Below are 72089 nucleotides of genomic sequence, written 5' to 3' on the forward strand. Positions count from 1 at the left end.
AAATGCGCCCCCATTTGCAGCAGTGAGGACAACTCTACCAACTCCTTTAACATGATATGAGGAACCATTTGCACATGTGACGGTTCTTGCACTTAGGATAGATTCCAGAGATAAGAACAAACCTTTTTGTGAAGTAACATGCTTACTAGCACCACTGTCAAAGTACCAAGCATCTGATTCTGCCCACTGACATGCATACATCATGGAGCAGAAGGGTCATAACTACAATGTACAATCCATGCCCAATCATCTTGAGCAAAACTTGCAGTTTCCTTCTTCTCTGCACTTAGTGCAGATGCATCAGCCACCAGAGCCATGCTCGATTCTTTCTTTTTCTCTTTCTCTAGCCTTTTCTTGCACTCATGTATGTAGTGTCCTAGTTTACTGCAATAGTGACACTTGTGCTTCTTTTTAGGCTTATCACCTTCTTTCTTTGCATCCTTACCTGAGGATTCTGATTTTGGCTTATAGCCACCATGCGAAGAAGCTTTACCTTTGCCTTTCTGATTGGCAATAAAAGTTTGGTCACCAACTCACATATTAGATCTGTTTTACCTAGACTGCTCTTCTTGCAAGAGTATTGAAACCAGCTCATCAAATGTAAGGGCATTTGGATTTCCCTTCATCAATGAGTCTAAGGGTAGAGGCAAAACTCTGATAAGAATCCGGCAATGCATTGAGAACTATGGGCACCAATGTACTATCAAGATATATCTCATCCACACTAGCAAGTTGCTCCTTAAAATCTTTGATCTTGGTCAAGAAGCTATCCATTGAGTCTCCCTAATTCATGTGCTCAGACTCCACTGTTTGCACAGATATGTAACACGTGTTTCATTGCGCACCTGGTATAAATGCAACAAGTGCATCCTATGCCTGTTTTGAAGTCTTACATGACCGAATATGAGGAATAATGCTTCGCTTCACAGAAAGTGCAAGCAATGCATGTGCCTATGCATCTCTTCCATCCTATCTCGTTTGAGAAGCAGTGGGAGGTACTAGTAGTGTATGCAGAGGAGCCACATCTATATCAGATTCTACTTTAGATGTACCTGCAGCACCTAGTTGCACTGGTAGTTGTGAAACAGGATGAGTTTCACTACCACACTAACTACATTCCAAAGCCCTTTAGCAACCAATGCATGCCTCATCATATAGGACCACAATGGGTAGTTAGTCCCATCAAGTTTGTCTCCTAAGCAGCACAGCAGACAACATGTTGAATATATCATTACTGCTAGCCATGACTTTCTACTAAATGCAAAATCTTTCAAGACACTGTAAGTACTTAGTATTCACTGAATGCAACCTTGGATGGCTGCCAACTGACTGAATCACCTGTAAAGTGTATGAAAATTAACACAGAGTAGAGAATAAAGTGTTATTGGGGCGAAAGTATGATGGTCGATGTTGTTGAAGACACTGTAGATGCTGCTGCACACCAAATCTTTGCCACTACATACCCCAAACACCCAAAATTAAGCAGAACCAATCCAAAATGACGCCTCTCCAGAACGTATGTAGAAACCTTGCGGTGCCCAAAATGCACCCGAATCGCACCGCGGCCCTCGAAAACTCTGTATACTTCGTATATAGCACACTACAGTATACACCTTCTTCTCCTAAGAGGATATCTCAATCGGAGATAGAAAACTAGGGTAGTGAGAGGAGGGAGGTCAAGTGTCAAGGACGCTAGCTCTGATACCAATTGTTGGAATTAGGGTTAGGGTTGTAACAATGCACACACACAAGATAGAGGATCTTGAGAGCACACAAACTCACTCGATTAGAATGAAAAAATGTGTGCCAAATACAAAAGATAAGTACACACCCCAAAATGAGTAGATAAGAGGGTGGTGTACATATGCACGGGGGGGAAAAACCTCCTAGTGAAGGAAAAAGTGCCCTAACGGTCCTAAGTGTGTTCACACACATCACTACCATATAATGCTATAGTACATGGCATAATGAGTGATGTATAGGTATGTAGTAGCATACTCGTAGCATAATTGGTTGTTTTTCTCATTTTATTTTTAGTCTATGATAACAAAAGAACATTCGAATGTTAGGTGGTGGAGAAATGGTGTATATCGTCAAGTATATATTCTTGAGCACCCTCCCCATCACTCTGTTGCCACCATCGGACGCATGGGTACAATCCGAGAGAGATGAGATGGGCTTCTATCCTAAAGATTGGATTGATGAGTTACGAGGAAAGGAGACATGTATATCTTGCCCATGGTGGCTAGACTTCCCTAAGGGAGAGTTTTCTCAAAGCGAAGTTGAGGAGTTTTCAAGTAATTAACATTGTATGTGGTAGCATTTCTGTATGATTTTTGAAGTTTGTATTGGGAGTCTGTTTAGTTGTTATATGGGCTGGATGCAAGAGGAAAGAAGGGGAAGAAGCCGGCCACCACCGTGCACAATAACCCAAGGTGAAGGGAAAGGATGATCTCCCGCAAATGGATGCATCTCCATCATCTACAGCCTGACAGTGGCAAAAGAGACAATGAAGGGCAAGATGATAAAAAGGCCTAAAAAAAGAGGATATAGCCAGAGTGGGAGGGGGAAGATGATGATGAGGAGACCCTGATGATGCTGCTAAGGAGCATGATGTGATAACGTCCATGATGAGAGTGTTGATCAACAGGAGTCCCATATGTAGGGGGTGATGAAGAGATGATTGAAGAGGGTGAGTGAAGAACAGGGGGCTGAGAGTCCAAAGGAAGATGAAATAGACATATTGGGAACTCAAAATCTTTTTGTTTTCAACTCAACATCTTTTTGTTTTAGCACAAGTTCATTGTTTACACATTGGGAATAACATTTTATGCTTCTCCTTGTCATATGCAAACTTCAATTTAGAAGTTTGCATATGACAAGGAGAAACATTTTATGCTTCTCCTTGTCATATGCAAACTTCAATTTAGAAGTGGTGGACACTCTCCACTTCGGACTAGACTCCAACATTGATCACCTTCATCTCGTGCTATTGGGAAAGATAAAACACAGGTATGATCTCTCCCTCGTACCAGTTATAACACCAATTTATCGAGGTTATATAGTGCATAAATCTTATATATTGTGTTGTACCAAGAATGTCACACTATTGCAAATGATTCATGGGATTGTTTATGATGAGGATGGGAACCATAGATCCTTGGAGGCATGTGCTTAGTGTTGGCAAATTTTCCTACAAATCTTATTCTCTCCAAGTCGGAGCATATAGTTCCCTGATGGAATGTGTTTAGGGAGGTGCTTGTGAAGTCTGCCTTGCAATGGAGTTTCTACTTGCCTCGGCGGCACTATGGTGTGCACTTTATGTATAGACCACTTGGGGATTGTAGTGTGAGAGGCAGAAAGTTACAATTTAACCTTGTGTAGGACTTTGTGCATGTCTTCCCCAATATATGTATCTCATGTTAGAAGATGGACAAGAAGAGGTGAGAGTGTAAGATTTTATTGTAGTCATTTTAGATTTGAAGTGAATAACCATGAATTCCCTAATGTAGTTACATGTGTGTACATGCATGTGTCTGTTTAGTTATCATCGCCATCTTTACACACCCCCATTACACCACATCGAGTCGCCTGAAGTATGATAGGTGGGGTAGTGAGTTAGCTGCTAATCACCCAGGTTTCAAGGTTGATGATGATGGCTTCATAGAACCTAAACCTAGGGAGGGAACCCACCCATACATGTTAGATGTGCTGTTAATAAACCTCCAAAGCCATAGCTTAAAGCTTTACAAAAAATAAACAAGAAGGAGATAAATATAGCAAACTATGCATGACAAAGAGAGTGGGTTCAAGCTCCCCCCATGCACGAGTAAGCACGCTTCCTCATGCATGTATTTATTTTATTGACAAAAAGTAAGTGATCAAAAATAGCTTGACACATTCCACTTTGGGCCCTTAATATCAAAAATTAACTTGGTCCCCAAGCTTGGCTATTCACATTCAAATTGTAGAAAATTAAATAAATAAAACTATGGGCAGGCGACCATCAGCGTACACCAAAATTTGACGGCCGCACACCGGCCAAAATCCATCGCACCCACACTACTCCGTGCACTGATCTGCTCACCAAAAAACACAAGACACATTAAATCTCACTTATCCTCCTAACACGATGCGACCACTGCTCCACGCTCTCGCCGTGTAGCCAGTCATGACTGTGTGGCAAATGAGCATACCATAAATATCACATAAAATATCAAATACTTCCACAATTCCTATTTCCACAACATACCGCAGGGTTAAAAAGCAACTATCCTCAATTGTGTGAAATAAACAAAAGCAAGGGTGGCCAACCTTATGCTAACGTGCTGTCTCAGTCGGCAAATCCGCACTAAATGAATGTGCTGCCTCAGTTGGCGAATTGGCACTAAAACATGTGGAAGAACTATGACACTGCCTCAGTCTCGCCGGTGAATCGGTGTCCATAAAAGAATCAATGTTAATGTGAGTGGTATTCCAGAATCAAGTGTCGGTAGTGCAGGGTAAGCGATGTTTCAGAAATCCATTGTGATTCCTCAATAGAATGATTCTTATACTTCACCAAATAATGATGATACACAGTGCCGGTATGGGTAGTTGTTTGGTCATGGTCAATAATACTTTCAGGTACTAGAACTTCAGAGTCATTCTCGAGGAGAGGAGGGTCATCAATAACAGGGTTAATAGGAGTGGGTCCTTTAAAGGGTCTCAATAAACTAATGTGGCATGAGTTATGTATCTTCCAATGAGTGGGAATGCCCAATTTACGAAATGCATTTTCATTAATTTGTTGGATAATTATGAACAGTCCATAAAATCTAGGGGCCGACTTGATCTTAGGATGCTTGGCAATATACTTTAAGCGTCTTTTCTCTATACGTAGCCAAACTAGATCATTTTTATTTAATTTCATTGGTTGTCCTTTCTTGTTGGCTTGAGCCTTGTATTTTAATTGTACTCGCTTAATAGATTTAGTGACTTCAACTAGAATAGTAGCATGGTCATGAGCTAAAGTGTCCGCAGCTTCTAGAACATCACTAGTTATGGTAGAGACAAGAATGGGAAGATTCTTGCCATAGAAAATTTCAAAGGGAGCTCGACCAATAGCCGAATGGGGGGTATTATTGCATGTAAATTGAAGTAGAGGCAAATGTTGATCACAATTAGAGGGTCGGTCATAGTGTAGAATCTAAGAGGATCCATAATAGTGTTGTTGGTAGCTTCAGTCTGGCCATTTCCTTCTGGATGGAAAGTGGATGTAAAGTTCATTTTAGAACCTCAGTTCTTAAATAAAGCAACCCAAAAATGATTGCAAAAGCGACCATCTCAATCAGAAAGAATGACTTTGGGAAAGCCATAGTGAGGAAAGATAGTCTTAATGAATAGCTTAGCAGCTTGAGGGGCAGGCATGGTCTTCTTGTTGCAAGAAGGTACAAAGTATGCTTGCTTGCTAAATCTACCAACTATGGTCCATATCATGTCATTATGAGAGGAGGTAGCTGGCAAGCTAGTAATAAAATCCATTGAAATCTCTTCCCATGGACCTTTGGGAATAGGTAGGGCCATTAGAAGAGCAAATGATTTACCGTGGTGGCGTTTGATTTGTTGACAAACAATACATTCAGACACAAATTTTGCAATGTCATGTTTCATATCAGGCCAAAAGAAATATTCTTTACATGCAGCTAATGTGGATTGAATTCTTATATGTCGCATATATAGAGAAGCATGCATCTCAATTATGTCTGGGTCTCTAAATGGTGCAGTGATGTAAAGTCTCTTTTGAAAGAACAAAAATCCATTTGCATAAGAAAAATCATTTAGTTGCAAAGAATTGTTAGCATGTATGGCTTTCTATGCAAGTGAAAAATCAAAATAATCATTTATTTGCATATGAGTCAATCATGGCATCGAAAGATTGCACTTGAATAGAAGACACATTATTCAAAGCATGTTTAAGCTCATTAAATGAATTAGAATTGCAAACAAAGCTTTGGTTATCATCAAGAGGTCTGCAACTAATAGCATCTGCCACCACTACATTAACGCGGCCTCGTTGATATTGGGATCATAGGATGAAAATTTTGGATAAAAGAATCCCATTGGATGTGGAGATTCGATATTAAAGATTGGGTCAACAAGTGCTTGATAGCATGTTGATCCATCTTTATTAGTACCTCAGATCCCATGAGATAATGCTTCCAACAGCCAAAAGTTCCTTGTCATAGGTACTATACTTGGCTTCATTGGATTTGAGCTTGCGTCTCTCATAAGCTATGGGATGGTCATTTTGCATGAGGACTGCGCCTATGCCAGATCCACTAGCATCTGTGATGACAACTAAAAAGAAAAGATGGTCAAAGTTGGGTAGTTAAAGGACAGGTGCATGGCTCAAAAAATACTTTAAATTTTTGAAGGACTTACGTTGATTATCACCCCATCCAAAAACCATCTTGTGAAGCAAGATAGTTAATGGGAGAGCATTTTTATCTGAAAAATTGGGTGCATGAGTGTTGTTAAAAGTGTCAGTGCGTGGAGTAACAAAAGGTTTACGAAAGTTATGATTGTTTGTTGCCCAAGACGATTGCCGATTTTGAGTTACTGCTTGTGGTTGGCAAATTTGAGTAGCCTTTTGAGAAGAGGGAACCATGGGAATATATTGAAACTCTTTCTTCACGTCGTGGGTAAAAGAAATTGCTTCGTAGAGTGAAGAGGGCTTCAAATTGTTGATTTTTTCTTGTATACCACGTTGAAGACCATCTTCGTATTTGCGTTGAAGTGAATCTTCAGGCACATCTTCGAGCATGCAAAGGAGTAAGAGACGTTGCCAAAAACGCTCAGTATATTGACTCACGTTTTCACCTTCAATCCATGAGAAATTTGACCATGCAAGATGCACGTGAATATTAAACTAAGGTGGTAAGATTGGTTCTTTGACCTTCTCTAGGAAAGAGGCCCAAGTAGTCGGGCAATCAATGCTACTGTGGAGCACTTTCCACCACAAAGTAGCTTTATCATTGAGGTGGTTGGCACACTTGATTTTGTCACGCTTGGAAAAAATTTATTTGGCAAAGTAGTCATCAAATTGACTCAACCATGATAAAACAAAATTTTTTTGAGACCATCAAAGCGATAAAAAGTAAAGGAGCGACGACTTATCTTTTGTTCTTTGTTGCGGGTTTGTTGAGCGTCGAGCGCGGCTCGCAAATTTTAGCAATTCGATCATCCTCAGTGTCCGAGTCCCGTAGTCACTTGTCGCGGTCTCGTAATTGGTGTTCAACATCTTGAAGTTGTTGTTGCAACAAATAAGTTTGTTGTTCTAGAGTAGCATCAAGAAAAGGGGTGTCCATGTCGGAGTTGTGTTGCAAAATGAATTATCGCTTTGATGACGGCATGTTGGTGCAGACGTTGGACGAGGTGCTCCTTGTTTGCCAATTTTTCTTTCAAATAAAGAAGAGAGAGACACAAAGAGAGAGAGAGAGAGAGAGAGAGAGAGAGAGAGAGAGAGAGAGAGAGAAGATACTTCTCCCCTCCACCATGGTTGTATAGGGAAGAGAGATATATACTTCTCTGGGCAAGTTTCTTTCAAATAAAGAAGAGAGAGACACAAAGAGAGAGAGAGAGAGAGAGAGAGAGAGAGAGAGAGAAGATACTTCTCCCCTCCACCATGGTTGTATAGGGAAGAGAGATATATACTTCTCTGGGCATTTTTTTTCTCCTAAAAAATTCTTGGATGTTGTTTCTGGGTGTGGGGCTTGCTGTACTTGCCCACCGTTTGTTGTGTTACGTTGGCGCCAATGATGTTATAGAAAAAGGCGTTGGCGAATTTGGTTGTGAAGGGTCTTTAAAGAAGAAGGCATGGCTTCATGTGTGCATGTGCGGCTTTGTTGTGACTGTGTGCACAATTGGGCACACGCGCTGTCGATTTGGCTGTTGCGTTGCTGCCCAGCGTGCCACGTCGGTGGGCTCCTACACAACTCGAGGCAATCCCGCGGGCAGGCAATGAGTTGTCGTCGTTTGCGCGTGAAGTCGCCTCAAGTGCGTCGTGATGTTGTTTCGCAGTTGTAGTGGTGGCAGTTGACACGTGTGTTGCCTTAGCCTTATTGCAATTGTGAGATCCCTGTCCCCACTCCACAATGAATTCAAGGGTGCTAGCAGCGGAAGTAGCACTTCTTACGTGGGGCAGGGTCCCTCACTCGGGGCCTCGCCCACGAATATCCGGACAAGAAACTAATCCTCAGTTCTTCCAAAACCGAACCCGGAAAAACTTTCCTTGACCGGAAAGCACGGGCGATTCCTCCAAGATAACTTTTCTCCAACATAGTCACAAAAGCCTTAACTAACTGAACTGATCTGACTGAACTCGTAAGTCCCATAGTCAGATCAGGGAAAAGATTGCACTTGGATCATAGAGATCAACGCTTTTTTTCTCATTGAGAGACATAGCCATTGATTCTTTCCATAGAACAATTTTTGTTCGGGATTTACTTCATCTATCGTACCATAACAGAATTGAGTCTCAATTTAGGGATCCATCGGTCCAGCCTAACCCCATTTAGTACCATGGGTTAGCCAACCGCCCAACCACTTTAGTGATGGGATCCAATTAAGAATTTGGTTAGGTTTTATCCCGGGTACCAGGGAAAAAGGTTCCTAGGCCCCCTAGCTGGGTATTCATGCAAACTTAAAATTAGTCACACCACTTACACACCTAATATGAAATTGCCTTTTTCACAGAATCAGTTGTCTTTAAAACAATCATTTAATGAAATCATAGAGTCACTGATCATAATCCTCAAAAATCTCCGGTTAAATCCTTAATTTCAATCATTTAATGAAATCATAGAGTCACTGATCATAATCCTCAAAATCTCCGGTTAAATCCTTAATTCCAATCATTCCTTCATCAGGGTACCTATGGCATCATTGGCAACCAGAACGCTCACCACCTGTCCACTCAAGGGGCCTTTTTGATAGTTCCTAGCTCATAGTAACCGGCAATATATTCACATATCAAAATGGAATCTTCGGCAAGGTCAACCAACGGATCCATATAAAAGAGACATGGACTCATCCGTTGAGGACCAGCAAGGTCAATCAACCAGATCTATGCCCGAATTCAGAAAGCAACTCTTACTCCTTGTTCCAATATCTTCCTCGATGCACGCGTGGGTATCGTCAGCGACCCAAAGGTCGAGCACCGTATGGTCAGCACCCTTCTAGGATCCTTCGCAGGTGACCTAGCGCTTCACTCATAGGCCGCTTCCTTGGTCCCTCATCCACCGTATCGGAAGCTCACCATTTTAATCGAATCGAGGCTGGTCAAGACCTCTGCCGACCTTGCTACGTGAGACGTCCTCCATTGACTCTCCGTCAGCTGTTGTTGCAGCTTTATCAGACTAGGTCTCTACAACCTCATTCACAAGATGGTCAAAATGCTTCCCTAGCATTCTTGACAAAAATAGCCATTTAAAATAGGTCATAAATATAGTTTCTTTAATAAACTCTCGTCTTTCCACATTGTTCCACATCAATTCTCATTTATTTCATGTGTATTTCCATTCTCATCACATCATTTTCCATTTCATCACATCTTTTCTCATTTATCCGCATCAGATCTCATCCACTCACATCTACCCATATCCACATCTCATCACATCACATTCATTCACATCTCATCCATTCAGACCTCATCACATTCACTCACATCACATCTCATTCATTTTACCTCACATCTCATTCATTCACATCTATCCCGATTCACATCCCATCACATCACATTCATTCATATCCATCACATTTACATCCACATATATTTATGACACATCACATCTCTTTCCATCACATCACATTCTTTCACATACACATCTATATCCATTCTTTCACATGCTCATTCACATCAATTCTTTTACATATACATTCACATCCATTCTTCACTTATACATTTACATCCATTCTTCACTTATACATTTACATCCATTCTCATCACATATCATCCATTCATATCCCATATCGTAAGTAGCCCAAAAGTTGTGTGAGGTCCTGCCTATTCTCGTTCAGAGAACCACACCTTAATGGGTGTGATGCTATGCAGGATGAGTATAACTCTATACTCAAGAATGAAACCTGGTATTTGACAGATCTACCTCATGGGGCAAGAAGGCCATTGGCACTAAGTGGGTTTACAAGTTAAAATGCAAAGCAGATGGTAGAATTGATCGCTACAAGGCCAGACTTGTTGCAAAGGGGTATGCCCAGCAAAAGGACATTGATTTATGATGAGACCTTTGCACCCACATCTTGTATGACTATGATTAGTGTCTCATTGCTTTGGTAGCACATCATGGGTGGAATGTACATCAGTTGGACATTAAGACTACATTCTTGAATGGTGATTTACATGAGGAGGTGTATGTATTGCAGCCTCCTAGTTTTTGATGTGAAAGGAGAAGAGTCTAAAGTATGGAGGTTGAAAAAGGCTCTTTATGGCCTTAAGCAGGCTCATAAAGCATGGTATGAGAAGATTCATGCATACTTGGGTGCAAATGATTTTTGCAACAGTCCAACAGAGAGTACCCTCTATGTGAAGAGGAGTAAGGACACATTTTTGGTCATCATTCTATACATTGATGACATGCTGCTCACGGGACCCGATATAGATCAGATTTTAGCCTTTAAGGCTGATTTGCAGTCATCATTTGAGACGTCAGATTTGGGGCCCTTGCATTATTATTTGGGGATTCAGTTTATGCAATGCAATGATGGCATTGTTATGTTGTAGTCTAAAAATATACAGAAGTTATTGAAGAGGTTTAATCTTGAAGACTATAAATCTATGGCTACACCTATGGAGACAAGTACTCGACTTAGTCTTCAAGATGCAGGAGACTCTTTTTATGCTAGTTTGTATCTGCAGGCTATTGGATCCCTTCTTTATGTATGCAACACGAGGCCAGATATACAGTATGCGGTCTCACAGTTGAGCAGATTTATGCATAGCCCAATGAATTACGAAGCATTGGCAGGCTGTCAAGTGGGTTTTTCGCTATTTGTAGGGCACTCAGTATTTTGGATTGTTTTATTCAAATGGGGGTGAGTCACAACTGCATGCTTTTAGTGATTCAGATTGGGCTGGATGTTATGACACACGAGTGTCCACTAGTGGGTTTTTGCTTTCGCCTTGGTGATTCATGTATATCATGGCTCAGCAAGAAGCAGCCTACAATGGCGACTTCCAGCTGTGAAGCTGAGTACAAGGCAGCTTTAACAACTACAGTTGAGTGTGTGTGGCTAAGATGTCTTATGGCTGATTTGGGTGTTGGACAGTCGTCTAGCACTACGGTTTTCACTAACAACTAGAGCGCATTAGCAGTTGTTGTGAGGAACCCAATGTTTCATGCTCGCACTAAGCACATTGAGGTGCATTACCACTTTGTTAGGGAAAGACTCTCTGCAGCAAAGATCAGCTTGGTCTATGTGCCTACACATGACAACATGGCCAGATTTATTCACGAAGGCTCTTCCTCGTCGTGAAAAGTTCGAAGCTTTTCGTAAAGCTTTGGGATTACTGCCTTTTCAGGATTGATCGACCATACCCTCTACATGGTCACATTATCACTCCAGGGGAGATTTGTAACATTATAGGGTAGTGATGTGTGTGAACACACTTAGGACCGTCGGGGCACTTTATCCCTCACTAAGAGGTTTTTTCCCCTGTGCGTATATACACCCTCTTATCTACTCATTTTGGGGTGTGTACTTATCTTTTGTATCTGGCACACATTTGTTCATTCTAATCTAGTGAGTTTGTGTGCTCTCAAGCTTCTCTATCTTGTGTGTGTGCATTGTTGCAACCCTGACCCTAATTCTAACATGTACGACAAGTGTAGTTAGTGTTCAGGATCAAGCGTGGCTTGCATTCGATCTTTCCACCCAAGGAACGCCCTCAAAATGTGTCTTTCTAAAAGCCTTCAAAGTGTCCACAATACCCACCTCGGAGTCACATGTTACTCTCTCATGCATATACCTACTATGTGGCAAGTGAGTTCTCCTCCAACTTGGCATATAGTTGTAGCGTGTGTACTCCATCAATTAGAGCCAATACACAAGGCAATGTATCCATGTGAAGAATGTTCTATCCAAAGAAGGAATCAGGGCATCTCTCATTAGGAACTCTCCATCTGCTAACATATCCAGAGGCCTACATTTCTTGCATTGTGAACCAACTTTACATGTCTTGCTATGCATAAATAAAGTTTAATGTAGGGAGAGAAAATGTATGTTGGTCTTACGCTTCCTTTGGAACATGCGTATGAGTGATCTCGCCAACTGAGGACTACCCAAGCGAATCATCAATGTCCGCACTAGTTGAGCTCGATATCTCAACATAGTAGAGAGAAGTAATGATGGTCCAAATACCCCAAGGACAAACCTAGCAAAGAGCAAGCATGGGGGTTGGCTTGTAGGGGAAGGATACAGATGCAAGATTTCTCTTTATGATGCATGCACTACAGATATGGTAAAATATAATTTTGCTAAGCCCTAAGGCTGTCTCTTACTCTCAACGCAAGCACATAGGGAGAGGACCAAGCTTAGAGAAACTAAAGGAATGGTGTCTGCAAGCCTAGCCCAAGTGGTCCAAACAGTCAATTAGGAAACAAAAGGAACACCCATGTATAAGGTGCCTACCCCTTTGACTGGTGATAAAGAAACTGCATTTCATTGATATTGATAATGAGGCAATGCATTATTTGGAGTAGAATACACAAGTGGTCCAAACAGTCAATTAGGAAACAAAAGGAACACCCATGTATAAGATGCCTACCCCTTTGATTGGTGATAAAGAAACTGCATTTCATTGATATTGATGATGAGGCAATGCATTATTTGGAGTAGAATACACATGTACGAGACCACAAATATGCAGGGAGGCCATGGAAGATCAATTTTAAGGAGGATGATGTAACCACTACCCTTTAAAGAACAACAGAAGCCAAAGAGGTATGTGTGATTGAGCACAAGATGAATGAAGCAATGTGGGCAATCTGAACATGCATCGAGAGGAAGGTCACATGTAGCTGAACTCCTCGTGGTGATATAAGGTGTGGGCAACACATAGCCGAATAATTTGCAAAGGATGTGCCTGCACCATCATTCGAAGGTTATCACAAGCACCCTAATGACCTCATTAGACAATGTATGTGGTTTTGTCTAGATCACGTTCTTCATTGCTATATTGTGGAGAATAACATAGACCCAAAGCCCGATCTACCACCCAAGATATGGCCTGTTGTTGCTGTGGGAACTAATCTCATAGACAAGGAATTGTATTCATTATGGGAAGGTGGATACTAGGTGGGGAGCAAGAATGCAGAAGGCGTCATCCTCCTACTAGCGGTGGTGCTACAAGCTCCTCTGCAAATGGGAAGTAAGAACCACCATCTGGGTCTGTTATGAGCATGAGAGGCATGTGGCTCAGCCATACGAAATGGCCTCGTATTTATAGATTGAGAAATCATCAGAGTTTAATGATATTAGAGATTGGAAACTTGTTAACTTTGATAGCACCACCGCTTGCTTTGAAACAAGTACTAGAGCAGCCAGTTCATTTCACTAGAAACCCCCGAGCAGAGAGCCATGGTGGTAGCGAAATCCTTGGGGGGGTTGGGCCTTCCCATCCCTCTACTACTATAATCACACTAATCCCTACCCCCTCGCATACACCGACGTGCACCCCATCTACTTGTCACTCGTCTATGCGTAGATGTGGTGGTACTGGGGCAAAATCAATTGAGTAGATTTAGCTTGAAAAAAGATATGCTTGGAGCAATCTTCTAGGTTAAAGGAAAACATTAGATGCACATGAGATGAAGATAATTGAATTTCTCCCCAAATTTTGTGGCTTAGTGATATAATTCTAGCCCATCCATTCGCATTCTCATAAAAGATCTATGGCAAGCTTATCATGGGGCTCGCTTGCATGTATCCTGGGGAGCTTTGAGTATCAAGGGCCAATTTTGTGTCCCCAAACAGTGTTGCCAAGGTGGTAAGGAACTACCAATATGCACTTCTAATTTGCAATTAGTCAAATTAATGAAGAAACGACAAGCTCAAAAACAAAAAAAAAGAGTTGCAAACTCATTTAACTACCTTGGGGCCAATTTCCACGCTCTAAAATCTGGTGTGTAGAGTTCAGAACCACAAAAGTTTTTGTCATTCTGTCTACTATAACTCTAAACCAGTTGTAGCATGGAAACAGGCCCCTCATGTCACATATTTGAAAGGCTATGATAGGTCCACGTGCAACTTGGTGCCAACGAAAATGATGGATATGGTATTCATTTCATCGCTGCAAAGAAGTCGAGCTAGCACAAGGTGGTGAAAGATGATCTTTCCTTCGCTGCAGCAGCAACACTGGTTCAGAGTCAGTTTCAAACCTCCGTGTCCGCCCAGGCGGGCATTACCCGCCCGCTCCTTGTCGCCCATTTGCTCAGCTGACCATTCCAACGCAAAGGTCTTGATATTGGGCGCCACTGGGCGGGTCGGCGGGTCTACCGCACGCTCCCTCTCCAGACTCTGCCCCAACCTCAAGCTCGTCTTGGCTGGCCGCAACAGGTAGGTTTACCCTAGTTTATCTGCAATTATGCTCGTCTCTATACATGCAATCACGTTTACTAACCGGTACATAGCATGATTTGTGCAAATGGATATTATGTGGCTGTCAGAAAAACCTCAATATGGGACTCTTTCTTACTTTTCTTAAACTATACCTAATTATCAACTAGGGTTTTGGGTCTGTAATTTATCCTAGTACAATTGTTTGGCACCTACATAAATTAGATTTGTGGTGGTAAGGAGAAGTTTCTTACTGGGTTCTCCTCCTCCTTAGTCTGTGTTTGCCAGATGAAATCCCCACACTTCCTTACTAATCTTTCCAAGGGCTTGCTTGCTAATGAAGCAGTTATCCAAAGGCAATGTTTGCAAAAGCAAATATAGGAACCCTTAAAAGGAGCTTAAGGAATGAACCATTCCCTGATGTGTCTATACTATATGTATAATATAACATAATATAATATATGTGTGCATATATTTGCGCGCGCGGGTGTGCGTGTGTGTGTGTTCCCAAGGAAAGCTCATTCTATTTTTTGAAAAAAGGTGCTCACTCAAAGCAGACTACAACCCTCTTATGAATTAATGATGAAGCAAAAGAGGGTGGGAGCTCCCTCCATGGCTGGCTGCTTTGAGAGGGAGGCTTTGGATGCAGGGCGGGGGGTGGTGGTGTGTGTGGGGGTCACACTGTGTGTGTGTGTGTGTGTGTGTTCCCAAGGAAAGCTCATTCTATTTTTTGAAAACAGGCGCTCGCTCAAAGCAGACTACAACCCTCTTGTGAATTAATGATGAGGCAAAAGAGGGTGGGAGCTCCCTCCATGGCTGGCTGCTTTGAGAGGGAGGCTTTGGATGCAGGGCGGGTGGTGGTGGTGGTGTGTGTGTGGCCACACTGTCCCCTATGTGACAAAGGGGACCCGCCTCCAAGTTTAGAGGAAAGCATCTTGAAGTTTCGTATCTGGTGTGAGTCACTTGTAAGACGTTCCTAGTGGCTGGCTGCTTTGAGAGGGAGGCTTTGGATGCAGGGCGGGTGGTGGTGGTGTGTGGGGGCCACACTGTCCCCTATGTGACAAAGGGGACCTGCCTCCAAGTTTAGAGGAAAGCATCTCGAAGTTTCGTATCTGGTGTGAGTCACTTGTAAGACGTTCCTAGTGCCCAGAGAGAGTGTATGCGGTTCGTGCAGACGGAGCGGATGTTCTCCAGATGGTGCGGAAGCTGTTACATAACTGTTGCTAGAAGTCTGTGAGGAAAGGAGTGGAGATGCCGTGGGTCTTCCAATGGAAGGCTGAAGCAACATCGATCTGCTGTATCAGAATGTGGCGGCTCAACTAGGCCATATATTGAAAGAAGAGAAAACTAGGGTGCTTTGGCCGTGCTGTGGGGTCCGTCCTCCACTGCCACTCTCCCTGGTCCTAATGCAGCCGAGCCAGGGGGCAGTTCTCTTTAAGCTGTAAATGCCATGAGGGGTTGTTTGTGAGTTTTTGCGATCTGCGGTTGTGAAAGCCTACAGTCCACACTTGCTGATGGGGGGGCACATGCTTGTCTTTGAAAGAGACCACAGTGGGCTCCAGCTGGCCCTGGCAGCCAACCACAAACGCTGAAGGGGCGCTGCCCTCTTGGATGTCAAAGCTGGCCCTGGCTGCCTACCACAAACACTAAGGGGGGCTGCCCTCTCAGATATTGAAGCCCGCTGTGGCTACCTACCAAAACGCTAAAGGGGGCAGCCTTCTCGGATGTCAAAGCCGGGCCTGGCTGCCCACCACTAACGTCAAGGGGGGGCTGCCCTCTTGGATGCTAGAGTAACGTAGAGCGGGAAGAAAACAGCAACCAAAGTCCTTGGGGGGGGGGGTGGTGTGGATGAGGCTAAAGAAGTTTGGCTGTAGCTCATCAATTTTAATGCAGTTTTATGATGTTTCTTTGCATTGTAATCTAGCTGTAATTGACTGCTGATTAGATACCTTGATCAAATCTTTTGCAAGACAATTAAAGAAGCACGTTACTTATTTTTTTCCCATTCTGGCTTGGTAAGAGCAAAAGGAGAACAGCTTTTATCGGAGATCAAAGGAAACATTGAATTTATACAGGTTGATATTGACGATGCAACAGCTTTGAGAGCAGCCTTGGATGGTACTACATTTTTCTTCTCTGGCTCAAGCTATGTGATTTGATTTGATTTGCTTCACAATGGCCAGAATGTTATCATTAAAAATAAGAGTCTAACACCAACTATTTCTTCTAAACTTGTGACAGGCGTAGACCTGGTGGTCCATGCAGCTGGACCATTCCAGCGCAAAGAGCATTGCAATGTTTTGGAATCCGCTATCTCGAGAAAGGTTAGGGCAGATCATGTGTCCTGTTTGGCTTGGAAAGGCTGTGTAGTTGGTCAATGTCTGGTCACACATGAAGCCCCTTCCCCTGCTATGGGGATTTGGAGGGCAATCTGTGTCATGGGTGGCCGTGACCCCCCCCTCCCCACCCCCTTCTTCCTCCCTTGGCATGCCCTTTATGTGTAAGCAGCCCTAAAGAGCAATTTTTACTCATGCACATTTGTACAATGGCACAGACTTGCTTTTAAACACGTACACCAACATTCACATATACATGTGTTTTTGTGCAGTTATTGCATGTGAGTGCAGACACACGTGCACTCATGTGCCTGCACAAAGAGACACACACATGTGATGTATTTATCGTGTTTTTATGAAGTTAATTCCAGATTTTTAAGCATGCATTCTGAGAGAACTACATATCATATAAATATTGACAGGTTGCGTACATAGATGTGTGCGATGACCAAGACTACTCGCGTCGCACAAAAAGCTTACATGAGAAAGCAAAAGCTGCAAATGTGCCTGCTTTAACGACTGCTGGAATCTACCCAGGAGTTAGCAATGGTATCAGATACTTCTAATAATTTCATTTTTTGCACCTTCTTTTCACATCACCACAGCATTCAAGAAAATGGAAGCTCAGGAGAAACCTGATTAAATGTTGGAAACTGCAGTTATGGCTGCTGAGCTTGTGCGGCTGGCAACAGCCTCCAATCCGAACTCCGACTCGAAAGAAGAGCCGGACTTTTTAAGGTAAAACTGCATGGCTATATTTCTTGTGCCACTTGGAACTTGACACATTGCATAGGAAACGTGGGGTATGGTTACTTTAACCAATTGGGTTTTGGCAAACTACAAAGAACATCGACTTTCAGCATGGAATTGCAAAGTACACATTTAGAAAGTCCATCACATGCAAAAGGTAAACAGAGATACCTTGGCTCGCCTTATCTTCCTCCATATAATCAATTGTCGGGTGATACAGATTGTTGGTATGTATGGACCAAATGTTGGATGATGATCTCATGGGCTTCCTTTGGATGCATTACCATCTCTTGGAACAAAGGACTAGAGGCAGCCAGATCAACCAAATACAAGCAAAATAGAGCTATCGGAGATGACCTTTGGCAGCTCTACATCGCAACCTGATTGACAAGCTTCCACCCAAAATGGGTCTATAAGGATGGAAAGGAAGAAAGAATTCATTAACGTCTATGAAAAGCCCAAAGGGACTATGAGACCAAATTAAAGGACGTGTTCAATGAGTAGATTAAATGTCAAAATCTAAAAACGAATCTAGAGAGACGGCCTTTTAGAATGACCAAGGAGGGGTTTATTGAGATGCTAGATGTAACAAAATATGACTTATGTATTCACACAAACTCCAAAATCTTCGACAAGACGAAGAACTTAATGCAAGAGAGATGGAGAACAATACTCAATTACTGTTTCAGTCTGAATTACAAACTGATGGTGTTTGCCCACCTGTGCGCTCCGACAAGGAGCTTTGATGCCGATCTATGTAGAGTCTGGGATAGAGGAACCTGAAAATATGATACTGTCGGCTGCTTCTGATCCATGTACTACTGCTGCTAATTCCTTGTCATAAGTGCTATAATTTTGCTCTGCAGGCTTAAGCTTTCTACTTTGATAAGCAATAGGATGGTTGTCTTGCATAAGAACAACTCCAAATCCTTTGCCACTAGCATCAGTCACTACTATAAAGAATGGTCTTTGAAAATCAGGTAGTGTTAGAACTGGTGCTTGTGTTAAAGCATTCTTGAGTGTTTCAAAAGATTTATCTTGCTTATCAGTCCAATTGAAATTTGTAGCTTTCTTAAGGAGTTCAGTCAAAGGATGAGCAATACAAGCAAAATTCTTGACGAACTTCCTATAATAACTACATAAGCCAAGAAAAGATCTAAGATCATGTATGTTTCTAGGCGTAGGCCAAGAAGCAATACACTCAATTTTCTTAGGATCTACACGAATCCCTTCAGCCGACACTATATAACCTAAGTATTCAATCTCCTCTTGAAAGAAAGAACTCTTTTCAGGATTGACATACAATTCATTTTCTCTCAAAAGATTGAACACTTGTTCCAAGTGTTGTTCATGCTCTTGTCGATCCTTGCTGAAAACAAGAATGTCATCAAAGAACACTATAACAAAACTTTGAAACTTAAGGAATATACGATTCATCATACGGCTAAAAGTAGCTGGAGCATTGGTCAAACCAAATGGCATAACCAAAAACTCATAATGACCAGTTTGGGTTCTAAAAGCTGTCTTTTAAATGTCAGATTGAGAGGTCGAATAAGGCCTCTCTCTAGCAAGTCTTCTATTTGGCTTTGGATTTCTCTTTGCTCTAAATTGTTGACTCTATAGGGAGCTTTACAAGGCGGGGAATTTCCAGGCAATAAGTCAATGCTATGATCCTCAGGCCTAGACTTAGGTAATCCTGGAGGCAGATCTTCCATGAAACAGTCACTAAATTTGGAGATAAAAAGATCAAATTTTGGACTTTTGGATGTGTCCAACTCAGCATCAAGCTGGTTAACCCATACCATATAAGTCGTGTCTCTTTTTCTTAGAGCTCTCTTTGCTTGAGTGTGACTCAACAAAGGACTCATTTCTCCTTTGACTTGACACTGGAGGATAATATTTTCATTGTCCTTCCTTAGAGAAATGCTATGAGTGTCATAGTCTATAATAGGATTGTATTTGTGTCTCCAAGGCATACCCAAAATTATATCTACCCCTTGTAAAGGTGCAACTAAGAAATCCCTCTTTTCTGTTAAAGGTTTGATGCATAAATCCAAATCTTTCACTACTTGCATGCAATTATACTTTGTTCCAGTAAATGCTGCTTTGACTTTATAGTGCATAGGTAAAGAATGAAGATTTAGTGCTCTAAGTACCTTTTCAGAAATGAAATCATGTGTACTACCATCATCATGCAAAATAAGAACTTCATGTCCATTTATCGTTCCTTTTATTTTAAGCAAAGAATGAACATGAGGTTTACCTTCTTGTTCTGAGTAATCTGGATCGAAATTACCCTCTTGCTCGAATAATTCTTCTTCATTGTCGTCTTCTTCAATCATGTTGACTCGAGCTGCTGCTGCTGGTGTTGAATTCTTGGTACGCTCCGGACAATTCGGTGCTATGTGACCTTCTTTGTGGCATTTGAAACATTTGATAGGAGATGTCTTCGGTTTGCCACCATTGACTTTCTTATTGGTACTCATGTTGTCTTTGGCTTCGTCCTTGCCTTTGTCATAACCTGGTTTATACATCTTCTTTGAAGCATAAAAAGATTTAGTAAATGGTTTAGAAGAAGTATCCTCATGTGCTTTAATCTCTTTAGGAAAACCATTTTTACGTTCTGAATTAGTTGCCAAAGATATTGCAGAAGATAGTGAATGAGGTCGAAACATATTCACATCGGCCCTAATGGTAGATCTAAGGCCCGATATGAACTTCCTTTTTTGGTCCTTCTCACTAACTCTATCCACAACCTGCACTTGTAATAAAGTATTCCAGAACTTTTCTACATACTATGACATAGTTTCCTTTTCCAATTGATGCAAAGTATCCCATTGGTGCCTAACTTTGGACTTGAATTGTGAGGGTAAAAAGTGCTTTTTTAACCAGCCGTTGAAATCTTTTCCAAGAATCTGGCTTGTCACGACCTTGCTTTATTACACTCCACCATAAAGCTGCACTGTCTACCAAATGATTGACTGCACATTTAATCTTATCATTCTCTGAAAATTTTTCTCCAGAAAAATAGTCATCTAGTTGACTAAGCCAAGCTAAAATGACGCTAGCATCCTTCTTTCCATCATAATTTTGAAATGTGAAAGCTTTCCGACTAATCTTGGATTCTTTTTGTGACCTTTGTGCTTGCAATGTAGCATTTACAGCCCTTTGAATAGTGTCATCTTCGTCATCAAAAGATAGCGAAGAGTCACGCTTGCGCCTACGATTCGAGAGCTGTCTCTCCAATTCAATACGCTTCTCTCTTTCTTCTACAATTTAATGTTGTAAAGAAAGGAGTTGCTCTTGAATTGATGGCGAGATAGGCAAATCTGCCATAGTGCTTGTGTAAATGATGTAGATAAATAAAATTTTACTTTATTTGATGTAAATAAATAAAGCAAAAATGAGTACTTATCTTGTTTTTCTCCCGCAATTCGATCTTGGTTGAAGCTGAACAAGACGTTGTTCAATGGCTGAATTGAATTCTCGTCGCCTCAAACAAACCCCGAACGATTCCGCGTGATTCAAGAGTCTTGGGCTAGTCAAATTGTTGATGAAATAATTTTTCTGCACTTTGAAACCTGCTGAAACAGTCCTGTAAACCTTGCCCAAACTCTGTAATATTTTTCTGAAATTTTCAAAATTTTTTAGAAGCGATTTCGGAAATTTCTGGCCTTTTCTAGGCAATTTTGAAGCTTTTTAAAACCTGTAAATCACTTTTCTGCACCCAGAAATTTTCAGGATTGAAAACCTTTGAATTTCTCTTCAAATTTGGAAATAGGAAAAAGTAGAGGTTCAAAAAGTGATGTGACTTGCATAGGGATTGGGAAAAGTAAGCTTGATTAGGATTAGAGAGAGATTAGCTTATGGAGGTTAGAGCTTATGGGATTAAGCTTCTTCTTTTTTTTTCTACTCCACTAGACGTTTTGCGCCGGCAGGTTGCCGCTTTGCGCCTCTTCCTTGGAAATTCTTTTGAAGAATTTTGTATGGCTTTTACACAGATTTATCTCCCCCGTCCATTATAGATTTGTTCATCCTTGAAGCTTTCTGATTTCTGAGAGATACCCGTGAGGTTTTTGGCTATGAGGATTTCATCCATACGGTCAGATTTTGATTTCACTGAGTATTTGGGAAAACCGCTTTTTGATAGAGGGATGGTTTTGCAGGGTGGTGAGTGGGTTTGAGAGTAGATCTAGTTTTGAATCTTTGACCTTTGGGTAAAAACCTGCAAAACACCCTTCTGTCCACTGGATAAATTCTTGCACTTTCTTGATTTTTGAGAAGTTGAAGCCCTTTCCTACCTTCTCCACAAATCTCCTAGCCCAAGCTCTGATACCACTGCAACCGGAATCTTATTCTAGGAATTGATTGTGGAAAAGTAAAGAATTAATTCAATCATAAAAACCATTGCTTGTAAGCTTCAACTAAATCAAATCAATTGAAAAATTAAACACTTAAACAAAAATACTTAGCTCCAAAAAGACCATATTGGGTGCAATCTTCCCCCCTCTTGTGCGTGGCCTCTCCCCACACAAAAGTATTTCTTTATTAGCTTTCCTTTTCACCAAAATTAGGCCATAGCCCCCAAAATACAAGATGTGCTTTTTAGAGAGCACGGCACTCTTCTTTAACAAAAATAGAGTGTCAAATTGGGACTAGGGTAAAGCCATAGGCTTTAATAAATTCCACAAAAATAAATGTATCTTTCCTAAAGTTCAAAATGGAAAAATCATTTGATAAGGTTACAAGCTACTATGCTTGCCTAAAATGAAATGTGATGATCCAAGACATTTCTTCCAAAGTAAACTCTTCAATTCCCATAGTCTTCATCACCTGAAAATATAAGCCCAATTAATTATTAAATTAATCCCACAAATATTAAACAGGCACAAATCATCACCAACTCATGACTACCAGGCGTAAGTACCCCAGGAATCACCCTGCCATACAAACCTAACTGAAATAATCATAGGTGGCCTCAAACATACGTCATATACCGCACGTATTAATATTTATAGTGGTGTCACCCACGATATTAACCTAGCCGGCATGACGCAAGAGTAATCTAGGCGTCCCCAAATTACTCAAGAGGGGATAAATAATATTTTTCTAGAGGACTTAAAATATATTCTCATGACATCCCTCTTACTTGAGTTTGCAATTGTCCTCAATTGCGGATTTGCTGGGTTTGAAAAGAATGAAGAATTTCAGGGTAATGAAGTCCATAGACACTTGTTCCCATGGTCTATCGGGAATAGGTAGAGGCATAAGTAATCCTAAAGCTTTGCCTTTGTAGCTTTTGATTGTTTGGCAAATGTTACATTCAGCTACAAACTTAGCTACATCATTCTTCAAATGGGGCCAATAGAATTCGCGAGAAACTACTTGAAGTGTTGCGGAAACTCCTCTATGTCCCACAAATGGTGGTTGGTGCATCTCTTCCAAGACAAGCTGTCTGTAAGGTTGAGTAACACACAATCTCTTCTCAAAGAAAAGATAGCCATCATTATGAGAATAACTTCCTTGAGGTGTCCAATTGTTTTCACGCAATTTGATCCATATTTGAGAAAAATCTGGATCAACTTCGTAAGTTTCTTTCATGAGGACAAATGGTTCACTTTCAATTATAGAAATGTTGTTGATATTTGGTCTTCGACTCAAAGCATCGGCAACAACATTTTCTTTTCCAGGTTGATATTGAATCATAGGTTGGAAACTTTGAATGAAAGCTGCCCATTTGATATGCCTATCTGAAATAAGAGGTTGCGTAAGCAAATGCCTAATGCTTTGTTGGTCTGTCTTGATAAGAAATTCAGAGCCCATTAGGTAATGCTTCCAGATTTTCAAAGCATGTACTACTGCTGCTAATTCCTTGTCATAAGTGCTATAATTTTGCTCTGCAGGCTTAAGCTTTCTACTTTAATAAGCAATAGGATGGTTGTCTTGCATAAGAACAACTCCAAATCCTTTGCCACTAGCATCAGTCACTACTATAAAGAATGGTCTTTGAAAATCAGGTAGTGTTAGAACTGGTGCTTGTGTTAAAGCATTCTTGAGTGTTTCAAAAGATTTATCTTGCTTATCAGTCCAATTGAAATTTGTAGCTTTCTTAAGGAGTTCAGTCAAAGGATGAGCAATACAAGTAAAATTCTTGACGAACTTCCTATAATAACTACATAAGCCAAGAAAAGATCTAAGATCATGTATGTTTCTAGGCGTAGGCCAAGAAGCAATACACTCAATTTTCTTAGGATCTACACGAATCCCTTCAGCCGACACTATATAACCTAAGTATTCAATCTCCTCTTGAAAGAAAGAACTCTTTTCAGGATTGACATACAATTCATTTTCTCTCAAAAGATTGAACACTTGTTCCAAGTGTTGTTCATGCTCTTGTCGATCCTTGCTGAAAACAAGAATGTCATCAAAGAACACTATAACAAAACTTTGAAACTTAAGGAATATACGATTCATCATACGGCTGAAAGTAGCTGGAGCATTGGTCAAACCAAATGGCATAACCAAAAACTCATAATGACCAGTTTGGGTTCTAAAAGCTGTCTTGAAAATGTCAGATTGAGAGGTCGAATAAGGCCTCTCTCTAGCAAGTCTTCTATTTGGCTTTGGATTTCTCTTTGCTCTAAATTGTTGACTCTATAGGGAGCTTTACAAGGCGGGGAATTTCCAGGCAATAAGTCAATGCTATGATCCTCAGGCCTAGACTTAGGTAATCCTGGAGGCAGATCTTCCATGAAACAGTCACTAAATTTGGAGATAAAAAGATCAAATTTTGGACTTTTGGATGTGTCCAACTCAGCATCAAGCTGGTTAACCCATACCATATAAGTCGTGTCTCTTTTTCTTAGAGCTCTCTTTGCTTGAGTGTGACTCAACAAAGGACTCATTTCTCCTTTGACTTGACACTGGAGGATAATATTTTCATTGTCCTTCCTTAGAGAAATGCTATGAGTGTCATAGTCTATAATAGGATTGTATTTGTGTCTCCAAGGCATACCCAAAATTATATCTACCCCTTGTAAAGGTGCAACTAAGAAATCCCTCTTTTCTGTTAAAGGTTTGATGCATAAATCCAAATCTTTCACTACTTGCATGCAATTATACTTTGTTCCAGTAAATGCTGCTTTGACTTTATAGTGCATAGGTAAAGAATGAAGATTTAGTGCTCTAAGTACCTTTTCAGAAATGAAATCATGTGTACTACCATCATCATGCAAAATAAGAACTTCATGTCTATTTATCGTTCCTTTTATTTTAAGCAAAGAATGAACATGAGGTTTACCTTCTTGTTCTGAGTAATTTGGATCGAAATGACCCTCTTGCTCGAATGATTCTTCTTCATTGTCGTCTTCTTCAATCATGTTGACTCGAGCTGCTGCTGCTGGTGTTGAATTCTTGGTACGCTCCGGACAATTCGGTGCTATGTGACCTTCTTTGTGGCATTTGAAACATTTGATAGGAGATGTCTTCGGTTTGCCACCATTGACTTTCTTATTGGTACTCATGTTGCCTTTAGCTTCGTCCTTGCCTTTGTCATAACCTGGTTTATACATCTTCTTTGAAGCATAAAAAGATTTAGTAAATGGTTTAGAAGAAGTACCCTCATGTGCTTTAATCTCTTTAGGAAAACCATTTTTACGTTCTGAATTAGTTGCCAAAGATATTGCAGAAGATAGTGAATGAGGTCGAAACATATTCACATCGGCCCTAATGGTAGATCTAAGGCCCGATATGAACTTCCTTTTTTGGTCCTTCTCACTAACTCTATCCACAACCTGCACCTGTAATAAAGTATTCCAGAACTTTTCTACATACTGTGACATAGTTTCCTTTTCCAATTGATGCAAAGTATCCCATTGGTGCCTAACTTTGGACTTGAATTGTGAGGGTAAAAAGTGCTTTTTTAACCAGCCGTTGAAATCTTTTCCAAGAATCTGGCTTGTCACGACCTTGCTTTATTACACTCCACCATAAAGCTGCACTGTCTACAAATGATTGACTGCACATTTAATCTTATCATTCTCTGAAAATTTTTCTCCAGAAAAATAGTCATCTAGTTGACTAAGCCAAGCTAAAATGACCCTAGCATCCTTCTTTCCATCATAATTTTGAAATGTGAAAGCTTTCCGACTAATCTTGGATTCTTTTTGTGACCTTTGTGCTTGCAATGTAGCATTTACAGCCCTTTGAATAGTGTCATCTTCGTCATCAAAAGATAGCGAAGAGTCACGCTTGCGCCTACGATTCGAGAGCTGTCTCTCCAATTCAATACGCTTCTCTCTTTCTTCTACAATTTGATGTTGTAAAGAAAGGAGTTGCTCTTGAATTGATGGCGAGATAGGCAAATCTACCATAGTGCTTGTGCAAATGATGTAGATAAATAAAATTTTACTTTATTTGATGTAAATAAATAAAGCAAAAATGAGTACTTATCTTGTTTTTCTCCCGCAATTCGATCTTGGTTGAAGCTGAACAAGACGTTGTTCAATGGCTGAATTGAATTCTCGTCGCCTCAAACAAACCCCGAACGATTCCGCGTGATTCAAGAGTCTTGGGCTAGTCGAATTGTTGATGAAATAATTTTTCTGCACTTTGAAACCTGCTGAAACAGTCCTGTAAACCTTGCCCAAACTCTGTAATATTTTTCTGAAATTTTCAAAATTTTTCAGAAGCGATTTCGGAGATTTCTGGCCTTTTCTAGGCAATTTTGAAGCTTTTTAAAACCTGTAAATCACTTTTCTGCACCCAGAAATTTTCAGGATTGAAAACCTTTGAATTTCTCCTCAAATTTGGAAATAGGAAAAAGTAGAGGTTCAAAAAGTGATGTGACTTGCATAGGGATTGGGAAAAGTAAGCTTGATTAGGATTAGAGAGAGATTAGCTTATGGAGGTTAGAGCTTATGGGATTAAGCTTCTTCTTTTTTTTTCTACTCCACTAGACGTTTTGCGCCGGCAGGTTGCCGCTGTGCGCCTCTTCCTTGGAAATTCTTTTGAAGAATTTTGTATGGCTTTTACACAGATTTATCTCCCCCGTCCATTATAGATTTGTTCATCCTTGAAGCTTTCTGATTTCTGAGAGATACCCGTGAGGTTTTTGGCTATGAGGATTTCATCCATACGGTCAGATTTTGATTTCACTGAGTATTTGGGAAAACCGCTTTTTGATAGAGAGGGATGGTTTTGCAGGGTGGTGAGTGGGTTTGAGAGTAGATCTAGTTTTGAATCTTTGACCTTTGGGTAAAAACCTGCAAAACACCCTTCTGTCCATTGGATAAATTCTTGCACTTTCTTGATTTTTGAGAAGTTGAAGCCCTTTCCTACCTTCTCCACAAATCTCCTAGCCCAAGCTCTGATACCACTGCAACCGGAATCTTATTCTAGGAATTGATTGTGGAAAAGTAAAGAATTAATTCAATCATAAAAACCATTGCTTGTAAGCTTCAACTAAATCAAATCAATTGAAAAATTAAACACTTAAACAAAAATACTTAGCTCCAAAAAGACCATATTGGGTGCAATCTTCCCCCCTCTTGTGCGTGGCCTCTCCCCACACAAAAGTATTTCTTTATTAGCTTTCCTTTTCACCAAAATTAGGCCATAGCCCCCAAAATACAAGATGTGTTTTTTAGAGAGCACGGCACTCTTCTTTAACAAAAATAGAGTGTCAAATTGGGACTAGGGTAAAGCCATAGGCTTTAATAAATTCCACAAAAATAAATGTATCTTTCCTAAAGTTCAAAATGGAAAAATCATTTGATAAGGTTACAAGCTACTATGCTTGCCAAAAATGAAATGTGATGATCCAAGACATTTCTTCCAAAGTAAACTCTTCAATTCCCATAGTCTTCATCACCTGAAAATATAAGCCCAATTAATTATTAAATTAATCCCACAAATATTAAACAGGCACAAATCATCACCAACTCATGACTACCAGGCGTAAGTACCCCAGGAATCACCCTGCCATACAAACCTAACTGAAATAATCATAGGTGGCCTCAAACATACGTCATATACCGCACGTATTAATATTTATAGTGGTGTCACCCACGATATTAACCTAGCCGGCATGACGCAAGAGTAATCTAGGCGTCCCCAAATTACTCAAGAGGGGATAAATAATATTTTTCTAGAGGACTTAAAATATATTCTCATGACATCCCTCTTGCTTGAGTTTGCAATTGTCCTCAATTGCGGATTTGCTGGGTTTGAAAAGAATGAAGAATTTCAGGGTAATGAAGTCCATAGACACTTGTTCCCATGGTCTATCGGGAATAGGTAGAGGCATAAGTAATCCTAAAGCTTTGCCTTTGTAGCTTTTGATTGTTTGGCAAATGTTACATTCAGCTACAAACTTAGCTACATCATTCTTCAAATGGGGCCAATAGAATTCGCGAGAAACTACTTGAAGTGTTGCGGAAACTCCTCTATGTCCCACAAATGGTGGTTGGTGCATCTCTTCCAAGACAAGCTGTCTGTAAGGTTGAGTAACACACAATCTCTTCTCAAAGAAAAGATAGCCATCATTATGAGAATAACTTCCTTGAGGTGTCCAATTGTTTTCACGCAATTTGATCCATATTTGAGAAAAATCTGGATCAACTTCGTAAGTTTCTTTCATGAGGACAAATGGTTCACTTTCAATTATAGAAATGTTGTTGATATTTGGTCTTCGACTCAAAGCATCGGCAACAACATTTTCTTTTCCAGGTTGATATTGAATCATAGGTTGGAAACTTTGAATGAAAGCTGCCCATTTGATATGCCTATCTGAAATAAGAGGTTGCGTAAGCAAATGCCTAATGCTTTGTTGGTCTGTCTTGATAAGAAATTCAGAGCCCATTAGGTAATGCTTCCAGATTTTCAAAGCATGTACTACTGCTGCTAATTCCTTGTCATAAGTGCTATAATTTTGCTCTGCAGGCTTAAGCTTTCTACTTTGATAAGCAATAGGATGGCTGTCTTGCATAAGAACAACTCCAAATCCTTTGCCACTAGCATCAGTCACTACTATAAAGAATGGTCTTTGAAAATCAGGTAGTGTTAGAACTGGTGCTTGTGTTAAAGCATTCTTGAGTGTTTCAAAAGATTTATCTTGCTTATCAGTCCAATTGAAATTTGTAGCTTTCTTAAGGAGTTCAGTCAAAGGATGAGCAATACAAGTAAAATTCTTGACGAACTTCCTATAATAACTACATAAGCCAAGAAAAGATCTAAGATCATGTATGTTTCTAGGCGTAGGCCAAGAAGCAATACACTCAATTTTCTTAGGATCTACACGAATCCCTTCAGCCGACACTATATAACCTAAGTATTCAATCTCCTCTTGAAAGAAAGAACTCTTTTCAGGATTGACATACAATTCATTTTCTCTCAAAAGATTGAACACTTGTTCCAAGTGTTGTTCATGCTCTTGTCGATCCTTGCTGAAAACAAGAATGTCATCAAAGAACACTATCACAAAACTTTGAAACTTAAGGAATATACGATTCATCATACGGCTGAAAGTAGCTGGAGCATTGGTCAAACCAAATGGCATAACCAAAAACTCATAATGACCAGTTTGGGTTCTAAAAGCTGTCTTGAAAATGTCAGATTGAGAGGTCGAATAAGGCCTCTCTCTAGCAAGTCTTCTATTTGGCTTTGGATTTCTCTTTGCTCTAAATTGTTGACTCTATAGGGAGCTTTACAAGGCGGGGAATTCCCAGGCAATAAGTCAATGCTATGATCCTCAGGCCTAGACTTAGGTAATCCTGGAGGCAGATCTTCCATGAAACAGTCACTAAATTTGGAGATAAAAAGATCAAATTTTGGACTTTTGGATGTGTCCAACTCAGCATCAAGCTGGTTAACCCATACCATATAAGTCGTGTCTCTTTTTCTTAGAGCTCTCTTTGCTTGAGTGTGACTCAACAAAGGACTCATTTCTCCTTTAACTTGACACTGGAGGATAATATTTTCATTGTCCTTCCTTAGAGAAATGCTATGAGTGTCATAGTCTATAATAGGATTGTATTTGTGTCTCCAAGGCATACCCAAAATTATATCTACCCCTTGTAAAGGTGCAACTAAGAAATCCCTCTTTTCTGTTAAAGGTTTGATGCATAAATCCAAATCTTTCACTACTTGCATGCAATTATACTTTGTTCCAGTAAATGCTGCTTTGACTTTATAGTGCATAGGTAAAGAATGAAGATTTAGTGCTCTAAGTACCTTTTCAGAAATGAAATCATGTGTACTACCATCATCATGCAAAATAAGAACTTCATGTCTATTTATCGTTCCTTTTATTTTAAGCAAAGAATGAACATGAGGTTTACCTTCTTGTTCTGAGTAATTTGGATCGAAATGACCCTCTTGCTCGAATGATTCTTCTTCATTGTCGTCTTCTTCAATCATGTTGACTCGAGCTGCTGCTGCTGGTGTTGAATTCTTGGTACGCTCCGGACAATTCGGTGCTATGTGACCTTCTTTGTGGCATTTGAAACATTTGATAGGAGATGTCTTCGGTTTGCCACCATTGACTTTCTTATTGGTACTCATGTTGCCTTTAGCTTCGTCCTTGCCTTTGTCATAACCTGGTTTATACATCTTCTTTGAAGCATAAAAAGATTTAGTAAATGGTTTAGAAGAAGTACCCTCATGTGCTTTAATCTCTTTAGGAAAACCATTTTTACGTTCTGAATTAGTTGCCAAAGATATTGCAGAAGATAGTGAATGAGGTCGAAACATATTCACATCGGCCCTAATGGTAGATCTAAGGCCCGATATGAACTTCCTTTTTTGGTCCTTCTCACTAACTCTATCCACAACCTGCACCTGTAATAAAGTATTCCAGAACTTTTCTACATACTGTGACATAGTTTCCTTTTCCAATTGATGCAAAGTATCCCATTGGTGCCTAACTTTGGACTTGAATTGTGAGGGTAAAAAGTGCTTTTTTAACCAGCCGTTGAAATCTTTTCCAAGAATCTGGCTTGTCACGACCTTGCTTTATTACACTCCACCATAAAGCTGCACTGTCTACCAAATGATTGACTGCACATTTAATCTTATCATTCTCTGAAAATTTTTCTCCAGAAAAATAGTCATCTAGTTGACTAAGCCAAGCTAAAATGACCCTAGCATCCTTCTTTCCATCATAATTTTGAAATGTGAAAGCTTTCCGACTAATCTTGGATTCTTTTTGTGACCTTTGTGCTTGCAATGTAGCATTTACAGCCCTTTGAATAGTGTCATCTTCGTCATCAAAAGATAGCGAAGAGTCACGCTTGCGTCTACGATTCGAGAGCTGTCTCTCCAATTCAATACGCTTCTCTCTTTCTTCTACAATTTGATGTTGTAAAGAAAGGAGTTGCTCTTGAATTGATGGCGAGATAGGCAAATATACCATAGTGCTTGTGCAAATGATGTAGATAAATAAAATTTTACTTTATTTGATGTAAATAAATAAAGCAAAAATGAGTACTTATCTTGTTTTTCTCCCGCAATTCGATCTTGGTTGAAGCTGAACAAGACGTTGTTCAATGGCTGAATTGAATTCTCGTCGCCTCAAACAAACCCCGAACGATTCCGCGTGATTCAAGAGTCTTGGGCTAGTCGAATTGTTGATGAAATAATTTTTCTGCACTTTGAAACCTGCTGAAACAGTCCTGTAAACCTTGCCCAAACTCTGTAATATTTTTCTGAAATTTTCAAAATTTTTCAGAAGCGATTTCGGAGATTTCTGGCCTTTTCTAGGCAATTTTGAAGCTTTTTAAAACCTGTAAATCACTTTTCTGCACCCAGAAATTTTCAGGATTGAAAACCTTTGAATTTCTCCTCAAATTTGGAAATAGGGAAAAGTAGAGGTTCAAAAAGTGATGTGACTTGCATAGGGATTGGGAAAAGTAAGCTTGATTAGGATTAGAGAGAGATTAGCTTATGGAGGTTAGAGCTTATGGGATTAAGCTTCTTCTTTTTTTTTCTACTCCACTAGACGTTTTGCGCCGGCAGGTTGCCGCTGTGCGCCTCTTCCTTGGAAATTCTTTTGAAGAATTTTGTATGGCTTTTACACAGATTTATCTCCCCCGTCCATTATAGATTTGTTCATCCTTGAAGCTTTCTGATTTCTGAGAGATACCCGTGAGGTTTTTGGCTATGAGGATTTCATCCATACGGTCAGATTTTGATTTCACTGAGTATTTGGGAAAACCGCTTTTTGATAGAGAGGGATGGTTTTGCAGGGTGGTGAGTGGGTTTGAGAGTAGATCTAGTTTTGAATCTTTGACCTTTGGGTAAAAACCTGCAAAACACCCTTCTGTCCATTGGATAAATTCCTGCACTTTCTTGATTTTTGAGAAGTTGAAGCCCTTTCCTACCTTCTCCACAAATCTCCTAGCCCAAGCTCTGATACCACTGCAACCGGAATCTTATTCTAGGAATTGATTGTGGAAAAGTAGAGAATTAATTCAGTCATAAAAACCATTGCTTGTAAGCTTCAACTAAATCAAATCAATTGAAAAATTAAACACTTAAACAAAAATACTTAGCTCCAAAAAGACCATATTGGGTGCAATCTTCCCCCCTCTTGTGCGTGGCCTCTCCCCACACAAAAGTATTTCTTTATTAGCTTTCCTTTTCACCAAAATTAGGCCATAGCCCCCAAAATACAAGATGTGCTTTTTAGAGAGCACGGCACTCTTCTTTAACAAAAATAGAGTGTCAAATTGGGACTAGGATAAAGCCATAGGCTTTAATAAATTCCACAAAAATAAATGTATCTTTCCTAAAGTTCAAAATGGAAAAATCATTTGATAAGGTTACAAGCTACTATGCTTGCCAAAAATGAAATGTGATGATCCAAGACATTTCTTCCAAAGTAAACTCTTCAATTCCCATAGTCTTCATCACCTGAAAATATAAGCCCAATTAATTATTAAATTAATCCCACAAATATTAAACAGGCACAAATCATCACCAACTCATGACTACCAGGCGTAAGTACCCCAGGAATCACCCTGCCATACAAACCTAACTGAAATAATCATAGGTGGCCTCAAACATACGTCATATACCGCACGTATTAATATTTATAGTGGTGTCACCTACGATATTAACCTAGCCGGCATGACGCAAGAGTAATCTAGGCGTCCCCAAATTACTCAAGAGGGGATAAATAATATTTTTCTAGAGGACTTAAAATATATTCTCATGACACGCCGTTTCAACGTTTCCTGCTGCTGCGAGTGTTTCTATTACGCGGAAACGTGCAAGAAATGGGTCACGTATTTTATTTTGCCACGTGTTAAATCGCCTCCAGAATTTAAATTTTTTTTTTTTTGGCTTTTTGTTTCGGCGTAAGTGAAGCGTTAGTTTTTTAACGCGTAGAATTAAAGTGCTGCGTGTTCTCTGTGCGTTGTGTCGTCTGGTTTCATGGACTTGGAGTCTTGGACCAAGCCTTGTCTATATAATTGGGCAGACCACTTCACCATTTGTACTCTCTCTCTCTCTCTCTCTCTCTCCATCACCCATGTGTGCCTCCAATGTCACTGGAGAAACAGTCTGAGGGTAGAAATCTTAGGAAAGAGTGCTTCTGCTTTGATTGTGCGCCACGTAATGTGATCTTTGAGCATTGCAAGTGTCCACTTATCATCAGAGGCTATCTATCCCTTGACCACGCCATCCGAGAGAGAGCCCGCAAGTGCAAGTGTCCGAGCATCATACTCTTACCAGAGTGGTTGTGTGCTAACAAACAGGACGCTGCTTTTCCACCAATCACCCGAAGGAGAGCACCGCTATTTTCTTGAACCTCGCCACAATATGTTTTCCTCACCACATCTGCTTCACAAGGTCCTCCACCAATAGGGTTTCGGGTAAAAACACCACATTCTCCAGAGCCTTTATGGAAGTACGTGACAGAGAAAGGCGCATTTGGTAAAGGTGGGACCAAAAAATGGGCTTGCTCATTTTGTAATCGAGAGTTTGGAGGATTCTATCCTCGTGTGCGCGCACATTTGTTGGGGATCACAAAGGAGGGGATCCAACTTTGTTCGAAGGTTTCACCAGAAGACAAGGCACGTATGGCTAGAGAAGAGCATGAAAGTGCTAGCAAAAAGAAGCAGAAGATCACTCATGCTACACATGCGTCCGGGAAGCAATCCTTGTCGCAGCCTTCGGTGGAAAATATGTTTCAAAATGCGTCTAGAGAAGAAGTGGACGAGGCGTGGCTCGCTGTTTCTATGCTAATGGTTTGTCCTTTACTCTTGCCCGTTCTCCATACTTTCACGCCATGGTTTCTGCTATTTCTTCTTTTGGGAAGGGTTATAAAGCCCCAAACTATGAGAAATTGCGGACCACGCTCTTGGAGAAGGAGCGAGAAAGAGTGGCTACTTCCCTCTGTCCAGTGGAGGCAAGTTGGGCGGAGTATGGCTGCTCCATCCTTTCAGATGGGTGGACAGATACAGCGAAGAGGCCTTTGCTTAATTTCATGGTGTGTCAAACTCTTATGGAGTATTGTTCAAGAAGTCCGTGGACACAAGTGGGAACCAGAAGACAGCAGAATTCATAGCGCAGCTTCTCAAGGAGATTATTATGGAGGTTGGCCCTAAAAACGTGGTTCAAGTGATCACAGACAGTGCAGCAAATTGCAAGTTGGCCGGTCAACTCATCGAAGAGGAATTCCAGCACATCTTCTGGACTCCTTGTGCAACTCATTGCTTGAATCTTTTACTCAAAGACTTATCTATAATAGAGTGGATGAATACAGCTATAAACAACGGTAAGAATGTGCAGCAATTCATAGCCAATCATGATGCTACGAGGGCAATGTTTAGCAAGCATTCCAAGCTTAAGCTCATAAGAGCAGGCGATACCAGGTTTGCCTCAAACTTCCTTATGCTCCATCGACTTGCCAAGGTGAAGGAACCCTTGAAGCATCTTGTCACAAGTCAGGAGTGGGAGAAATGGAAGAGCCAAAGCAGTTCTGCTCAGGAGGTAGAGGATCAAATTCTTTCAGCTGCATTTTGGGAGGGGATTGTAATACATGTTAAGGTTTGTTGGCCAATTATGGCCATGCTTCGCATTGTTGACAGAGACGAGCCATGCATGGGCATTGTGTATGAGGGCATTGACCAGGCACTTGAGAAAATCAAGGAGAAGCTCTTGGAGTATACAAGTGGTGAAGCAATGTACGAAGAAATTCGTGCAATTGCAGAATACAGGTGGAATATGCTTCATTCTCCCCTTCATGCCACTGCCTTTCTTCTCAATCCTATGTTGTTCTTAAAGAATGCACATAAGGATAAGGAAATCATGAGAGGATGGAGGCATACCTTGGACAGGATATGTCAGAATGCCAATGAAAGGACTATCTACAAGGCTCAATTGGCAAGATACATTGGGAAGCAGGATGATTTTGCAAACATTGACGCTCCTGGGGACATGCTAAAGTTATCTCCTGTTGCGTGGTGGCAAATGTATGGTGTAGGTACTCAATTGCAAAGATTAGCTATAACTCTCTTGTCTCAAGTTTCGAGTGCATCCGCTTGTGAGCGGAATTGGTCTACATATGGCTTCATACACTCCATCAAGATGGTAGAGGATTTGGTATATGTCCATAGTAACCTCAGGTTAACCTCTTGAAAAGATTCATCATATAAGATGGGTCCATGTCATCAATGGGATGTCATAGAAGAAGATCCCATAGATGAATGGTCTGAGCAACAAGTTGATGTAGAAGACTTGACTCCAATGTCTTGATCTATGAAATTTGAGACTTCTTTATTCTTTTTGCCTATGTCAATTTTCAATATAATGTTCTTTAATGTCATGTTAAAACTCATCCTACCCCCGAGGTTTCCTACTACCTATGCTCACCGTTTCCTTTGCCGTTTCGACGTTCGTCGTTTCCTTGCCAGAAACGTTTCGTGTGACTTAGCTTGGTAGTACTTTAAAGTGCTTCTCCAACATTTCATTTTTTGCTTGACAATAAATGCTTACATAAATAAATGCACTCAGGGAGTGAGGAAGGGGACATGAGTACTGCTTTAGCTTCTAACAATACATTCCAGATTTTCATATTTCACTGCAGGATCTGGTGGAGCAGGTCCAACTATACTTTCCACAAGTTTTTTGCTCCTTGGTGAGGAGGTTCTTGCTTATCGGAGAGGTAGCTATGCTTTACAATGAACCTTAAGTAATTGTAAGGTCTCTTTGTATGGTTGTTTTTATTGGGGTTTGTATGCACCTTATCTATTTGTACACATTTCAGGGGAGAAGCTGCAGCTGAAGCCTTACAGTGGCCGTCTTGTTGTGGACTTTGGGAAGGGTGTTGGCAGAAGAAGCGTATATCTTCTGTATGGTTTTATGCTTAGCTTCTTCAACTTTTAGATGAAAAATGTTGGGGCGATGATTTGTGCGCATTGGAGGGTGTGCGTGTGTGCATGCATCAGAGTTTGTGCGTCTGCATGTGTGCATGTGTGGGACGGGGCTAGACTAATTGGGTCCTTCTGGTCCGTGGTGTGGTGTGGTGTGCAGTGCTTGCATAGCGTCTGCCCGCACCATTTGCATGCGTTATTGATCTTTTTGAACTATTTGCTTTATGTGTTTTAGTGGATTTAAGTAAATAATGAGATCTTGTGAAGCACTGCTTTTTACATCATCTGTCTTTGGGTGACAGAAATCTTCCAGAGGTAGCTAGTGCCCATGAAGTTCTGGGTGTACGCAGTGTGAGTGCTCGTTTCGGAACTGCACCTGTGTTCTGGAACTGGGCCATGGGTGCAGTGGCCAGCTTAGCTCCTCCGGTAGGCATTTCTTTTTTCTTCTCTTGATTGGTTTTCTTTCCTACATTAAGAGGGACAGGTGATTTATGTCACGATAGTTTCAGGGGTTTTTGAAGGACAGAGCGAAGGTAGAAATGCTGGTTGAGCTGGCCAATCCGTTGGTCCGGGCTATTGACGGACTTGTTGGCGAACGCATGTCTATGAGGGTGAGTGCTTACCTTATGCTTAGCTTCCAAACAACTGTCTAGTTGAAGATTTAGCATGATGGAGGCCTTCTTTTGTCCGTTTGATATGAAACGGTTTTCTTAATCTAGTTCACTCTCAGGATTGTTTTTTTTCCAATAATGCAGGTTGATTTTGAAACCACGGGTGGAACAAAGTCGGTTGGATTGTTTACTCACAAAAAACTTTCTGTGTGAGCAAAGCTAAATGTGGTTCAGTTTTCCTAAAAAGAAAATTTGTTTGATTGCTAATAAATTTAGCTAAGTTGTGTATAATTTCTCTGATTGTTAATGAATTTGGTTAAGTGGTTTGTAGCATGCCAAGGTTTAAATGCTATTGCTCTTACCTGCATTATCAAGCCCCTCACACCCCCCTGATACACTAGCACACACGTATTTAAAAGGTCAAGGCCCTCACATCCCCCTCATACAGTAGCACACACACACACTATCACACACGCACACATATTTAAAAGGTCAATAGAGATCTTAGGCAGGCAATCTGTTTCAAATATGGCTTGGCCAGCTTGGGGGAGGCAATTAGGGCGTTGTAGCCGATTTCCAACGAACTGATCCATATGGACCACAGGGATCAGAATCCATACGGATTTACCAAATCTTTTTCTTCCAGTAGCTACATTGGGAGCTCTTGAATGCTGGCCTCAGGATAGCCTTCAATGAGTTCTGAGTTCATGGCCACGGGCATTGCGCTAGAGTGCCTCTCAAACAGCCTTATACACATTATCCCCAAGGAAGGGGGAAATCAGCTGGAAGTTAGGCAGCAGTGCCCCATCACCCTGCTTGGTACTGCGATCAAAAGGCTTGCCAGTGGCAAAGTCATCAAGAGTACCTCCAATCTTCTTCCCAGAGGCACTATGGCAAAGTATCAGGAAATGATTATTTCCTAGCCAAAAATTTGGAAATGTTGTTTCCCTAGAGTCAACCATTTCGAAATCTGTTATTGTTTCATAACCTCCTCTCAAGATTTCTCTCGCAAATTTTTCCTTCCAAGTTTTTATTGTTCCAAGATTTGCTTGCCATCTCCTCCAAATTATGATCCACCCCAGGTTTCTCCTCTATCCCTCAACTCTTTTCCTCATTTTACAAATTTACCTTTCACGTATACTATGTAGCATTATAGACTTACCATTTGCTAACTTTACCATTCCCATTGCATAGACATTAGCCATTTTGTTTCATGCAACTATGCACTATGGTCTGAATAAGATACCCAACCCTAAGGGTGAGGGGAGTTTTTTCTCTATACTTTCTTTGTCCATAGCCAAGTACTCATTTAGGGTTGGGGATGTCGTAGTATCTAGTCCATACTATACATAATGGAGTTGATAATTATATAGTCTTGTGGGTTGACTACCATGAGTATATAACATGCACGTTCCTAAAAGGTGAATTTGGGCATGTTCGTGGATTCATCTAGGTATATATACTCATTTAGGGTACGCAGAGCCATGGTTTCTCCATCTTCTGCTTGCTTTGTTAGGGGTGCCCTTGTCCTGCTTTCCTCTTCTTGTTTGTGGCAGAGGCCATTAGCTTTTGTTATCCTTTTTGGGAAGGCCAAAGACCACAGATGATGTACCTTTTTGTACTCTATGAATATACTGAATATACAGCCATCTCTCTCTTTCTATTCTCTATCTATGCTGATTATTCTTGCATCAAGTGTTCCTATGCAGTGCTTAGGGCCGAAAGAAGACTCCCAGAGCTTCCGCATGTGACATTGGTATCAGAGCTTCAGGCTGATTCTGAGATATTGTTGCTGCTCATATCCCACCCACCCTTACTGCATGCTCATGGATGAAACCATCGCCCGTGTCTTGATCTTTTGGTGGTGTGGTGACGAGGCAACATTGTATCAACATCAGACTTAGCAAGACTAAGTGTTGTGGGTGTCCGAGAGAAGTGCACATGTCCAAGGAAAGAAACGCAGCATGTGTCAAGACCCCTAGAAGCTGGTTGGTGTCACGCAAACCCAAGGGCAGGGTTGCATGAGAGTTGGAAGCCAGTTGGGGCTGCCCTCCAAGGGGTGAAGTTCATCCAAGGGGTGGAGCCAAGGGTGCCAAGATCAATTTCAAGAAGGATTCATTTTTGTGTTCAGGGACAGGGCAAGAAGGCAAGGGGACAAAGTGGAACAGATGCATAGAATCCAGATCTCTACATTAGATTTGGAGTGGATTCAGAGCCCTAAGGCAAGGTTTTTAGTGAAAAGGTTGCTAGGAAGGGAAGGATGACATGTATGGAGACAAGGGATGATGACAGTCATCCACGGTCATAAGTTGGAATCTTGTCATCAAGTTTAGTAGAAGGGGATGTCATGTCCAATGAGGTGATAGCTTAAGTGGTGAAGGTGGTTTCCCTAGGACCAAGAGGTCATGGGTTCAAAACCCCCCTTGGTGCTTCCTCGGCGGCATCGCCTACGGGCGTATAATTAAACGCATACGGGTAGTGAAAAATTTGTTAACTACGGGAGGATCTTGGGCCTAAGGCCAGAGAAAAAACAGAATGGGATGTCATGTGCATGCACTTGCACATGCTAATCCCAAGCTAATCCCTGATTTGTGGCAAATAAACATTGGGGTTAGGGCACTGGCCAGGCTTATGTACCCTGGCGTGAAGATTTCAAAATGTTCACATGCTCCCATTCCAAACCTTTTTGTCTTCCCATCTGGATTCTGAAGAACATTCAAAAAGGCCCAATTTTTAGACTTAGCAATGAGCATTGTACAAGATTCAAATTACATAATATACTATTAAATCAGTTTTTAAAAAAGCCCTAATTTTTAGGCTTCAACAGTGTGCATTGTGCAACATTGAGGATAGCCATTGCCCTTAGGGCCTAGGCCTAGGTAGTAGGTGGCCCTATACTCAGGCTTCTAAGTTCAGAACTTCAGCCTGCTGCCTAGTACAAGGCCCCGGCCCCCAGCCATACTATAGGCCGCCATTGCTTGTAGACTGTACTGCATAGTGCAATCATTGTACTTACTACTTACTACTATGTACAAAAATGTAAACCCACATACTACGGGTAACACTGAACAGTGTGCAGTGGCCAGCTGCCAGGCCCAGCCGTACATGCTGTACAGTACGGATTCTGATGGAAAGGCAATGCGAGGTGTTTACCAGGAAGAGGCGAGGCGAAGTGAGCTGGCGGCTGCTGGGTGCTTGGGACGAGGTGCAACACAAAAAAAAGAGCAAAAATGTCATGCGTAAAGAAAAGCCCCACATTAAAAAAAAAAAAAATAGGGCTACATGAAACCCATGTTTCATACGTGTTTGTACCCAACGTTTGCAAAAGTCTGCATCATCAATCAAATCGCCTGATTGGAACTATGCACTCACTTATTAATGAGTGTGAACACATTAAGTTGGAAATTTGTCCAAGTCCAAAAACATGGCAAATTGGATGAATTCCGTCACCACTTGGTAAGACTGACCCACAGAAGCACACGAAAACAAAGCATACATCTAGCAAATCATCTAGATTCACATGCAGTCATGCATAATGCAAATGCACATATACTTTGGAAATCTTCCGTTCGTGGTACTTGCATCTGGATGTCCAGTCTCACGGGGCACCATTCAGGAGAAAGGAGTTAGGACCAAATGTTGACATTAGGAATCTAGTTGAACTAAAAGACATAATCAGTAGTTCAAGGGCATTCTTGGAATCATAACTCAAGGTCAATGGGAAATCCGTTGGCCAAGAAGTGGGCAATGTTCTCACTCCATTCCGGTACGTGATCAATGTGGAACAGTGGAGTGTCGGGAAGATCATCTTCCACTTTCTTATAAGGTGAAGTTTTCGTCCAAGTTGCGGCCAGTTGATATTGTGTTAATTCTATCTATCTTTAGTGGTGCATATGCCCTATCAACTACCTTTTTGTTGAAATAAATTTTTCTATTTGTTATGATCCGTAAGTGCTAGGCTTCATTATGGCTGAGTTTGCCCTGCATCTCCAAAGCTTTGGCAGAAACTCAGTACGCAGACCTCTGCTTGTGTGTGTGTGTGTGTGTGTGTGTGTGTGTGGGGTGTGTGTGTGTGTGGAAGCATATATTGATACCAAGTTCTACACCCACTATTGAGCACTGATGATGTTAGTGGTGATGTCGTAGTATCTAGTCCATACTATGCTTGATGGAGTTGATGGTTTATTGTCTTGTGGATGACTACCATGAGGTTATAAATTGCACTTTCTTATAAGGTGAATTTGGGCATGTTCTTGGATTCATCTAGGTATATCTTTATGCTGGATTAGTGGACATGCAAATTTCACATTGTGAAGTTTTCATCCAAGTTGCGGCCAGTTGATATTGTGTTAATTCTATCTATCTTTAGTGGTGCATATGCCCTATCAACTACCTTTTTGTTGAAATAATTTTTTCTATTTGTTATGATCCCTCCCTAAGTGCTAGGCTTCATTATGGTTGAGTCTGCCCTACATCTCCGGAGCTTTGACAGAAACCCAGTACACAGACCTTTGTATGAATGTATTCTCTTGTGTGTGTGTGTGTGGGTGGGGTGTGTGTGGGAGCATATATTGATACTAAGTTCTACACCCACTGTTGGGCACTGATGATGTTAGTGGGGATGTCGTAATATCTAGTCCATACTGTGCATGATGGAGTTGATGGTTTATTGTCTTGTGGATGACTACCATGAGGTTACAAATTGCACTTTCTTATAAGGTGAATTTGGGCATGTTCCTGGATTCATCTAGGTATATATATTCCACTCTTGGTAGGGGGGTTCTCCATTTGGAATTTTGAAAAGGTGGTCGGCATGGACATGCATAGGCCCCTCTCGCATGGTAATGGTGAAATCAAACTCCAAAAGAATGAGAAACTATCTGGTGATGCACCTATTCTCTTGCCTCCCTCACTGTTGTGGGTGGCAATCTTCTCTGACCACGGCATCCCCCTCCCCCGTTGTCTTTATAGGTTAGTCTAGCTCTTTTGAAATTGGTCAGTCTAGCCACCTTCAACTTACAGGTACCTTGGAGGAGGCAACACCCCCCCTTTAGCTGTGTTGAGTATTAGGCTTCCATGGTGGGTGTGACACATGGATGCCCGTGATGTAAGCCAGTGTATCCCTGCCTCCCACAGGAATGTCTAAACCTTGGACTTGATCTTATTTAGGATGGTCTTATGGGGCTTTCCCACTAAGGAGCATGTGTGAATAGATAGAGTCTCGAGAACCACATTTATCATGTCCACTTTTCCAACTATCCATAACCAATCATTTTTCATGCGCTTGGATGTTGTGTGGATACTGAAACGTGTTATCACATTAGAATTGTCGGTTCACTTGTTGGAGACAATGCTTGATTAATCTGAGTCATTCTATAAACCTGTTATGTAACTAGTGTCATTGGATAGAGCTTGTCAAGAGATTTGACCTACACAACATGTGTCACGTCAGCATGCCAGGTCGGGAGTCAATGTGGCATCATGTGATACAAGCAATATTTAAGTAACTCTCTCTAGTCTAGGATCAAAAGTCATGTTACCCTGTGACTAGTCAAAAGGATAAGTGTCTTGAGCACAGGGTCAAAAGTCAAAGTGGTCATCCCTTTGATAAGAAAGGAAACGGAAGTTTGTGGGTGGGGAGATCTTGTTGAATGCCCCCTTTCTTGTAACTCAACGTGTTTATAGCCAACAATGCAAGAAATTATGAATTTCCTTCCCCTCTTTCTTCTTTTTTTCTTCGTTTTTTCATATTTTCTTGCAATGTTGGCTAGGTTCAGCCTGTCATAAGCCTCGATCACATGAACTCTTGTAGACATCTTGGTTGAGAAGAACATTGTTCAGAATGTCTGAGTCTTGAAGAAAGGTGTATTGGTGGTGGCTAATAATGCACTAAGAATCGGCCTAAGGCAATAGCCAAACCCTTACCAACAATCATATAGGCATTGGTAGTCGAATCAAATCTGTAGCATAGGGTAATGTGGGTGGTGTGACAAGGCCACTGCATGATGCAAGTCCCATCCTTGGATCCTTATCGTTCTCTTTATACTTGCGAGTGCATGTGTTGGAGTTAATGGTTGCACTTTTGAGTCGAAGCCTTTTTTAAAGTTTAGCTTAATGTTTGGTTCTGGCTCTTAAGTGCTTTAGATCTAGAGTTTACAGTTCTCTGTTTTGCTATTTTGTGTTGTTGTTTAGTATCTAAGCTCAAAAGGTTTAAGTTCTTATTAAGAAGAAGTGTGTGTATGCTTTTGTGTGTGTTTTTTATTTTTTATTTCTTAAAGTTTCTTTCATTCATGTAATTGTGTTGTTTTGTTTTCTTGTTTCTTGTTTTATGTTTTTTTGTTTTTTTTTGGTTTTTTTTGGTTTGTTTTTGTTTTTTTGGTTAATATCTTAATTAAAAGTCTTCGTTTGATATTACTTTTGATTTCCTCTCCTTAGTAGCTAGGTTTGTTAGTTTATTTATTTTTGATCTTTCAAATGCTTTGTTTTTGTCTTTGTCCTTCTTCACTATTATTTCTTTCTCAAATCTCTCAATTCGTAAGTTCAGATTTTTCTTACCTTATGAAGGTATATATATATATATATATATATATATATTATATCTATAATATCTCTATATATATATATATATATATATATATATATATATATATATATATATATATTATATATATCTATAATATCTATATATCTATATATATATATATATATATATATATATATATATATATATATATATATATATAGAGAGAGAGAGAGAGAGAGAGAGAGAGAGAGAGAGAGAGAGAGAGAATGGATGCAGAGATTGACATACATGTTAGGTTTATTAGGGCTAAGCTAGCATGGAGCACTTTTCTTTCGAGGTGTATGATATGCCTCTGGAGTCAATGACATAGGGAGGCATAGCAAGCCTAACACATTAGTGTTATGGCCTTTTTGATAAGCACGTTTTTTAATACTAATCTCATATTTGACGCCAAAACGTTGGCACAAGTGATGCATCATTTATCAAAATTAACAATCCACATTGGACTTGAGAATAAAATCATTCTCTTAGGCTAACCTTTTTTTTTTTGGGCAGATGTGTGGGAATAGCAATTTCTGCATTTGTGAGAGCAGTTTTGGAAGGAAGCACACAGCCAGGCGTCTGGTACCCAGAGGAGGTAAAGTTTTTTGTTGCATTCTACAGACTTTGACCTGCCATTCGCCATCATGTGTGTCAAAGGGTATTAAATCTTGCCCTATCAATGGCACCTTTTCACAAACTCACATTTTCTTTTTTTATTAAAAAACATAAATATACCCCTCATGGAAATAAATTTGTGGTGCCCCCCCTCCCCCCCCTCCCCCGAGAATAGATCCTTCTGTCAGTCAAAAGAAAGTGTGTGTACAATGCAGACTACAACCCTTAATAGACGCAACATGATACAAATTGCCCCTCATGAGAAGTGTGAAAACCAAAGAACCAAAGGAGGAAGGGGGGAGGACCCCTCCTCCTGCTGGCCGCGGCTGCTCGTGAGGAACTAGGGGCTGTACTCTTCAGAGGGTGTGGATAATGTGTCCAAATGAAGCGGATAGTCTGTACTGGTGGGGTGATGAATCCATCAATAGCATCATTGCATTTGGCACGCTGTACGTGCCAGGCAGCGATGCTGTTGATGAGCGCTCACCTCTGGCTTACATGGGTCTCGGGGGTCTATTGGGGCACCGAGTACGAGGAGGTAGGGATGGCTAAAATGCGACCTGTGCCATCCTTCTCATAAAGTAGAGCTGCTCCCACTTCCACACGGTCCTCAAAGTAGAGCTGCTCCCACTTCCGCGGCCCAAGCAATCACGCTCCACATGATGAAGCGGAGTGTGCTGGGTTTGGAGTTGACAAATGGAGAATCCTCCACCAAACCTGTTGCACCTCCCACTTCCACACAATCCTCATAAAGTAGAGCCGCTCTGACTTCCATGGCCCAAGCAATCACGCTCCACGTGATGAAGCGGGGAGTGCTGGGTTCGGAATTGACATATGGAGAATCCTCCATCAAACCTGTTGTACCTTCAGGCTATCCCAAAGGCAGTGACATTGCGACTCTTGGAGGGCACCACAATGACTGCATGAAGCTAGACGGTGTGTAATGGCTAGCTATGTGCACACTGCAAGGCTTCGGTGAGCAAGTAGCCAAAGGAGGAGGGTAACCTTATGAGGTTGAAAACTCTCCGAAAGCCGATTCTAGTCTGAGGAAAAACCAGGGGAGAGGCCTGTGGGTGTGCCAGAAGGTGGCTGCAGCAGCCTGAGTGCCATAAATCCCCTACAACAAAATGTGGTAGTTCAAACCTGGCAAGTACTGAAAAAAGAGGACTCCTTTGGCCTTTGGCTGAATGGTGAGGTCACATGAAGAGGTCACGCGAGTACCACTACTGTGGGTCCCATTGTAGCCGTGCAACGGGGTGTTTCTTTTAAAGCCAGAGGCACTTTGATTGGTCATCAGCAACCTGAAGAGAGGAGAGGTTGATGTGCCATCTGTGGTTACCTGCTGTGGGCGGGAAGAATAGCCTCCTCCAAGAGAGTCAAACTGGGTTGCAGCCGGCCCAGCCGCCGACTATAAAAGCCAAAGGGGGGAGTACTCCTAGATACCAAAGGTAGCTAGGAGTATATTGTGCCAGGAGAAAGAGGTGACCCATGCTGGATCAGGAGGCAAGGCTATGGAAATGCGCCAATCCAGAGGAATGGCTGAGTCTATGTTAAAGCTGAAATGGGCAACGCCACTCCAGAGGCTAGCCAGCCTCTCTTGCTGCACAGGGGTCCCCCGTGGGGGTGGGTGGGGAAAATCTCAGAAATGCAGCCAAGAGCCTACTGTCTGGGCCGGGCTTGAGCTGAGATGCCCCTAAGAAACGTGGGAGCAGGCTCCAAGGAAGTGCTATGAGGGAAGGTGGATGAGCTCATTCCACATCAAGGGCTTGCAAAGACGCAAGCTACAACAATGTAGGTCGCGTCTGCAACCTCCCCCGAGCCAAGGGCTAAGGTTCCACTCCCACAGGCCAAGCCAGTCAGCCCTGGCGTCCCATACCACTAGAGCCTATCCTAAGGGACCCTCAGCAAGACAACCCGTGATGTGCCATGTCCATGGCAGGAGAATGACTACTCTGGTCCAAGGCCTCACTTATATATTGATAATTGCTACCATAAATAAGTTCATATGGACTTATTAACAATTAACCCTAGCCCCCGTATCCACATGCTCTTCCCCTAATCTCAGGGTTCCCTAACCTTACTAGATTAAGCCCTAATCCAAGGACTAGTGTTAGGTACATAACTTTCCTCCCTTCTTTAGACATTTCCACTCTTGGAAAGAAGTGAAGGAGAATCTAGCTACCGCAAACAACTGTAATCGAAATCAGGTTCATACCTTTCTGAACAATCCACAGTTGCATATATGAGAACTTCTCACCTGAAGTTGGTGTTCCAACAGACTATCATTGTGGAAACGAGACAAAAACCAGAACCTACTGAGGTCCTTGAAGAACATAAACCATCCTTCAACCCTCTAACTCCTCATGGAATTGCAAACGTGAAATCATCGAGAAGCTGCAACTCAATACCCATCCATTTCAAGATTTGGTAATTCGTAATTATGGGATATCATACCTCCTCTCAGAGACTCCCACCAAAACTATCAGGCACCGCAAACGGTGTCTCCTTCAAGCTATCAAAGTCACAAGGAATCTCGGTTTTAACCCAACTCCTACCAAACATAGTCTAGCTATCGTCAAAATTCTATGGTTACTAGTGTCATGGGAAAACTGGACCACAGGGATGTACCTCTCCCAATAAAATGGTCGCCTGGAGCCGTATGCACAAAGCATAACCTCCAAAAACCCGATTACCCTCTCCGTCCGTCCATTGGACTGAGGATGATCAGAGAAACAACAAGTCCGTTAATCCTCAAGATGACTTGCAGTAGGAGGGTTGCGACAATCATAAGAAATTCTTCTCCTAATCCCAGCACAATCTGGCGCATAGACTCTATCATCCCAAAACAACAACCCGTTGTGAATATGGTACCGACTACCGCCATAACAGGCCGGATGACTTGTCCTAGTCAAACAATGAAGCTCCCCGCTAGGACCTTCTACCAATACCGACTGGAATGCCCATCGGTCCAACATAGCCTTCTCAAGGATCCATCTAACTCAGCACTAATCTCGGTTAAAGACTCACCTCCCCAATCCCACACAAGGAATCTTTAGCCCCACCCATACTACCCTTCCGATTTCCCTATCAAAATCTTGTAGAACCTCTACCCACCATCTCTTCCATCCCGTGATCTAGGTTAAGTATCCCCGTAAGGATAGGACAAGCCCAGGTTAGAAATATAGACACAACCAGAAAATTTACATGCTGCAAATCCTAGCGTCCCATACCACCAGGTTAGAAATATAGACACAACCAGAAAATTTACATGCTGCAAATCCTAGCGTCCCAGGATACACACCATATAAAATCTCCTTGAGACTTTAAAGCTAGAGCAAGGTGATCAATCCTTCCCCAACTCGGTCTTGGTGTGACTACACCTCCACATCATGTCGTGGTCCATCCTATAGGTGGGCCTCTGAAACAAACAGTCATAATCCACACAATCTATCCCAATCTTCCCAGCTGGCTCATCTCGTAAGATGCAGCAGTCACAAGCTGAGACCTTGGGATCTAAAACAATCCTATGATTGACCAATCATCGAGCTGGAATATCGTAAAGCAAACCAGTAGAGAAAACATATGTGAAACCCGCCTTGATGCTTTCAAAATCTTGTGTCTTGCAGCATCCAAGTTAACCATTAGCCACAATTAACGTGATCAAGAACACACGAAAACACTTCATAATGAAAAATTCCATATATTATGAAGTCCTTCTGAATTTACAAAATATTCCAGTCCTTCTGAATTTACAAAATAGAGGGTGGAACCACAAAATCGCCCTTTAGACACCCTTTAGGCAAACAGGAGTAGGTATGGCATGTGCATGCTTTGTGGGCACGTGCTTGCTAGGGCTATGCCGGTGTCTAGCTCTGTGGGTGGCTTACCACCCACCACGTGAGGTTTGGAGTTATGATTGGTTGGCGAGTACTAGCCAAACCCTTATATTTTCCCTTTGTTGTTTTGTGATCTTATGATGATATGTAGCGGTGCTGAGTAATGGATGAGCTTCTAAAATGGTAAACAGTGAGGGTCAGTCTTGGGCAAGCACACAAGTGGAACCTTATATTGTTGTTTGAAACACAGTCTCCCCTGGGCCCTAACACCTACCCATCCATACGTATTTAACCTTTAGGACTGAAGACTGCCATGTTGAAAATACATTCCATGCAGGCATTGTGACCTAAAACAATACTATCAATGGAACTAATCTGAGGGTTACCTATCACTTCGGTTGAGCCAATGGGCTTCTAGACATGTGTGACACTCAAAGTGAACATTCCAATGGTTGAGCCAAGAGTCTCCAACCTCCTGTGTCCTCTTCTTCTTCTCACCTGCAAAAGCATCCGACGTGAACGATGAAGCGTCCAAAATGACCAACTGACCATATCATCTGACTCAGACCATATTAGACTTCAACAAAGTCACGTAGGGACTTGGCACAGATCCCATGGCAATCTGAGACATTTGGACTCTCAAACGGGCCTTGCAACCCGAGAACAATGTCCAAGTCTACACAAGCCGTCTCCTAACCATCTGGCCACGTTTGTTGGCCACCATCCAGTGTCTAAACCGAGAATTGCCGGGTGCTCACCACAATGGCTACTCATATAAGGGGCCTTCAAAATAGGACATATGCCACCCACAATAACAACACAGAGGGTGGAGCATTGAGCAAATGCTTTTCCAATAATGGCATCCAAGATGATGAACAATGGGGCCTCTGGGGATCCACTGGAATGCGTCAGTTGGTTGCCAAGTTGTAGTGGGGGAGAGTCCCACTCATGAACCGCACAACCTGTCCAGTTGATGTGTGCATTGAAGTGGGGGAGAACTCCTTGATTGCCACGGCGGGGCAGAGCACTAAAGATGCCCTTCCTAGCCAGAAAGGTAAGCTGCGGTGTCATCCATTAACTTTGCCTCCATGAGCTCCTCCAAGTTCTAGAATTTTCCTTCAAAAATGTATTATGAAACCCCTTATGGTTAACTTATATATTATCTTACTTATTTTATGGCTTAGTAAAATGACATTTTTTTTCAAAATCAATGTACGCACCTCTATATCAAAAAAACTTCTAAAATATAATGTTTTTGTAAAGTCTTCTGTGTTAGAACTTGCGAACTCTTAAGGATGTGATGTGATCATGGACTAAAAAGAAATGGTCTTCTTTTTTCTTATACAAACAAACTTCTTTGTTCCTTCAAATCACATAAATATAAATTCGTTTTTAAAGATGAATTCACGAAATCTTCTGTGTTGAACTCTCATGCTATTGTACATCTTTCTGTTTATAAGGACAGCCTGAAGGTATAGCAGTTGAAGCAAGGCAGATACTACTAGAGCGGGCTGCTGAAGGCACTCTCAATTTTGTAATGAACAAGTTAGTATTATACTACCTGCACTGATAATATATCTCAGGCTAATAGTGCTACTTACTTCAAGTAAAGCTACCAAGTTGAGTTGTTTAATGCATGAAAACCTCGTCATGGCAGGTCTCCTTGGATGATAGAGGAAGATCCAAAGCAGCTTGGTTTCGGCATTTATACTTGAATAGTGGCAGGCCATATTACTATGAGTCATTGAGCATATTAAATTTCTTTAAAGGTCAGGTATGTTCTGAATAGTGTTGGGTGATTTAATCAATTAATTTAAGGGTTTGATTAATTACTCTAAACCTACCTATCTTTCTGACATCACTAGATTGTTGTTGCATCCATAAGCTCTGAAGTGATGGAAATTGCTTGTACAGATTCTTTGTATGGGTGTTCTCTTCCACTCTAGTGCTACTAAGAAGGTTGCTCTGCAACTTTAACATCTAGGAAAAGAGAGAATGAACTGATCCTATGTCAGAGAAGGAAAAGGGCTATTCTTTAAAGGATGTATTATTTTTCTCAAGAAAGCTGATAGATCAACTGTACAAGAAATCATCTTTTTTTTTTTTTTTTGCCAAGGTAGGTTTAGAAGTTGGTGGAAATAAGAGAGGATGTTCCCTCTTTGATATGTGGCTCGTCTTTCAATTGTGGCAGTGGCTTTTCAATATATGTAGAATGTATTTGGTTGACTTCTTATGCTCTTGTATGGATCTCTCTCTCTGTCTCTAATAAGGCTGTTTTTCATGGCTTTCTAAATCATGGACCACTAATATCATTATCACTATCTCTTCCAATGAATCCACATAGTTTCAACAGTTATATGACTGAACACTTGGTGGCCAAATTCTATGGAGTTCTTGCATTTGAAACTTATGATAAGCCCAACTTTATGGTTTGTAAGAGGGTTTATTTAAGGCACCTCTTTGAAGGCCACTTTCAATAGGTTTGAACTGAAACACTCCTATTTTTTATTCTTGTCAAGTTAGCGGTCCAACGTCTTCATAGATGCTTCTCATTGAGAGTGTGATTGAATAGAGAATGACACTATCGTGTTATCCATGCTAAGATCTCATTCCACATCACATTATCTTAGCTAAGTTTGTAGATACATTACTTTAATTGGTTATGTACATTTCAAGGGTTAACATCACATGGGAGTGATAGTGAGGTTAGAAAAGGACTACCATGATTGGCATCATCTATACTTCAATCCTAATATAGGTTGACGGATTTATTGTAAGTTGATGGATTCATTGTATTGGTTTTATTTCCTACATGTTCTATTCTTGTAAATAAGTTAGTGAGTGTGTGTGCTATTTTCTAGATGAGTGGATTCATTGTATTGGTATTCTTGTACGTACGTATGTGTGTGTGTGTGTGTGTGTGTGTGTGTGAGAGAGAGAGAGAGAGAGAGAGAGAGAGAGAGAGGAAGGCCAAGTAGTAGAAAAGAGAGGGGGGAAGAGAGAGGGAGAGATAGATCCAATAGGAGATGGGGGAGAAAGAGGTTCAACATAGTAGATGAGAGAGAGAGAGAGAGAGAGAGAGAGAGAGGGAGAGAGATTAAAATAGTCAAAAAGATGAAAAATTTTCAACGTATTCATAGAAAAGGTACCTTTTTTGATTGAAAACTTACTTTTTGGAAAGGAAACTAAACTTGAATTTTAGGTCCCTCTATAAATTTTGTAAGTGGGAGGGGAGTAAGTAGGCTAGCACACCTTTTCAGGCAGGTACCCTATAGGGTGGACCACCTTTTTTAAAAGAAACCACACTAAAAGTAGGATAACTATTGAGGGGAAACATAGGGTAACTCCAAAAGTAAAAGAAATCATAGAGAAACTCAAAGTAAAAGGAACCACCAGTATCATATTTTTGTGCAAATGACATGTTGTTGGTCCTTGACGTAATCCCCACCTAATCAAAAAGATTAAACCTTGGCCCATATCGAGTCATTTTGGCCCTTATGTTTGGGTTCGACATGTAGTTATTTTATCTCATAACAGAAATTTCCATGGATGACGATAAGGTGTGACTCATTCTTGAGTTGTCATTGTCCAAACAAACTTCAAAGGTGCTCAACGTTTCGTGGGACACATTGGCTTCTATAGAAAGAGGATTGCTAGCAAAGAGATGTATGGGATGACCGAGCTTACGACTTGTCTAATGCTGGCCCACAGGAATAAGCCTAGGTGTACATAGAGCTAGGAAATAAGTTTTGGGCCCCCAATTGTTGAATGGGCGGTTGGCCATTGTAAAAAGAGACCTCGTGTATATAAATGACTTATGAAATATGAAAAGGGACAATCCCATTATCACAATTGAGTTTCTCTCTCTCTCTCTCTCTCTCTCTCGTGGCTATGGTGGTAGGCTTGTGTAGGTTTATGCTTGCTTACTTAATTGTTGTTGTGTGCATGTAGGAGCTGGCTTCTTGTCTTGCTTCTTCTTCTCCCTATCCTTGTCTTCTCCCTCGTATCACTCTTGCACACATGAAGGCATAGGGTAGATGTTGAGCTCTCCCTTTCCCTTTGCTCGCTACCTAGCTTGTGGAAGCTCCATTTGAGTGACACAAGTGGAGGTGAAGTGAGCCCCTAGCGGCCTCACATAGGGGAGTCAACCCTCATTAGGGTTGGCTAAGTGCTAGTCCTCAAACTGACCCTTGCATGGTCTTCTTTCTCTTCTTCTCTCCCTCTCTTGTGCAAGGTATTGATTTGGTGAACATATTTGGGGCTGCTATGCCGGGGAACGCATTAGCTTAGGGTCCTCCACATTCTATCACTTGCTAGAGTCTTGATTTGCCCAATTGGAATGCAAATCCACAAGTAGACGTATGTTTCGTTATGCTTGTTTGATTTGATATCTTGTTTTGTTATGCTTGTTTGATTTGATCTTGTTTCCCTTCAACAAATGGATTTCAATGGAGCATGAGGAGCTTGGGAGTCTTCATCAAAAGTAGAAGCTAAAAGTAAGTGCCTTATCTTGCTCTTGAAGTTCATTAATTTTTGTTTTCTTTAAAATTAGCTAAAAACTGCGTAACTAGCTTAATCTTAGGTCAATAGGTTTAGTCAAGCATCCTAGGCATCATTGGATAGTTTGTGTTTAGATCAAGCCATCCATGAAAAGAAAATCACAAAGATCTCAGGAGGAAAGTTGGGTGCATTTTCGTCTCTGCTAGTCTCTTAGAGGTGAATGGTCATTCACTCCTCTTGGCCAAATCTTTCCATTAAAAGAGAATAAAGTGCATTAAAATGAGCATAAAGAGCATTGAAAAGGGGTATGAACATGGTACAACTATATAGTCAGGGGAATATTAAAGGGTGGCTGTCAAGAGACACGTCATTCCTGTGCATTTAGGAGATCTGCGAGGCCAAGCAAGCGTACGCCTATTCTTTCACAAGTGTATGCCCATTCCTTCACACATTCCTTCACAAGTGTACACCCATTCATCTTGTACCTTCTGCTAAGCCACGTTCGTTCCTTCCAAAGCAAACACATGTGCCTTTCCTAAACGAACGCCCGTACCCTGATCAGTGCACATCCGTTCCTTCCTAAGCGTACACTCATTCCTTGAGCTGCGTACGCCCCTACCTTCTCTAAGAGAACGCTTGTACCTTATCTCATGTACCTTTCAAAAGAAAAAAGAGAGAAAAACTGTTCAGAGTGAGATCTAACACTATCACTTTCCACATTCATGCACCTATGTTTAGGGAAATTGGTGCGAAACAACCCTCTGTCAACGTTGCAAAACCTTCCTACGCTCAATCACTCGTGAGATCAAACCCTTTGGTCAACACAACGTGGAGTCAAACGGTGTTAGTCCTTGACAACACCAGTGAGAGTGAGGAACATTCTAGCATGGGAAGCACTAATCTTGACCTAGAGGCAGGAGGGTTGGTAGCCCAGTGCATGGACAAACCACTGACCCTTGAGCAAGACCCCGAATTCCCTATGCACTCGCAAAGAAGTCTTGCTGCAAGACTCTAAAAATTTATCTTGGGAAACGCACAATTAGATGATCCACATCCCATGGACAGGGGCATGGAACGCTAGCCACAGAAAGAAGGGCCACACCACCACTAGACCGCAGACCTGAGATAGGACAAAGTGAGAGTAACACGATCTAGAATAATCCAGCAGTTTCATGGGCCATGCCAACCACCGGAGTGACTGACTCATACCAAGACCACATGTCTATGCGCAACCTAGGACAGGAACCCACGTACCAAGGTTCATAAACCTCCTATCAAAGAGAGAGTTCACCTTGAACAATTCCATCAACATGGAGCACCTAGGTGTACCAGCAATACCCACCTTGTGGAACTATCTCGGATACCACATGGGACCTTATGAAGTTCAAACTCATCCATCTTTGAGGTAAGGACCATCGATGGTATACCATCCGCTCAGCCCAGCTCCCCCACCTATCTTACCCCAACCCGCACCAGCCCCAACCATGGTAGGATTGACTCTGAAAATGTTAAGGATAGCCATGGAAATAGGGAGGGGGTAGCTGCATGAATAACACCACCAACACTGGTTTAGCTGCACTGGCACAGGGGCCTAGATAGGAGAGAAACAAACTTGTCCACATTTCTAAACTGATCACCAAGTTTGATGGAACTGGAGATCCCATATTGCATTTGGAAATGTTCAAACAGATTTGTGCGGCATTTGGAAATGTTCAAACAGATTTGTGAGGCATTTGGCCATGTAGATGACTAGGTTAACCGAAGTGCCTTTACCACCCTCGGTACTAGTGCCACAACCGCGATTACCTTGAATCACCCCTGTTCACGAGTTAACCTTGATAGAGATCTTCGAAGAGGGTAATGAGGGGGAAGGAAACCGTTGACGGTACCCTCCCAGATCCCAAGTCACTATGTGATAGAGGGAGAGCAGATGTACCCAGTGTGCCTAGCCACCCCAACCCCACGGGGGGACGAGACTTAAATAACATGGCCAAACGACCACCTATGCAATGTTATCATTGTGCACGACCTCATCGAACAACTGAGTGTCTGGTAAAAAAAGGGATGGCTAGTACTCTTGTGAGTACCTCCACCTTAACTCCCTTATGCACAGGGTGTGAAATAGACCATATTTACAAAAAGGACTGCTCACTGAGAAGCACAATGGGAAAAGTACACGAGGCTAATTTTAGCACCAGCATTAACTTGCTAAGTATGTGAGATGGCTTCATCCATACGGTCCCTCTTAATGCAGTTACCAGAATGCAAAGTAGATGAAGGGCTGCAGCCCATGCTGCTACCTTGCTGTAGAGCATCGACCTCGCAAAGTCAAAAGGGACACCCATGACACGCAAGGATTCTATCTTGTCAGGAAGTCTCAGAACAAGCATGCGCAACAAGATGCTCAACGAAAGAAAAAGGCCAAGAAGATAGGCAAAAGGGATAGTCGAGTGGTCACAAAGAGTGGGTCTGATGATGGGAAAACCACCAATGTGTCGACCTTCTCATTTGATGAGGAGAAGATGCTACCTTCAACCCCTTTCGTCAGAGGAATAGACCCCCATTAGCTATCCCAGAAGTTAGATGAATATCCAAACCCCATTGAAGGGAAAGAAAGGCCGAAGGCCGCTCAAGAGCTGGTTAGGGATTGTAAAGCTCAATTAGAGGAGGAACCTCAAATAGCGCACCTTGAAGAATGTCCTCCTATCCCCGACATAAGAACAACTGAGGAAACCCGAGAATATAACAGAGGTCTCAATGACCAAGCACCCTCTAACAGACCTCAAATGGGAGAACTAACAGCTAGGGATACCCCCCCTCACCAGGGAAACTGAGTTGCAGAGTATCTCAAAAACATGAGAGACGATCACCCAAGAACGGACACAGAAGTCCAGGTTCTGATACTCTACACTCGCAAAAGCCTAAATGGAAAGCAAGGCTGATCCAGCTTAGGAAACTGCATCCGTTCCTAGAGATAGTGTAGGTCCTCCTTCCTATATTCTCAAATCCAAATCCCCATTGGCACCTTACTCCAAGGCGGCCCGAGTCTATGGAAAGATTTGAAGGATTGGATAGAAGGACGCCTAGGAGCAGGAATGCAAGAGCCCACGGAACTAGGAAGGTTCGACATGACTGATGAGGACATATTCATAGAACCATAGGGAATCACTGGTTTCCGACTCAATACTTTGAAGGAGATGAACTCAACGCAACACTAGCCCTCACTTTCGATGGCCTTTAAGTGACCGCCATCCTAGATGGAGGAGCGCGAGTGAGCATTGTTACTAAACAATGGTAGGAGAAACGGTGAGCACTTGCCATGGATGTCACGGCCTTACTTGTGAAACTTGTTGATGGAGCCATCGCAAGGCCTATAGGCCTTCTACGAGATTTGAAGATAGAGATCATCGGAACCAACTTCTAACACACCTTCGTGGTGATGAATTTTGGCCAACATCCTATTTCCTACGATTGCATCCTAGGACGTCCCTTCATGAGAGAAACCAAAATGATCCACGATTGGGACACCGATCATATCTACATCCGAAAGAAAGATCAAACGATAAAGGTCAATCTACACACTTGGAAAGTCTATCCTATGAGTGGCTGACCTTTCGCAGAGAGGACTCGGTAACTACGAACTGATCCACTATAGTCCACTTGTTCCAAACATGCCATAAGACGATCGATGAGGAGTGGGAGAGCGAAGAATTTACGCCCCTTCTAGAGCTAGAAGACTCTGAGAATTGGATGCATATCCTTGCTACCTTGGACGTACTTCCAAGACGCATGGGTACCATATTTGCTATGGCTGACAGGCAAGAAATCCCATCCCTTTACATGCTAAGTGTCCGATGCCACAAGCTATGAGCCTTGCAGCGCGGTTGTGAGGAAGAACCATTACAAGGAAACTATTTGCACAAAACTTGTAAACGCATTAGTTTTCTCAGAAAAGAAGAAAACTTCTTTATGCTTAAGTCGGAAGAATATTAGCTGAAATATGTCGGGGTTGTTGACACACATGCTTACTTTTGCTAAGTTTGGAAAAGGAGCTTGCCGGACGTCCCCATTCTGGTCAATATGGTCACCTCAAAACTGAAGGAACTAGTTGATTCCCAACCTAAATCTCAAAAGCTTTTCCGCTCTGCATGCAAAGCATGAAACAAAAAGTTAGCTCGTAGAAAAAGAGGCCAAAAAAGTGATGGAAGAAGAAAGCGCTAAAGCAGAGAAGACTAAATAAGTCCCCAAAAACTTCAAGGACTTCAAGGTCGCTGATCGTTTTGTACAGCGTGACACAACCCAAAGAATTCACGATGGGGATCCAAGAACATCTTATAATGGTTTGGCCAAAGTTAGAGAAATTAACCTGGCAGGCCCAGGTGAAGATCCAAGAGCCCTCTACATAGGGGAAGACCTCTCCATAGACAGAAAAAGACATGGTTGCTCTTCTCACGGAATTCAAGGATTGCTTTGCATGGAAGTATACGGACATGAAGGATGTACCTCCCGAAGTAGTCAAACATACCATCCCTATGGTAGAGGGAGTGAGACCAGTGAAGCAAAGTGCTTACCCTATGAACCCCAAATATTCCAAGATGGTTCGGGAGGAAATTGAATGACTTAATAATTCTAGATTCATCTACGAGATAGAGCATACAGAATGGGTTTCACCCCATAGTGACAGCACCCAAAACGAATGGTAAAGTGCGAGTGTGTGTGGACCTGAAAAAGGTCAATGCCACCACAATACAAGATCACTATCCATTGCCTTTCATAGAGCATGTTCTTGAGAGAGTTGCAGGAAAGGAAGCCTACAACTTCCTTGACGGATTTTCTAGGTACAATCAAGTGTTGATCGATCCAAAGGATCAACACAAAACAACTTTTGCTACTGAATGGGGCATGTATACGTATTGACTTATGCCATTTGGGTTGATCAATGCCCCAGGCACCTTCCAACGCCTAATGTGCACGGCCCATAAGGAATATCTTCGGAAGTTCCTTGAAGTCTTTATGGATCACCTCTATGTTAACTCTATGTGGAAAGCAAATTTAGAGTGTTTACGAAAAGTACTAGAGAGATGCCGACTCTATCGAATCTCTCTCAATCCTCTTAAGTGCCAATTTTGGGTTTGGCACCACGGAGTAATATTAGGACACATTGTCTCAAAACATGGAATCTCCATGGATGATAGAAAAGTACGACTCATTCTTGAGCTACCACTGTCAACCAATTTCAAAGGAGTCGAGCGCTTTGTGGGACATGTTAGGTATTATAGACGTTTCATCTTCATGTATACCAACATTTCTCGTCCCCTCTATGGACTCATAATAATCTTTGAATGGACAGAGGAGTGCTAACATGCGTATGGTACCCTGAAGAAAGCCTTGGCAAGCACTCCCATCTTGAGGTCTACAGAGGAGTGCTAACATGTATATGGTACCCTGAAGAAAGCCTTGGCAAGCACTCCCATCTTGAGGTCTCCAAATTGGGCAATCATATTTCATGTTCACATTGATGCCTCCACCTTTGCAATTGGGTGCGTACTGGCTCAACCCAATGAGAACCCAATCAGGATTTTCCTATTAGCTTTGCTAGTCGCGCCAACTAAATGAGGTAGAACGGAACTATACCACCACAGAAAGGGAAGGGTTAGCCATGGTCTACATGGTTAAAAGGTTTCGCCATTATCTTTTGGTGAATAAGTTCGTTTTCTTTGTGGACTATCAAACTCTACTTTACCTTGTAAATAAACCCTGTACCACTGGCAGCATCACTAGATAGCTGCTAATTCTGTGCCAGAATTTGACTTTCCTGTCAGTGTAGAAAGGCTCACAGCATGTCTTGGCCGACCATACACACAGAAAGGGAAGGGTTAGCCATGGTCTACATGGTTAAAAGGTTTCGCCATTATCTTTTGGTGAATAAGTTCGTTTTCTTTGTGGACTATCAAACTCTACTTTACCTTGTAAATAAACCCTGTACCACTGGCAGCATCACTAGATAGCTGCTAATTCTGCGCCAGAATTTGACTTTCTTGTCAGTGCAGAAAGTCTCACAGCATGTCTTGGCTGACCATATGTCACACATTCTCAATGGTGAGCCACTGGTGGGTGTTGATGATGACCTACCCAATGTCCCCATGTTTCAGGTATGCTTAATCCTTGAATGGGGAGAGGAAATTGCACACTTCCTTGCTAATGGCCTACCCATCGAATCGCTTCTCAACAAAGACCAAGCAAGATGCCTCATTATGAAGGCCTCCCCCTATCAATTGATTGTAGGGCAGCTTTACAACAAAGGAAAAGATGGAATCATGAGATGTTGTGTTCGAGAGGATGAATATGTCTTTCTTCTAGAGTAGGCCGACTTCGGAAGCGTAGGTGTGTATGGTGCCAAAGAGCACAAGGAAAATATGGAATGAGTGTGAGAAGCCACATCACCTAGTGAGAATTATCCCACATGCAAGAGAAAGGCCAAGTTGTACTCTCCTCATATAAAAGGAGGACATTTCAAGCATTGGAATATAAGCACAACATCTCAAGTCTTTTTATGACTGAACTTGAGTCTAAACTTAATTAGCACACACTCATCACAATGAGTTTTGTTCATTCTTATCCACCTTAGATTAGTGTTGTCATTAGTTGTAGGATTAGTTTATGATTAGGTAAATTTCTTATTATTAGGAAGTTGTTTAGGAGAGCTTGATCCATGCTTTCAACAAGATGGACACTTTGCAACAGACATTAGTGCTTGAAAAATCATACTGGCAGGACCGTGGTGGCCCACTTTATTTGGAGACGCTGGGGAATATATTAAATGCTGCGATGAATGCCCCTAAACCCAGTGGTGTCCTTATAACCATTTGAAAAGTGGGGCATTCATTTTGTAGGACCCATTAGTCTGGCGGGCTCGACACACTTAGGCACGATACATCATAAAGGCCACAAATTATCGCACAAAATGGGCTGAAGCTAGAGCCACCTGCAAAGCTGATGCAAGATCCATTGTAAAATTTCTTTACGAGTGTGTAATCACTCGTTTTTGGATGCTCTCTTGAGTTGGTGAGTGACAATGGCACACACTTCATCAATGAAGTGATACAATTCTACAAGAATTCTTAATCACTCACATGAAATCCTTCCCCCTACTGCCCCCAAGCCAATGGCCAAGCCAAAATCACAAATAAAACCCTATGTGCTATCCTAACCAAGATAGTGGAGGCTAGTTGAAACGATTGGGAACAAAAGTTCTAGCAGCACTCTGGGCGTATTGCACAGCATATAAAGTAGCCACAAATGAAACACCCTTCAGTTTAACCTATGGCACTGACATTGTCATGCCTATGGAATTCTTAGTACTCAGATTACGAGTAGCGGTATGGGAAAAGCTCACAAGAAATCTCCTGAGCTGTCGGCTTTTGGAACTTAAAAGGCTTAATGAAACATGCCTCATAGCTATGTATAGCATGCTCGTAGAAAAGCTATGGCATAAATAGTGGTTTTAAAGACAAAGAAATGGGTGAGGGAGATATGGTCCTCGTCTATAGTACAAAGAATCACAAAAAGAAATGCAAATACAAAGGATTGGGACCTTTTCTAGTCACTAAAATAACCATGCAAGGCATAATGCGCATAGAAACCCTCGACGGCATCCATATGGTAGGTTATTTCAACGGTAGAAAACTAAAACGCTGCTATGGCCCACCTCACTCAATACATTAACATGCATTCACCTTAAAAAAATAGCAAAAAAATTAGCACGAGGAAATGAAAGAATCTACACAGCGTGAAGCCAAAGAACGACAAGAAAAACTTAGGGATAAACACATCGTAGTAAACATGGCCCAAAATAATGGACCTCGAAGAAGAGGACTGGGAGGTGAAACCCGCACGACTATGGCTAGGCATGACCACCATCAAGATTCACACAAAAATTAGTGCTTGTTGATACAGGAGCTAATCATAATCTGATGTCTTATGACACATGGCATTCCCTTGGGAGGCCAACTTTAATGAACACCCCGGCCATGGTCACTACTATTGCTTCACATTCGGTCCAATGTTTAGGCACGATTACAATTTTGTCACATTGGCAATAACCCCTTGGAAGGAAAGTTTTATGTCATACTTGGAGGGTAGCTAGCTCATGTATGACCCCCATTATGAGGAGTAGCCATGGTTGAGTAACATGGGCACTCTAGACATCCCTATATTCACATGAGAATATGGCTTATGAGTTTAGAGATGGCTCGGATTAGATTGGGGCAATGCATAATAAGCTATATGCTACACTAGATCGTTATCTCATAATTATCTACAAATAGGTAAAATTTACTCTTAGACACCCTATCTTGACATTGTAGGGCCGGGATAGGGCCTAAGGTGAGCCCGGATGGCCATGGGAGGTGGGGATAATGCTACGCAGTTTGTACATCTTTATAGGCTATGTCTACACCATGGATGGTGGTGGCACCAACTAAGACTACAAACCTATGCGGTCATGTCAGAGCTACCCCACATATATTGGCCTATATAGATACACTGCCATCCTCCACCCAATGCATCAGTCTCACATCACAGTGAGTTTGCTCCCTAACTTCTACTAATATACAGTCTCTATCTTAGTAGCAGTTCCAGATTAGCCAACAAAGCTCCCTTCATAGAGCACACACATGTGGGGATTTACCATCTATTGTATTACTTCAATAATATAATATTCTTCTCTATATTTGTTAATGTGCAATATAAGTTTTAAAGTTTTGTGCTATGAAAGATCCTACTCTTATGTGTTTCTCTTGTAGTGTCCACCTTGAATGGTTTGCTAAGATCCTGTGGCTATTGGTATTATCTATTCCTAGCATTCTATGTACACCATGACATCAGGCCTCTTGACAATCTTATAGCATGGCTCTATGTCGTAGGTGTGACCTTGTGTTCCACCTTCTACTTTGATTCGATTAGTTTTGTAAAATAATGTGGTTAGCCACCTCTCTGACCTAGGTGGATTTCTTTATCATGGCCACCTCTCTAACCTAGGGGGAGCTCTTTGTCATGGTGGCCACCACTCTCTCTGGCCGCCTAGGGGGAGTTCTTTGTCATGGTCACCTTGTACTCCGACAACTTGAGCACTATCTTTGGCATGGCTTGCTCTAACATGGTGATCTTCCTATGGGAAGTAGCATTGAAAATGGAGTCCAAGATAGTGTATAATAGTAAGAAGAGTGAGAATGTGTGAGTAAAAATGGTAAGACTTCAATTAGCAAGAGAATAAATAGTAAAAAATGGGGTCCCTTAATGGTTCACACTTGGGCACCCAAAGTCATAAGCTAACTAAATGACCGTAGTCATGGCTAACTTTTTCATAAATTTTACAACTTTTAGAGTTCCTTTTCATGATACTTATTACTAACTCTCATGTATGGTAGAGAGCACCTAGTTAGATGGGGTTAACATCACCTCTCTAATGTAGATTCCATCCTTGTAATATTGTTATGGCTTAAAAGCTTGATTCTTCTAGTTAGAATTGTAATGATTGATTGCAACATTCTTGGAGCATCTTGAGTGTCCTTTTGAAATAAGGATACGACATCCAAAGAAGAATCTTGTATCTACCATATCTTTAAAGGGTGTGAGGATGATAGAAAACAAAGTAGAGCATCATTGAACACTTATATAGAGACTCGATTCATGTCAATGAATAGAAAACATTTGGGGTCTGAAGCCTCACAACATTCCTTGGGTTGGTTGATGAGTACTATAATAAGATTAATGAATCTATGTGTGGCTACTATAGCTAGATCGGGTATTTTTTTCCAATCTCTAATCAAAGGAGAAATTATTGCCTTTACTTTTGGATAGTGCTGAAAAATGCTATAGCCTATTTCGGCACCCTCCTGAACTCTCTCTCATTCACAGAGAAAAGTGAGAACAAGCAATAACCATCATATGAAACTTACCAAGCCTCGGATATCATAGCTAAGCAAAAGTAGATTTACTTAATCACATAAGATTACAGTAATAATGATGAGCAGCATAATGACAACAAGATGATGAGAAAGTGAGAGTGTTGTACTCTTCCACATTAGATGTGAGACTCTTATATAGGCTTGAGTACAAGGGATTAGCACTGAGATTAATCCATAATATCTTCTAGAATCTCCCAACCATTCTCCTTGATTTGAGTGTCTTGAATGTCACATGAATGAATTTTGGTGTATTATTTCAACCCCTTCCCTCAACAAAATATCCATGGCTAACCACTCTGCTCCTCCCCAACCTTACCCTTGTTTTGATGCATCAAAGCATCCTGGAGATCGTTCTCCATGCTCTTTGGCATATCCGTCTGCTGAGGGGTCTCGTTATTTGAGGGCATTCCTGGGCTCTCTCGGCCACACAGCTCTTCCATTTCCTCACCCCCTATTTTGTCCATGGGTGCATACTGTGCAACCCATCCTGCTCATCCATCCGAGCATCCGCAAAGCAAACATAGTCCTCATTCATACGAGCAACCACCATGTATATATCCTTCTCCTTCATTTGAGCATGCATCCGGTAACCAAGATGCTCCTCGAGCTTCATCTTTGGTGTCATGGGGAAGTCCAGCCACCTTTTCTCATCTAGATCGGCAAAATCTTCGATCTCAAAAAGAGCTTGTTGCTCCTCAACCGGTTCAAATTTTCATACAGGAAATTCTACCTTATCATGCTGCTTCAAGGCAGCCATAGCATTCGGGAAATCTCCCTGCTGGTTATCTTTGTCCATTGCACTTCCCTCCGCCATCATGGCACATTGCACTTGTTTGAAGCAATCCACTGCTTCCTTATTGAGGCCTTTATCGGCATGACCAGATGGCAGAGATCAAAGCATTCCGGGAGAATGCCTCTCGGACTAACAGTGTATCAAACACTTCTTGTGCTTCTGGAAGAAACCCACATTTGATGAGAACCTTCTCATCATCATCACAGCTGGAAACTAGATCATCCTAATCCACAAAACAACCTGAACATGAGAATATGGGGGTTCAAGGGAATCGACATTCAAGGAAGCAGCGTGGACATCTCCGTTCTCCTCCCCCTTCCATGTATCTAATGACCATGACTCTATGGAATGCATGTCACATAAAGCTTTCCACTTGGCAAGGATATAGGCAAGATCCCTACCATATCCACCAGGATTCTGAGCAACTTTTACTGCATATTCAATTTTTGTTCTGGTGTTATGGGAAACCTCTGTTGATTCCACTTCATTGTGTGTGGGCACACAACGACATCTTCCGGATGAACCACCAGCAGGGGAATAACCATGAACTAGATCATGAGCATTTACCACTTCTGCTTGCAACTGGGGCATCTCCATGTGGGCTACCAATGCCTTCAGGTTATCATCAACCAAATTGAAAAGGTCCCAGGTCAAGTCTTTCCCACATACATCATGTGAATCTGTAGTAAGAGCCATCTCTTCTGGATCATCTAATCAGCCATGAAGTGTGCATAGGATGGAAACTCTACCAAAGCTTGCTTCGACAGATTGTTGGCCAGAGGATAGTCATCCTCATATACATTATCTTCATCTGCCACATGGGGACATTGTCCACCTGGCAACACCACTCCAAGTCTAGGTCAAAACCCAATCCAAATTGATCATGCGGATGTCGGTATGTAGGAGGTACAAAGCCTAGAAACATTTTAGCGCATTTGTTCGTGACCTCTACTACCCTGCTTGGCAAGAACATGTGCCACACATCTGGTTCATCATGGGTATGGATTGCTTCTTGAACTGATATGGCATCATCCTCATCAGGAAGAGGGATATGTTGCTCATTCAGCTTATGTCATGCACCATCACTAACATGGGGGATATAATCAATGTGCCACTACTGATCATCACCATGCTCTTCAAGGACATTTCGGGCAGCCAAAAGATCCTCATTTGGATGGTCAATCGCAACCATCTCTACTGCATTATCATGGCAACCATAGTCAGCTCCCAGATCAGCATCAGTCACTCTCCGGGCTATTGTCCAAAGTACTGTCCTGATCCTCGAGGTCTGAAATTGCATGCTTGACATCAAATAAGAAGTGTTCTGTTGCACTTTCTCTCCACACCATATCCTGCAACAAGAAGTCTCCTCTTCGATGGTGTTGGGAATGCCGTTCCACGGCTGAGGAAACATCTTTGAGAAAATTCTTTCGCTAAGTTTTTACTCTTCAGAAGGTGGTCAGTATCACGTGTATTCTTTTTACTCTTCAGAAGGCGGTCAGTATCGCTCCTTTTTACTCTTCAGAAGGCGGTCAGTATCACGTGTATTCTTCTGCTTGAGCCATCGGTGCTGCACATATTCAAACTACTCCAACAATGCATTTGAGCACACACGAGAGTTGTGACCTTGGACTCCGCATTGGTGGCCACATACATGGTACAAGAAATCATTGGTTTGATGGCCATGTTGGCCACACTGCCTACAATCACTAGACCTATGCTTCTTGTTGCCACAATTCTTGCATGCCCTCCGACCCATTACCCAACTCTATTCCGCTTTACAGTTCGGAACACAACACATACTTTGCATTCATATCTGATCGAATCAGGTTGTCCACCTGGGCTTGTAGCGTAGCAAATCTGGATTGCTCCAATCAGGCTTCTCTTGGTGGGTGCCGCATTCTGAGTACTGGACATGATGGCTCCTGGAGGACAAATTTATGCAGCAAAGCCAGCTCAAGTAGAGGTCAGTTGTGGATTAGATTTTGACTAGTAAGGGGAGTCTATGCTACCCTGTGAGTGCTACGGACAATCCAAAGGGCTCACAATCTCCTACAAAGCACTAATCTAGAACAACAACTATGTCATCACTCCGTCTGTTAAGCATGATGAACTCGGCCATGCCCTCGCCTGGTACCAGAGGATTCAACAGGATGATTCTATATATCCTACGCTATTACTTGTGTCACTATACTCAAGGCTTGCTCCAGACTGAAAGATGTGGAGATAGTGGAAACAGATGTTATGCAGGGGTTGCGTGTAGGTGTGCGGAGTACCAGTTGCACCCTAGTCCAAGGAAGCCACCCCTGCAGCAGTGGAGGTAGAGCAGAAGGCTCGAAAGACTAGCAAAGCTGGCACTTAGGTGCCTATTGCAAGTGGAGGAGGATCTTAGTTGCCGTCAAAACTAGGCAAGTGGGTGCCCAAATCAAGGAGAATGGTTAAGAGATTCTAAGAGAGATTGTGCATTAATCTCATTGCTAATCACACTTATAATCAATCCTATATAAGAGGCCCACATCTAATGGAAGAGTACAACATTCTCACTCTCACTCTCATCATATTGATGTCATTATGGTGCTCATTACTCTAATCTTATGTGATTAGGTTAATTTCCTTTTTCTTAGCTTAATGTTGCCTTCACCATGAGCTTCATTATCATGTTTGATCCACCATGAAATCCAACATGGTATCAGAGCTTCGATCCACTCTCCTTAAGCTTGATTAGCTCATCTTATCACTCACACTAATCATGATTAGTGATGTTGGCGGCCGGATAGCCACAGCCGGATCAGCACCACTAGATGTCAAAGCTGGCAGAACAACGCACTTTATTATAAAGCCGGCATGCCAAAGTTAGGTGTGTCCACCTACCTTAGGTGGTTGGGATCATTCACTATGAGAGGTTGTGTGTGTGTGTGTGTTTTGCTGTAGGAGAGCATTCACGATTAGGGATTTTGAGAGAGGTGCAATGGATATTTTCTTTGTTTTCTCTGTGTTTTACCTTTTCTTTTGTTTTCTCTATTAGGGCAAGAGGCCACTAACACTTTGGCGAACCATGATAGATAACCCCCTTAGGAGAGCCGGCACAGTGGAAGTGCCCACGATCTACACTAGCACTACTCGTATTCATGAGGAGGGTGTAGGCGAAATCAACAAGAGGCTGCGCTGGAGAGGTTCTAGAGAGCTCTACTCGGCAGCGGCCCTCCCCCTCATCAGGCTTCTCAGAATGGTTAAACAATGGCCGCCACAGCCTTGTGTTCAGATACTGCCACTGCCCTAGAGCTAGACAGTTCTGGCTTCGACGACCAGCCTTGTGTTCAAGGTGGATAATACCCGTGTGCTGAACCCGGAAGCGGCCCAGCCCTCTGCTTGCTGACCCGCATGGCAAAAAGGTAGTCTCGGAAGGCTGATCGAGCATTCCGTTCTTGCCTTGCTCTGGTGCAGAGGCTTCTTCCGAGCCGCTTGCTGATTTGGATCCTTCTTTGACCATAGTCTACCATATGTATGACCTTTAAACCATATGCCCATATCCTCAATGTCACATTAATGATATTTTGGTGAATTATTTCAACACTTCATGCAAACGCATATTCGTTTACTAGAACCCATGTCGAACCCATGTCACTAGATGGGGGTCACATGGTGGTCCATCACTTGGAGAGACATTGAATGATATTTTGGTGTATAACACTTCATGCAAATGCACATTCCTTCATGAGAACCCACGTCACTAGATGGGGGTCTATGGTGGTCCCCATCAATTGGTGAGACATTGAATGATATTTTGGTATATTATTTCAATACTTCATACAAACTCACATTCCCTCATGAGAACCCATGTCACTAGATGGGGGTCCATGGTGGTCCATCACTTGGAGAGACATTGAAAACATGCCTTGTGGTCTTACATTTTCAGCACCACACTTTTTCATTTTATCATCAATAGCTTCATTCACACCATGCACCACCTACTATTCATAACTTGCATTAAAAGGCACACTCGAGAACACTATATCTAGGTTCACATTTTTTCACAACCCTAAAAATTCTCTATGTCCCATGTAAATGTGCGTTCATGCAAACACATGTTCCTTCATGAGAACCCACATTCTCAGACAACCAACCAGGTGCTTGGAATGCACATATCCAAATCCTATAGGCACATGGTCCTTTTTTTTACTTACAAGAGAACACACACTCTCTCACATCTTGTAAATGCATGTATATGTTCATTTGGCGAATGCATTTTCACGTCTATGAATGAAAATTTATTCATTTGAGATTTTTGTACGTGTATGAACATTCTTGCATGCACATTGCACATTAACATATCTATGAATGCACATTCTTACATCCATATTCACCTATGAATGCACATTCACTCACATCTTATGCATGCATGTTCACTCATAGCTTGCACACGCATGTTCATTAAGTCCTGCGTATGTAGCACATATTCCTTCATTTGTCTAGCAAATGTATGTTTACCACCATGTGCATGCACGTTCATGTGAATGCATGTTCCTACTTGCAAACACACATCCCTTCCTTGAACCCTTCTGACTCCTCTATTATTCATGCTCTGGTTAGCTACTTTCTCTTTTCTCTTTTTTGTGTGTGAGAGAGTGAGAGAGAGTTGAGAGGAGAAGAGCTAGATTAATTCTTAGCACACATTCATATCTATTCTTTGTGTGTGAGAGAGTAGGTAGTGAGAGTTACAAAGGGTGAAGGAGCTTCCTTGGTGTGACGATGGCTTGGAAGTGAGAGCTCAAAGGAGAGGAGATGGCAAACCACTAGTTGTGGATGGCTTCAAGATACCCAAGCTTAGAGTTAAGGTGAGTTTCTTTTATTGAGGGTTCTTCCTATGTCATGAGCATCACTACTTACTGGGAAGAGTAAGGCCATTCTTGAAGCCTAATTGATTGGGCATGGTTCCTAAGGACTTTTTTGTGCATGGTTCCTACAAGAATCACATAAAACTTTCCCTCCAAGGGATTATTTCCACTTTGAAACATAGTTGAAAAGGATCTAGGATATGCACCCTTAAATGAATATACCATTCGCACTCATGCTGCTTAGTTATGGATTAGAATTGGCTGACCTAGTGAGCATGAGGCCTCATCATAGACATAAGGTTATGACTAGCTCCCTTATCAACTAGACGTGGCTTCTATCTAGTCTATGTAGTCTCTTTACTACTCTTCTTCCATATTGATAAAGATGCGATGCTTGCAAAACTTCTCCTCTCTTTGTTGATCTTCCATTTTCATCTCAGCTTGTCCCTTTTTGTCTTCCTTCTTTTTGACATGAGGGAATTTTCGGTCAAGGGCCCATAGTAGATCGGAGATAAAGTCCTTCAGCAAGAAATTTACCACTTCATTTAATAATTCATTGATGAAATGCACCTTTCACTAGTTTGAGTGGACACTAGATTCAAGTGGATGCTAGATTCAAGTGGAACACTAGATTCAAGTGGACACTAGATTCCAGTGAACACTCCAATATAGTAAGTAATTATGTTTTCCTAGAGAAATTGGGTTCTAGATCTTACATCACCTTCTTAACTACACATGTTCACCAAATTGAACATGTTACCTTGCACAAGAGAGGGAGAGAAGAAGAGAAAGAAGACCATGCAAGGGTCGGTTTGACTAGCACTTAGCCAACCCTAATGAGGGTTAACTCCCCTATGTAAGGCCACTACGGGCTCACTCCACCTCCACTTGTGTCATTCAAATGGAGTTTACACAAGCTAGGTAGTGAGAAAAGGGAAAGGGAGCTATGGAGAGCTCAACCTCTACCCTATGCCTTCATGTGTTCAAGAGTGATATGAGGGAGAAGACAAGGAGAAGGAGAAGAAGAAGCAAGAAAAGAAGCCATCACCTACATGCACACAACAACAATCAAGTAAGCAAGCATAAACCTACACAAGCCTACCACCATAGCCATGAGAGAGAGAGAGAGAGAGAGAGAGAGAAGGAAACTCAATTGTAATAATGGGATTGTCCCTTTTCAAATTTCATGTCACTTATATACAAGAGCTCTCCTTTTACAATGGCCAGCTGCCCATTCAACAATTGGGGGTCCAAAACTAATTTCCTAGCTCTATGTACACCTTGGCTTTCGGGTGGCGGCCGACATTACACAAGTCATAAGATCGGTCATCCCATACATCTTTTACATGAAGTTCTTAGCGTGGTTACATAAAAATAAGTTACAAAAAGCGTAACCACACTTAGAAGTAATGTTAACCAGTGTGGTTAACATAACCCCCTCCCTAATTCAGGTCCGTCCTCAGAGGGCAAGGATACTCAAGTAGTAGATGGAGTATGTTATGATGAAGTCGTACTGCGATTTGGGATTAGTGGAAGACTTTGTAGTTGGTCCAAAATATAGTCTCCATCATGTCTTCAAAAGTCTTCAAGGCATCCATTGGATGTGCTCGTAGTACTACTAGCCAAACAATTGCTTCAAGGTCGGTCCTTTTTGAGATCGAAGGCAAGGCCTTGACTTCCCTCGTGGTAGTGGCCCCATTCTAAAAAGGCCTCCAAGAGCATGATGATCAGGTGTTGAAGAAACGGATTGTGGCCACAATGGCAGGGTTGGGGACCTGATCATAGCGGGCTAATGAAAGCATGCATCTTTGTCATCATGGTGGCCTCTATGCATGTGCTGTGGGACATCGGTAGGGCGAACCAAGGTAAGTTGTACTGTAGTTTGGGGTTTGTTGTCTTCTCCTTCCTAAAAAAGAATCAAGCGCAGCGTCTACGGGAATAGGCACATATGCGGGATTGATACGCAGGTTGTAGGATGCCTTACAGTATTTCTCCCAAATGTAGGGCTTCAGTAGAACGGGCCAACGCTAAGCAAGTTGCTCTCCCATTAGCTCAAAGGTGATGGGGCAAGCAATTGAAGGGGTCCGTTGGTAACTGCTGCGTTGGTCATCGAGATGGTTGTTGGCGCTTCTAGGCGTTATGTTTGGTCTCAAGATAAGGCCGGAGGACATGTATGTCCAACCGGTCAGTAAGTTTGCTGATAGGGACATGTTGGAGTTGTTGACCGAGCAGGATATTGATGGCCTACTCTGTGCGATCCAATGGGTCACGCCACTTGAGGGGGTTGAGTGGCGGGTCCACCTCTTCATGAACCTGGGGGGTGGCAGGGGAATCTCGCCTTTCTCTAAGGTTGTGGTGGGCAAAGGGAGGTCAGTTTTGGTTGGTGATTGCGATAGGGGTGGAGTGGTTGAAGGAGAGGTAGCAGTGGCAAGGGTGGCATCAAGGAAAGGTGGAGGCCCTGCTGATGTAGAAGGTATATCCGTGAACTGCTTGGGGAGGCCCAGGTGAAGATTGAGGGTGGGAGGTGGTGAAGGAGGTGTGAGAGGGAATGTGAGGGGGTGTAGAGGATGGTGAGGGGAAAAGGGGTAGAGTTGCAGTGGAAGTGGTGTGGAGTGTCAAGGTACAATAATGGGTACCTCTATAGGGGGTGGGGATTGTGAGCTTGGTCTGGGGTAGGATTGGTGAGGGGGTGGAGGTTGGTATGGGGGGAAGATGGGGGCAAGGGGATCAATAGGGGGCTTTCTAGGGCCGGCTCCACTATCATTGTTGTCTTCATCTTTGTCATCGTCGTCCTCAAAGCTGTAGTTGGGCTACTTGGAGTAGAAGAAAGTGCGGGCTTCTTTAGCCTCTTCGGGGGAGATGTCAAGGGGGTATGCCACATGGGAATCATCAAATTGGATGATCCTAATGGCGATAGCAGCAGCGGTGGTAGAGAACGAGGAGCCCATAGGGGGAGTAGGGTGGGAGCTCCCAGGCAGTGAACGGAGGGATTTGCAATCCCAATAAACTGTCTCCCACTCATGGCGCTCAAAGAGATGGAGGGTTTCTACAGTTTTGGAGGAGGGGTAAGGGTATGGGCAAAGGTCATGGGGAATGGCAAGGTTGATGGGGGGGTCATCAGTTGTGGATGCCCATATCGGATAAGGTTAGCCAAGTTGAGGAGGTTGGCGGGGTAAGAGGGTGGGTAGGAGGGTGAAGAGGGATGCGGGTTCGGAGAAGGAGATTTGAGATTGGAAAAACAGGGTGACAAAGAGGGAGATGGAGTTGGAGGGAATTTTAGTGAGGATATAAGAAAGGGTGGATTCGGTTGGGGTTTTGTGGAGGGGTGGCGAGGCAATGTAGCTCTATTGGTGACAGAGTTGGATCAAGGGCGTCTATCTTGCACTCCACAACACTGGGTACCGGCCCAAAGGGTGTGGGTTGAGGGTGAATTGTGCGGGCTTCCATGGCTTGCAGTTGTGCATCCTTCTAGCGAAAGGTGTCTTCTCTCACTTGTCAGTACTTGGCTGAAGGAGAATCGGAGGCGATTGCCTTTGTTCCTCGACACGTGCAGCTCTCCATTTGAGCTCTTGTGTTTTGGTGTGGGTGAGGGCAAGGGCTTGAGTTGCGTGCTTTTCAGCCTCTTGGGCGGCTTGGAGACTTTGTTGGAGCTCGCTATACTGACGGTGGTGAGAGTGGACTGCGAGGGTGGCCTCACAGTCCTCCAAGGCCACATGGAGCTACCGGTTGTGGGGCAAGGGTAGGTTCATGGAGGTTTTCTTAGGTTTGGTGCTGGTCGGCCTTAGAAAGGAGCATCTGCTAGGCTGTTGTGACCTATTCTTGATGTATCTACATGTAAACCGTCATGGATGAGACCAGCTCGCTTGAAGAACCCTTGGTTAAAATCTAGGATAGCGCCATGTGTTGAGCAGATGTCTTCAGAGTAGGTAGCCCGGGACTAGAAATGGCCCGCATGGGCCTAGCGTAGTGTATCCATGGTGTGTCTTTGAGAGGAGGATGGGGATGATGGGCCTGCTTCACGAAAGGGCTGGAGAGGGGAAATGGCCGTCGGGGTTGGGGGTTGAGGTTCTCGTCAAAAAATTGGGTCGTGCAACGGATATCTTCCTCTTCTTGTGCATTCCTCTGGGCTTCTCCCTCCTATTCCTAGGTCTTGACGCACTGGCGGCAGAGAGGTTGGAGAGGGTCTAGGTTCGGGGAGAGGAGTGGGAATGGGGGATGTGCTCTGGAGGCAAACAGGCTATGGTAGCTCTGGCCAGTTCTGGCGTCGTGGTAGATCACCTTGGTGAGGAGGGA

At 42.1% G+C, this 72089-nt stretch overlaps 1 protein-coding gene across 2 annotated transcripts; it reads left to right on the forward strand.

The window, feature by feature from the left end:
• The first annotated feature begins 14308 nt into the window (after window positions 1–14308).
• Window positions 14309–49931, forward strand: LOC147634009 (Saccharopine dehydrogenase). 2 transcript variants are annotated; one of them, XM_086805107.1, is made up of 14 exons: window positions 14309–14613; window positions 16634–16731; window positions 16855–16937; window positions 17372–17498; window positions 17609–17687; window positions 35768–35865; window positions 35968–36052; window positions 36376–36499; window positions 36583–36684; window positions 36829–36893; window positions 43763–43844; window positions 49166–49245; window positions 49358–49474; window positions 49615–49931. In XM_086805107.1, exons 1-13 carry the CDS (start codon window positions 14384–14386, stop codon window positions 49413–49415), a joined length of 1311 nt encoding a protein of 436 aa, XP_086661233.1. In that variant the 5' UTR covers window positions 14309–14383; the 3' UTR covers window positions 49416–49474; window positions 49615–49931. The 2 variants fall into 2 exon arrangements, with proteins under 2 accessions (XP_086661233.1, XP_086661232.1); XM_086805106.1 differs by having other exon boundaries at window positions 49358–49469.
• Window positions 49932–72089: the final 22158 nt, after the last annotated feature.

The sequence above is a fragment of the Cibotium barometz genome, chromosome 11 (assembly GCF_041138505.1).
Source record: "Cibotium barometz isolate CiBa-2024 chromosome 11, ASM4113850v1, whole genome shotgun sequence".
Classification (NCBI taxonomy): Eukaryota; Viridiplantae; Streptophyta; class Polypodiopsida; order Cyatheales; family Cibotiaceae; genus Cibotium; species Cibotium barometz.

What these genes read in the sequence shown, in the direction of transcription:
- LOC147634009 (XM_086805107.1), top strand. Translation starts at nt 14,384, where the DNA reads ATGATCTTTCCTTCGCTGCAGCAGCAACACTGGTTCAGAGTCAGTTTC. An exon ending in GGTTCTTGCTTATCGGAGAG is followed by an intron (nt 35,866 to 35,967) that starts GTAGCTATGCTT and finishes TACACATTTCAG; the next exon opens with GGGAGAAGCTGCAGCTGAAG. An exon ending in GCGAACGCATGTCTATGAGG is followed by an intron (nt 36,685 to 36,828) that starts GTGAGTGCTTAC and finishes CCAATAATGCAG; the next exon opens with GTTGATTTTGAAACCACGGG.